The 71623-nt window shown below is 47.5% G+C and overlaps 1 protein-coding gene and 1 pseudogene across 2 annotated transcripts; both read right to left on the bottom strand.

The window, feature by feature from the left end:
- Positions 1–32686: 32686 nt before the first annotated feature.
- On the bottom strand, positions 32687–32997 carry LOC309974805 (protein BEX3-like; annotated as a pseudogene). Its single transcript has one exon. The product of its transcript is annotated as a protein BEX3-like (transcript).
- A 5113-nt stretch (positions 32998–38110) lies between these two features.
- Positions 38111–66357, bottom strand: SLC2A1 (solute carrier family 2 member 1). Its single transcript, XM_082834378.1, has 10 exons — positions 66161–66357; positions 54593–54688; positions 43267–43427; positions 42873–43113; positions 42044–42206; positions 41770–41957; positions 41406–41510; positions 40873–40974; positions 39471–39674; positions 38111–39104 (listed from the first exon to the last, which is right to left on the bottom strand). Exons 1-10 carry the CDS (start codon positions 66176–66178, stop codon positions 38904–38906), a joined length of 1479 nt encoding a protein of 492 aa, XP_082690504.1. The 5' UTR covers positions 66179–66357; the 3' UTR covers positions 38111–38903.
- Between the last annotated feature and the right edge of the window lie 5266 nt (positions 66358–71623).

The following is a 71623-nucleotide window of genomic DNA, read 5'->3' as shown; positions in this document are numbered from 1 at the left end:
GCTTTCAGTTTTTCACCATTGAGAATGATGTTTGCTGTGGGTTTGTCGTATATGCCCCTTATTATGTTGAGGTAGGTTCCCTCTATGCCCACTTTCTGGAGAGTTTTTATCGTAAATGGGTGTTGAATTTTCTCAAAAGCTTTTTGTGCATCTATTGAGATGATCATATGGTTTTTATTCTTCAATTTGTTAATATGGTGTATCACATTGATTGATTTGCATATATTGAAGAATCCTTGCATCCCTGGGATAAATCCCAATTGATCATGGTGTATGATCCTTTTAATATGTTGTCGGATTCTGTTTGCTACTATTCTGTTGAGGATTTTTGCATGTGTATTCATCAGTGATACTGGTCTGTAATTTTCTTTTTTTGTAGTATCTTTGTCTGGTTTTGGTATCAGGGTGATGGTGGCCTCGTAGAATGAGTTTGGGAGTGTTCCGTCCTCTGCAATTTTTTGAAGAGTTTGAAAAGGATGGGCGTTAGCTCTTCTCTAAATGTTGATAGAATTCACCTGTGAAGCCATCTGGTCCTGGACTTTTGTTTGTTGGAAGATTTTTAATCACAGTTTCGATTTCATTACTTGTGATTGGTCTGTTCATATTTTATGTTTCTTCCTGGTTCAGACTTGGAAAGTTATATCTTTCTAAGAATTTGTCCATTTCTTCCAGGTTGTCCGTTTTATTGGCATAGAGTTGCTTGTAGTAGTCTCTTATGATGCTTTGTATTACTACAGTCCATTGCAACTTCTTCTTTTTCATTTCTAATTTTATTGATTTGAATCCTCTCCCTCTTTTTCTTGTTGAGTCTGCTAAAGGTTTATCAATTTTGTTTGTCTTCTCAAAGAACCAGCTTTTAGTTTTATTGATCTTTGCTATTGTTTTCTTTGTTTCTGTTTCATTTATTTCTGCTCTGATCTTTATGATTTCTTTCCTTCTACTAACTTTGGGTTTTGCTTGTTCTTATTTCTCTCATTCCTTTAGGTGAAAGGTTAGATTGTTTATTTGAGATTTTTCTTGTTTCTTGAGGTAGGATTGTATTGCAGTAAACTTCCCTCTTAGAACTGCTTTTGCTGCATCCCATCGGTTTTGGATCGTCATGTTTTTGTTCCGTCGTCATTAGTCTCTGGGTATTTTTGATTTCCTCTTTGATTTCTTCAGTGATCTCTTGGTTATTTAGTAACGTATCGTTTAGCCTCCATGTGTTTGTGTTTTTTACGTTTTCTTTCCCTGTAATTGATTTCTAATCTCATAGCGTTGTGGTCGGAAAAGATTCTTGACATGATTTCAATTTTCTTAAATTTACCAAGGCTTGATTTGTGACCCAAGATGTGATCTATCCTGGAGAATATTCCATGTGCACTTGAGAAGAAAGTGTAATCTGCTGTTTTTGGATGGAATATCCTATAGTATCAATTAAATCTCTCTGGTCTGTCGTGTCATTTAAAGCTTGTGTTTCCTTATTAATTTTCTGGCTGGATGATCTTTCCATTGGTGTAAATGAGGTGCTAAAGTCCCCCACTATTATTGTGTTACTGTCGATTTCCTCTTTTATAGCTGTTAGCATTTGCCTTATGTATTGAGGTGCTCCTATGCTGGGTGCATATATATTTATAACTGTTATATCTTCTTCTTGGATTGATCCCTTGATCACTATGTAGTGTCCTTCCTTGTCTCTTGTAACGTTCTTTATTTTAAAGTATATTTTATCTGATATGAGCATTGCTACTCCAGCTTTCTTTTGATTTCCATTTGCATGGAATATCTTTTTCCATCCCCTCACTTTCAGTCTGTATGCGTCCCTAGGTCTGAAGTGGGTCTTTTGCAGACAGCATATAGATGGGTCTTGTCTTTGTATCCATTCAGGGAGCCTGTGTTTTCTGGTTGGAGCATTTAATCCATTCACATTTAAGGTAATTATCGATATGTATGTTCCTATTACTGTTTTCTTAATTATTTTGGGTTTGGTTTTGTAGGTCCTTTTCTTGTCTTGTGTTTTCCACTTAGAGAAGTTCCTTTAGCATTTGTTGTAGAGCTGGTTTGGTGGTGGTGAATTCTCTTAGGTTTTGCTTGTCTGTAAAGCTTTTGATTTCTCTGTTGAATCTGAATGAGATCCTTGCTGGGTAGAGTAATCTTGGTTGTAGGTTCTTCCCTTTCATCACTTTAAATATATTGTGCCACTCCCTTCTGGCTTGTAGAGTTTCTCCTGAGAAATCAGCTGTTAACCTTATGGGAGTTCCCTTGTATGTTATTTGTCATTTTTCCCTTGTTTCTTTTAATAACTTTTCTTTGTCTTTAATTTTTGTCAATTTGATTACTATGTGTCTCGGCATGTTTCTCCTTGTGTTTATCCTGCCTGGGACTCTCTGTGCTTCCTGGACTTGGGTGGCTATTTCCTTTCCCATGTTAGTGAAGTTTTCAACTATAATCTCTTCAAATATTTTCTCGGGTCCTTTCTCTCTCTCTTCTCCTTCTGGGACCCCTATAATGCGAATGTTGGTGTGTTTAATGTTGTCCCAGAGGTCTCTTAGACTGTCTTCATTTCTTTTCATTCTTTTTTCTTTATTCTGTTCCATGGCAGTGATTTCCACCATCTGTCTTCCAGGTCATTTATCCATTCTTCTGCCTCAGTTATTCTCCTGTTGATCCCTTCTAGTGTATTTTTAATTTCAGTTATTGTATTGTTCATCTCTGTTTGTTTGTTCTTTAATTCTTCTAGGTCTTTGTTAAACATTTCTTGCATCTTCTCGATCTTTGCCTCCATTCTTTTTCTGAGGTCTTGGATCATCTTCAGTATCATTATTCTGAATCCTTTTTGTGGAAGTTTGCCTATCTCCACTTCATTTAGTTGTTTTTCTGTGGTTTTATCTTGTTCCTTCATCTGGTACAAAGTCCTCTGCCTTTTCATTTTGTCTGTATTTCTGTGAATGTGTTTTTCGTTCCACAGGCTGTAGGACTGTAGTTCTTCTTGCTTCTGCTATCTGCCCTCTGGTGGATGAAGTTATCTAAGCGGCTTGTGCAAGCTTCCTGATGGGAGGGACTGGTGGTGGGTAGAGCTGGGTGTTGCTCTGGTGGGCAGAGCTCAGTAAAACTTTAATCCACTTGTCTGCTGATGGGTGGGGCTGAGTTCCCTCCCTGTTGGTTGTTTGGCCTGAGGCGACCCAGCACTGGAGGCTACAGGCTGTTTGGTGGGGCTAATGGCGGAGTCTGGGAGGGCTCCTGCCAAGGAGTACTTCCCAGAACTTCTGCTGCCAGTATCCTTGTCCCCGCGGTGAGCCACAGCCACCCCCTGCCTCTGCAGGAGACCCTCCAACACTAGCAGGTAGGTCTGATTCAGTCTCCTATGGGGTCACTGCTCCTTCCCCCTGGGTCCTGATGTGCACACTACTTTGTGTGTGCCCTCTAAGAGTGGAGTCTCTGTTTCTCTCAGTCCTGTCGAAGTCCTACAGTCAAATTCTGCTAGCCTTCAAAGTCTGATTCTCTGGTAATTCCTCCTCTCGTTGCCAGACCCCTGGGTTGGGAAGCCTGATATGGGGCTCAGAACCTTCATTCTAGTGGGTGGACTTTGGTGGTATAATTATTCTCCAGTTTGTGACTCACCCACCCAGCAGTTATGGGATTTGATTTTATTGTGATTGCGCCCCTCCTACCATTCCATTGTGGCTTCTCCTTTGTCTTTGGATGTGGGGTATCTTTTTTGGTGAGTTCCAGTGTCTTCCTGTTGATGACTGTTCAGCAGTTAGTTGTGATTCCGGTGCTCTCGAAAGAGGGAGTGAGCACACGTCCTTCTACTCCACCATCTTGATACAATCTCAAAAGAGTTTATATATACTATTAAAGTTAAATTGTTATCAGCTTAAAACAGATTATTATAAGATGTTTTGTGTAAGCCCCATGGTAACCACGCACACAAAAAATACCTATGGAAGATACACAAAAGAAAATGAGAAAGGAATCAAAGAATGTCAATGCAAAAAGTCAACAACACACAAGAAAGGCAGAAAGAGAGTAAAAGAGGACAAAATAGTCACAAGACAGGCAGAAAACAATGAACAAAATGGCAATAGTAAGTCCTTTCCTTTTAGTAATTACTTTAAGTGTAAATGGAGGGACTTCTCTGGTTGTGCAGTGGTTAAGAATCCACCTGCCAATGCAAGGGACACGGGTTCGAGCCCTGGTCTGGGAAGATCCCACATGCTGTGGAGCAACTCAGCCCATGTGCCACAACTACTGAGCCTGTGCTCTAGAGCCCATGAGCCACAACTACTGAGCCTGCGTGCTGCGACTACTGAAGCCCGCACGCCTAAAGCCCGTGCTTCACAGCAAGAGAAGCCACCGCAATGAGAAGCCCATGCATTGCAACAAAGAGTAGACCCCCTGCTCGTCACAACTAGAGAAAGCCCATGCGCAGCAATGAAGACCCAACGCAGCCAGGTAAATAAATAAATAAATGTAAATGGATCAAATCCCTAATCAAACGACATGGAGTGGCTGGATGGATTAAAAAAAAAACTCATTGTATGCTGTCTACAAGAGATTCATCATATGTGTAAAGATACACATAGGCTGAAAGTGAAAAGAAGGGAAAATATTCCATGCAAATAGAAACCCAATGAGAGTAGAAGTGGCCATATTATATCAGACAGAATAGACTTTAGTTAAAAACTGTCACAAGAGACAAAGAAGGACATTATATAACGATAAAAGTGTCCATTCACCAGGAAGATATAACAATTATAAATATACACACAGTTAACATTAGAGCCCTGAAATATATGAACTAAACATTGGCAGATCTGAGGAGAGAAATAGAGAGTAACACAATAATAGTAGGATATTTCAATACCCCACTTTTGATAATGGATAGATCAATAAGAAAGTAGAAGACCTGATCAACACAATAAACCAAACAGACCTAACAGGTATAAACAGAATATTCTATCATGTTCTATCTATTCAACACCAGCAGAATACACATTCTTCTCAAGTACACATGGAACATTCTCCAGCATAGACCATGTTAGGCCACAAAACAATCATACCAAGTATCTTTTCAGATTACAATAAAATACAACTAGAAATCAGTAACAGAAGGAAAATTGGAAAATTCACAAATATGTGGAAATTAAACAAACCACTCTTGAGCAACAAATGGGTCAAGTAAGAAATCATAAGGGAAATCAGAAAATATCTTGAGACAAAATGAAAACACAACATACCAAAATTCATGGGATGAAGAAAAGCAGTACTAAGAGGGAAGCTTATAGCAGAACATGTGTATACTAAACAAGAAGAAAGAGCTCAAATCAGCAACCTAAATTTATACTCGAAGGAACTAAAAAAAACCTGCAAAACTAAACCCAAACTTATCAGAAGGAAGGAACTAATAAAGATTAGAGCAGAAATAAATGAAATAGAGATTAGAAAACAATAGAAAAAAATCAACAAAATAAGAGTTTTTTAAAATATTTATTTAGTTGTGCTGGGTCTTAGTTGTGGCAGGTGAGCTCCTTAGTTGCAGCACGTGGGCTCCTTAGTTGTGGCTCACTGGCTTCTTAGTTGCAGCTCACGTGCTACTTAGTTGCAGCTTGCTGGCTCCTTAGTTGCAGCACACAGGCCTCTTAGTTGTGGCATGCGAACTCTTAGTTGTGGCATGCATGTGGGATCTAGTTCCCTGACCAGGGATCGAACTCTGGTCCCCTGCATTGGGAGCATGGAGTCTCAACCACTGTGCCACTTAGGGGAAGTCCCTAAGAGTTGGTTTTTGAAAAGAGCAACAAAATTTACAAAACCTTAGCTACACTAAGTAAGAAAAAAAGAGAGGACACAGATAACAAAAATCAGAAATGAAAGAGGAGACACTGCAACTTCTGCCACAGAAATAAGAAGACTCATATGAGACTTTTGTAAACAATTATATGCCAACAAATTGCATAACCTAAAAGAAATGGATAAATTCTTGGAAACATACAATGTACCAAGAATGAATCATGACGAAACAGAAGATCTGAACAGACCAATAACTACTAAGGAGATTAAATCTGTAATCAAAATGCTCCCAACAACAAAAGGTCCAAGACCAGATGGCTTCAAAGGAGAATTCTACCAAATATTTAAAGAAAAATTAACACCAATCTTTCTCAAATTCTTCAAAAACTTGAAGAGGGAGGAACACATCCAAACTCATTTTATGAGGCCAGCATTACCCTGATCCCAAAGCCAGACAGGCACTACAAGAAAACTGTAGTCCAATATCCCTCACGAATTTGATGCAAAAATACTCAACAAAATACTAGGAAACTGAATTCAACATCATATCAAAAGTATTATACATCATGACCAAGTGGGATTTATCCCCAGGATACATGATGGTTGAATATATGAAAATCAATAAATGTATATACCACTAATAGACAAAGGACAAGAATCACATGAACATCTCGATGCAGAAAAAGCATATGACAAAATTCTACATCCTATCATGTTAAAAACACTCAACAAACCAGGTATAGAAGGAATGTACCTTAACATATTAAAGGCCATATATGAAAAGCCCACAGGGAACATCACACTCAGTGATGAAAAACTAAAGCTTTTCCTCTAAGATTAGGAACAAGGCAAGGATGCCCACTCTGAACACTTTTATCCAACATATACTTGAAGTCCTAGCCAGAGAAACTGGATAGATAGATAGACAGATCAATAGATAGAAAGACAGATAGATATAGATAAAAGGCATCCATTAGAAAGGAAGAAGTAAATTTATCTCTGTTTACAAATGAACTGATCTTATATGTAGAAAACTCTGAAGACCACGAAAAAACTGTTAGAAGTAATAAATTCAGTACAGCTGCAGAATTAAAAAATCAGCATACAAAAACCAGTTGCATTTCTAGAATAATGAACTAACTGAAAAGAAAATTAAGAAAACAATCCCATTTACAACAGCATCAAAAAGAATGAAATACTTAGGAATAAGTTTGACCAAGGAGGCAAAAGACTTATACACTGAAAAAAACAAAACATCACAGAAAGAAACTAGATGCAAATATTGATAAATGAAAGACATCCCATGTTCATATTGGGGAAGACAATATTTTAAAGATGTCTATACCACCCAAAGTTATACACAGATTCAGTGCTTTCCCCATCAAAATCCTGACATTTTAAATAGAAATGAAAAAAAAAAATCCTAAAATTCACATGGAACCACAAAAGATCCCCAAAAGCCAAAGCAATCTTGAGAAAGAAAAACAAAGCTGGAGGCATCACACTTTCTGATTTCAAAATACATTATAAAGCTACAGTAATCAAATAGTAAGGTATTGGTATAAAGACAGACACATGGAACAATGGAACATAATAAAGAGCCTAGAAATAAACCCACACACATACAGTCACCTGATCTTTGACAAGAGAGCCAATAATACCCACAGCCAACATCATACTCAATGGTGAGAAGCCAAAAGCATTCCCTCTAAGATCAGAAACAAGACAAGGATGCCCACTCTCAACAATTTTATTTGACAGTTTTGGAAGTCTTAGCCACAGCAATCAGAGGTGAAAATAAAAGGAATCCAAATTGGAAAAGAAGTAAAATTATCGCTCTTTGCAGATGACATGATACTATACGTAGAAAATCCTAAATGCAACTGGAGATTATCATACTAAGTGAAGTAAGTCAGAAAGAGAAGGACAAATACCATATGATACCACTTACATGTGGAATCTAAAATATGGCACAAATGAACCTACGTACAAAACAGAAATAGACAGAGAACAGACTTGTGGTTACCAAGGGGGAGGGAGGGAGGGAGAGGGATGGACTGGGAGTTTAGGGTTGGTACATGCAAACTATTACATTTAGAGTGGATAAACAACAAGGTCCTAATGTATAGCACAGGGAACTATATTCAATATCCTGTGATAAACCATAATGGAAAATAATATATAAAAAGCACGTCTCTATGTGTATAACTGAGTCACTTTGCTGTGCAGCAGAGATTGGCACAACATTGTAAATCAACTGTACTTCAATTTAAAACAAAGGAAAGAAAAGAAAATCCTAAAAATGCCATCAGAAAACTACTAGAACTCATCAGTGAATTTGGTAAATTTGTCAGATACAAAATTAACATCCAGAAATCTGCATTTCTATACACTAACAATGAAATATCAGAAACAGAAATTAAGGAAACAAATTAAGGAAACAAATCCATTTACCACTGTATCGAAAAGAATAAAATACCCAGGAATAAACCTACCTAAGTGGTCAAAAGACCCGTACTCCAAAAACTATAAGACACTGATGAAAGAAATTGAAGACAACACAAACAGATGGAAAGATATACTGTGTTCTTGGATTGGAAGAAACAATATTGTTAAAATGACCATACTACCCAAGGCAATCTATGGATTCAATGCAATCCTATCAAATTACCAATGGCATTTTTCACATAACTAGAACAAATAATTTAAAATTTGTATGGAAACATGAAAGACTCCAAATAGCCAAAACAATCTTGAGAAAGAAGAACAGAGCTGGAGGAATCACTCTCCCTGACTTCTCCCCTATTACAAAACAACAGTAATCAAAACAGTATGGTACTGGCACAAAAATAGACATATAGATCAATGGAACCGGATAGAAAGCCCAGAAATAAACCCACACACTTATGGTCAATTAACCTATGACAAAGGAAGCAAGAATATCCATTCGAGAAAAGACAGTCTCTTCAGTAAGTGGTGCTGGGAAAACTGGACAGCTACATTAAAAGAATGAAATTAGAACATGCTCTAATACCATATACAAAAATAAACTAAAAATGGATGAAAGACATAAATATAAGACTGGATACTATAAAACTCCTAGAGGAAAACATAAGTAGAACACTCTTTGACATAAACCACAGCAATATTTTTTTGAATCTGTCTCCTAGAGTAATGGAAATAAAAGCAAAAATAAACAAATGGGACCTTATTAAACTGAATAGGTTTTGCACAGCAAAGGAGACTATAAACAAAACGAAAAGACAACCCTCAGATGGGAGAAAGTATTTGCAAATGATGCAATTGACGAGGGATCAATTTCCAAAATATACAGACAGATTATATAGCTCAATATCAAAAAACCAAACAATTCAATCAAAAAATGGGCAGAAGGGACTTCCCTGGTGGTGCAGTGGTTAAGAATCCACATGCCACAGTGGTTAAGAATCTGCCTGCCAGTGCAGGGGACGTGGGTTTGAGCCCTGGTCCGGGAAGATCCCACATGCCGTGGAGCAACTAAGCCTGTGCGCCACAGCTACTGAGCCTGCGCTCTAGAGCCCACAAGCCACAACTGCTGAACCTGTGTGCCACAACTACTGAAGCCTGCGTGCCTAGAGCCTGTGCTCCACAACAAGAGAAGCCACCACAATGAGAAAACTGCGCACCGCAACGAAGAGTAGCCCCCGCTCACTGCAACTAGAGAAAGCCTGCGTGCAGCAACGAAGACCCAACACAGCCAAAACTAAATACATAAATAAAAATTTAAAAAATAAATGTGGGGCTTCCCTGGTGGTGCAGTGGTTGAGAGTCCACCTGCTGATGCAGGGGACACGGGTTCGTGCCCCGGTCCAGGAAGATCCCCCATGCTGCAGAGCGGCTGGGCCCGTGAGCCGTGGCTGCTGAGCCTGCGTGTCCGGAGCCTGTGCTCCGCAACGGGAGAGGCCACAACAGTGGCCTACTGCAAAAATAAGTAAATAAATAAATGGGCAGAAGACCTAAATAGACGTTTCTCCAAAGAAGACACACAGGTGGCCAATGGGCACATGAAAAGATGCTCAACATTGCTAATTATTAGAGAAATGCAAATCAAAGCTACAATGAGGTATCACCTCACACCAGTCAGAATGGCCATCATCAAAAAGGCTACAAATAATAACTGCTGGAGAGGGTGTGGAGAAAAGGGAACCCTTCTACACTGTTGGTGGGAATGTAAATTGGTGCAGCCACTATGGAAAATAGTATGGAGGTTCCTCAAAAAACTAAAAATAAAGATATCATATGATCTGGCAATCCCACTCCTGGGCATATATCTGGAAAAGACAAAAACTCCAATTCGAAGAGATACATGCACGCCAATGCTCATAGCAGTACTGTTTATAATAGCCAAGACATGGGAGCAACCTAAATGGCCATCAACAGATGAATGGATAGAGAAGATGTGGTATATATTCACTGGAATATTACTCAGCCATAAAAAGAATGAAATAAGGCCATTGCAGCAATATAGGTGGACCTAGAGTTTATCATACCAAGTGAAGTAAGTCAGACAAAGACAAATATCATGTGATATCACTTATATCACTTATATCTGGAATCTAAAAGAATGATACAAATGAACTTATTTACAAAACAGAAATAGACTCACAGACATAGAAAACAAATTTATGGTTACCAAAGCGGGCAGAGTGGAGGAGGGAGGGATGAATTGGGAGTTTGAGATTAACAGTTATATACTACTATATATAAAATAGATAAACAACAAGGATCTACTGTATAGCACAGGAAACTATGTACAATATCTTGTAATAACCTATAATGGGAAAAATCTGAAAAAATATATATGATATGAATATATGTATGAATCACTTTGCTGTACATCTGCAACTAACAACATTGTAAATTAACTCTACTTCAGTAATAATATTAAAAAGAGAGAGCTAAGAATACACAATGGGGAAGGATAATTTCCTCAACAAATTGTTTTGGAAAACTGGGTATTCACATACAAAATAATGAAATTGAACCCTTATGGATTAAAGACTTAAATACAAGACCCGAAACTGTAAAACTCCTAAAATAAAACATAGAGGAAAAGCCTCTTGGCATTGGTCTTGGTAATTTCTTGGATATGACACCAAAATCACAGGCAACAAAAGCAAAAATAGACAACTATGACCACATCAAACTAAAAAGCTTCTGAACAGCAAAGGGACACAATCAACACAATGAAAATGTAGCCTACAGAATGGGAGAAAATATTGCAAACATTATACCTGATAAGGGGTTAATATCCACAATATATAAGGAAGCCCTACAGCCCAGTGGCAAAATACCAAAATCTCAATTAAAAAATGGGTATGGACTTGAACAGACATTTCTACAAAGAAGACATACAAATGGCCAACAGGTATATGAAAAGGTGCTCAACAGCACAAATCATCAGGGAAATGCAAATCAAAACCACAGTGAGCTGTTAGCTCACACCTGTTAGAATGGCCACTATAAAAAAAAGAAAATGAGGGGCTTCCCTGGTGTCAGAGTGGTTAAGAATCCGCCTGCCAATGCAGGGCACACAGGTTCAAGCCCTGGTCTGGGAAGGTCCCACATGCCATGGAGCAGCTAAGCCCTTGTGCCACAACTACTGAGCCTGCATGGTGCAACTACTGAAGCCTGTGCACCTAGAGCCCGTGCTTCACAACGAGAGAAGCCACCACAATGAGAAGCCCGTGCACCGCAATGAAGAGCAGCGCCCGCTCGCCAAAACTAGAGAAAGCCCACATGCAGCAACAAAGACTCAACGCAGTCAAAAATAAATAAATAAAATAATTTATAAAAAAAAAAAGTGAGAATGTGGAGAAATTGGAACCCCTGTACACTGTTGGTGGGAATATAAAAATGGTACAGCCACTATGGAAAATAGTAGAGAGATTCCTCAAAAAATTAAAAATTGAACTATCATATGATCTAGCACTCCCATTTCTGGGCATATATCTAAAATAATTGAAAGAAAGATCTCAAAGAGATATCTACATTCCTATGTTCATTGCGGCATTTTTCACAATAGCCAAGATGCAGAAACCACTTAAATGTCCATTAATGTAGCCTAGATAAAGAAAATGCAGTATATAATACAGTGAAATACTGATCAGCCTTAAAAAAGAAGAAAATTCTGCCATGTGCAATAATATGGATGAACCTTGAGGACATTATGCTAGATGAAATAAGCCAGTCACAGTAGGACAAATACTGCATGATTCCGTTTATCTAAAATAGTCAAGCTCATAGAAACAGAGAGTAGAATGGTGGTTACTAGGTGCAAAGGAAATGGGAGGTATTGTTCAATGGGTATAAAGTTTCAATCATGCGAGATGAACAAGTTCTAAAGACAAATATAGTGCCTTAGTAACAATAGTACAACATAGTACCTGTACAACACAGTGCCTATGGTAACAATACCATTTGTAAGCTTAAAATTTAAGAGGCTAAATCTCATGTTAAATGGTCTTACCACAATAAAAAATAAATAAATAAGATGTACGGATACAGAAAGATCGAAAGTAATTTAAAAAGATATCCCAGGCAATTACTTACCAAAAGTAAGCCAGTGTGTAGCTACATTAATATGAGAAATCACAGACTATAAGGGAAAAAGTATTATTAGGGTTAAAAAGGACCACATAATGATGAATTATAATTCATCAGAAACATATAATGATCCTGATGCTATGAGAACCTAGTAAAGCCTCAAAAGTTAGGTGTGGCCTTGTTACTTCTGGGTGGAAGCTCTAAGAAGTAGCACGTGCTTTGCCACATGCCCTTGTTTTCCTCCACCATGGCAATCAGGACTGTCCAGATGGTACCTTCTCCATCAGCCTGGGTCCTAGAGTGAGGATAATGAAAATACTACTAGCAATTCATGATGCACATGGAGCATGAGTAAGAAATAAATCTTTACTGGGCTGCTTGTTTCTGACAGCTTTATTGAGGTAAAATCAGCACACAATGAACTACACATATTTAAAGTCTACAGTTTGTTAAGTTTTGGCACACATATGCACCTGTAGAGCCATCACCACAATCAAGATAATGAACACATCCAATATCCCCCAAATTTCTTCATGTCCTTTGTGATCCCCCCTCTCATCTTCACCCCCTGCTTGGTTCCACGTGACCACTGGATCTGCTGTGGTCATTGTAGATCACTTGCATTTTCTGCAATTTTATATACATGGAATCATACAGTATGCACTCTTGTTTGTCTTTCAATCAGCACAATTATTTTGAGATTCATGCATGCTGTAGGGTTCATAAATAGTTCATCCATACTTATTGAGTTGTATTCTGTCATATAGCTGTACATTTATGTATTTATCCATTCACCCATGGATGGACATTTTGATTGTTTCTAGTTTTTGGCTATTACAAATAAAGCTACTATGAACATTCCTGTAGAAGTCTTTGTGTGGACATATGCTTTCATTTCTCTTGGGTAAATACCTAGGAATGGCTGGATCAGATAGTAGCTGTATATTTACCTTGTAAAGAAACTGCCAAACTGTTTTACAAAAGTGTACAATGGTGGTTTTGATTTTCATTTCCACAGCGACTAATAACATTGAAAACCTTTTTATGAGCTTATTTGTCCATCACCCATATATCATCTTTGGTGAAGTGTCTGTTTGAATATCTGCCCATTTTTTATTGGGTTGTTTGTTTTCCTTTTCAACTCAAAACTTCTGACCTTTGGAAGACACTGTTAAGAGAATAAAAACACCGTTGAGGACAGGTTGTGTGTGTAACTATAAACAGTAGAACAAGGGAGATCTTTGTGGTAGTTTTGTATCTTGATTGTGGTGGTGGTTACACAAATATGTACATGTGATAAATAAAACATACATAGTATCAATGTTAATATTCCTGGTTTTGATAGTATATCATAATTATGTAAGATATAACTGTGAGATAATAGGAAATATATATATTGGTCTCGGCCCCTGGTTCCTGGCCCAGAGCTCCTAAAACCCTTGTGATTTCCTACGTGATAAGAGCACTAGGAGCATCGTTTGTTCCAATATTTGGTCTTTGACCCCATCCCTGATATAGGGTGCTAAATCCCTTGGAACTTCCTGTGTGATAGGAGGGTCTTTTGTTCTAATGAAATGACTCTGGGTGGACTCCCGGATGGCTCTTAGATGGGGGCTGGTCACCAGAAAGACCAAGCCATAATAAGAAGCTTGGGATCCGGCCCCCCACCCCCGCACCCCCACCTCCCCTGCCACAGAGGCTGAAAATAGAGTTAATAATTGATCATGCCTGCATGAGGAAGCCTCCATAAAAATCTCAACAGAAGGGGTTCGTGGAGCTTCCAGCTTGGTGAACACATCCACCTTCTGGGAGGGTGATACAACCCAACTCCAGAGGGTCAGAAGCTCCTGTGCTTGGGACCCTCCCAGACCTCACCCTATGTATCTATCGGTTCATCTGGCTACTCATGTGTGTCCTTTATCATATCTTTTAATAAACTGGTAAACGTTAAGTCAGTGTTTCCCTGAGTTCTGTGAGCTGTTCTAGCAAATAACTGAATCCAAGGGGGAGGAAATCATGGGAGCCTCCGATTTGCAGCTAAGTTGGACAGAAGTTGTGGCTAATCATGGGGTCCTGCTATTTGCCATTGGCCTCTAAAGCATGTGTGTGTGTGGGGAAGACTCATGGGAATGAGCCCTTAACCTGTGGGATTTGATGCGTCTCCAGGTTGATTGTGTCATAATGGAGTTAAGCTGTAGGACAACCAGCTGGTGTTGCGGAGAATTGCTTGTGAGGAACCTATCCCCCGCCACACGCACACATCTGGTGTCAGAAGTGTTGTGAGTGTGGTAGTGGTGTGAAAGTAAAGGAGAAACACAGGAGGAAGACTGGGTTTTTCTAACTCAATAACCACTGAGGGAAATTGGGTGAAGGGTATACAAGGCCTCTGCACCATCTTTGCAACTACCCATGAATCTAAAATTATTTCAAAAAAAAAATTAAAAAGAAAATAAACAAACCCCAGACTTTCTAAAATAAATGGTGTTTGGACAATTGATTATATATTAGGGAGAAAATAAAATTGGATCCCTATCTTACAATATACATAAAAGTCAACCCCTAGAGTATTAAAGACTTTAATATGAATAGAAAATTATTAGAGAAGACAGTATGGAAATTGTCTTTGTGACTGCAAGATAGGAAAATATTTCTTAATGTTCAAAAAAGAGCACACCAAAAGGAAGAAAATCAATAAACTTGACTACATTTATATTAAGGATTTTTGATTCACATAAAGAGAGTGAAAAGATAAGCTACAAACTGAGAGAATAATTGCAACACATAAAACCGAGTAAGATTTAATATCTAGGCTATATAAGTTACTTCTATACATCAATAAGAAAAGACAATTCAACTAGCAAAATGGACAAAGAAATGAATGGTATTTTCACTTAGGAGAAAGCATAAATAATCCATAAACATTTGAAAAAATTTTCCAGTTCATCTGAAATCAGGGAAATGAAAGTTGAAATCATAATAAAATCCAATTACACAGCCACCAAATGCAAAAGTTAGATAATAGTGAATGTTAGCTAGAATATGGACTAAAGGGAACTTTCACGTGTTGCTGATATTGGTGTAAACTGGAAAAGTTCCCTAGGAAAATAGTATGTCGTTACCTTAATAAGTTGAACAATGCATACACTCTACAAGCTAGGAATTCTACTATGAGGTATACTTCCTAGAGAAACTCTTGCACATGGGCAGCAAGAGACATGTAGAAGAATGTTTATAGCTGCATTGCCTATAATAGCAAAACATACAAACAAACAAATATAACAAAAATGATGGCTTCATCATTTTGAGATTTATCTATGTTATTGCATGAAGCTGCATTTGATTTTCACCACTCTATTGTATGAATACTGTTGCACCGGGGGAAATGCCACAACTTATTTACCTATTCTTTTCATTAAAAGCCCTAAAGCCAGACTGTCTTACGGGTGAATCTTTACTAAACTTTCAAAGGAACAGATAATTCTTATCTTATACATGTTATTCCAAAGGGGAGAAATTATCCAACTCATTTTTAAGAGGTTAATATAATACTGATACCAAGACCACTTAAGGGCAGTAGAATGGACAACCTCATTTGTGAACATGCAGCAAAAATTCTAAATAAAATATTAAAATTTAAACCTAGTAGTAAATTTAAAAATAATGTATTACATACAACCAGAGTACAGCTTATTCTAGGAATGTAAGGATTCTTGAAAATTAAAAACTGTCGGTGCTTTTGGCTTCCTAACCTAGTCCCACTACTTATTTGTAGGCAATAAATAGCACAGGCAAGGAGAACAATCCAAGCAGTAAGCCACTACAGTTACTGTGAACCAGGACAAATTATATGGAGGACCAGGGAATGAATGTCTGGGGTTCATTCATACAGCAAGGCTAACGATTTCAACATACGGATAAAACAGATGTGCAACTGCATGATTTATTAACTTTAGGTTGAAGTTGACAGGGAAAACACCTGTCTTATGGATCCAGAACCCAGAATCTCTCCTGGGTGTAAAGGCTCAGGATAATGTTTTTCTTTCAGGACATCATGTCTTTGTCTTCTGCATAAATCCCTTGTAGGTGCCTCCCCAGATCTTCCCCCAAGGTAGAGTTAACATCTCTAACTTCCACTTATTTCATTTGCAGGTGGTATTATTGCCTTAGAAGATCACAATTTTACAACCATCATGTAATGAATAGATTCAGGTAAGGATCATCAATGTATATACTAAAACTATTGGGTGAAAGATTGCTGCAGAACAGGAAATTTACATGGTTTCAAAGTATCATTCCATAGGTTAACTGATTAACTATAAAGAGGAAAAGGTAACTTTAAAGTAGAATTCTGATGGATACCACCTGAAACAAATTATCAAATTTACCATCACCAATAACAAGGCAAACTGGCATTATGTGCCTCTTGATGTGATGTGATGGGAAGTACACATCATCACACATATAGTATTTTTGCCAAAAATGATTCACCTGAATCTAATTGTTGAGGGGAAGGTGACCAAATCCAGATTGTGGGACATTCTAAAAGACAACTTCCCTGGACTCTTCAAAACCAGTAGAGTCATGAAAGACCACCTATGTGTGTGTGCATTGCATACATGCATGTGCATGTGTACTGTTCTAGATTAAAGATAAAGATAAAAGGATACTAAAAAGGCTTGACAACCAAATGCACTGTGGGATCCTTAACTGGATCGTAGATCAAATAAGAAAAAAGTTATAAAGGAAATTGGCGATAATTGATGAAATTTTACCATGTTACTGTATATTAAATATATTAATGTTAAATTCCTTGGATGTAATAATGGTATTGCAGATATTTAGGAGAATGTTCTTGTTAAAGAACTATGTGCTGAAGTGTTCAGGCATAAAGCGTCTTCATGTCTGGAAATTTCAAATGGTTCAGCAAAAAGAGAAAAAAGTACATAGATGGATACCCAGATAAATAAAATGTGGCCAAACGTTAACAACTGGTGAATCTAGGTAATGGATAAGCTATTAATTCATTATACCATAAGTTCACCTTTTCTGGGGATTATTTTTCAAAATAAAAAGTTGGGGGAAAAAGAAAAAACAAAAAAAATGCACTACTACAGTTGGCAAAAGGCAAGGGCAGCAAGGGAGAAATGATATGCAGTGCAAAATTACAGAAACTTTAATCTTACTTGGTTAATCACCCACTGTGTTCTTGAAACCCTCACTTTTGTGGTCACAAAATGGAAACATTCCATACTTTTTGTTTTTCTCCTCTCTCTTCATAAGGTCTGACTCATCTGAATAGCTTCTCCTGAATTTACTTATTAGTGAATTTATTTCTTGGTAGTTAACCTTGATGCTTTTCCCACCTGCTATATAATAAACTCCCCTTCTCAATTTGCCCCCATTGATCAATGCTGTCCTTTCAACAAGTGAAATTCACCTTAATAGCTTAAAGGAGGAAAACTATATGATTGTTGCCCTCAGTGCAAGGAAAGCACACAATAAAATTGAGTGCCTCTTAAAAAGTGAGAAAAGAATTTCCTTAATATGAAAAGGAGCATCTGTAGCAAAACCTCCATCAAACCTCATACATTAAAGTACAAGTACGCTTATGAACCTTAGAAGCATTTCCTTTAATAGTGGTAATGAAGTAGACCATTAGGATGCAGGGTACTTCTATCACCAGTAATGTTCAGTGTGATATTGGAGGTCCTGACCAACACAATAAGACCAGAAAATGAAAGAGTAACTCTAAGTATTGGAAAGGAAGAGATTTATTTGCAGATTATATGATCATTTGCATAAAAATAATCATAATAAGAATAGCTAATGTGTATTGAGTACTTAATATATTGCAGGAGCTGTTCAGTAAGCATTACATGTATAAATGCCACTTAATCCTACTTTAAAACAACCCTAGGAGATAGGTATAACTATTATCCCCATCTTACAGATAGTGACACTAAGGCACAGAGAAGGTGAGAAATTCGCTCAAGATCAACCAAAGCAGTCTAATTCTAGGCCCTTAAGTTTTAACCACTCTTCTATACTATAACTTTACTGTCATCAACACAACTTGCGACAAAGAGAGGTATGAGAGGTAGTCAAGAGCCAATGCAATAAAATTAGTATGTCTTTAGAGCTAGAGGAGAAGGCATAACAGTGGTTCTCAATATTGGCTACATACTGGAATCACTTGGAGAGTTTGAAAAATCCTGATGCCCAGCCTGCACCCAGACCAATTACATCTGAATCTTGGAAGAAGGGTGGAAAGGCCTCGGTAGTTTTTAAAGAACAATTGCATTAAAATGTCTTAAGAGAACTCAAGAATTCAAATTGTGGTGTAAGTTTCCTTTCTTGCAAGCTGGGTGAGGTTGCACACTCTGAGCAGATGAATTACAGAAGGGTGTAATTTGAACCCAGGAGAAGGATAGGGACTAGAAGTCCCACATTGTGGTGGAGACTGTAAAAAGGTCTCAGTGTATCCACATGCGGCTCAGATAGAGTCATCCTGAACCCTGCAAAGCTCAGGTGTCAAATCTCTGACTGATAATGACTTATTGTGCTAATAAATTGTCAACCCAATAGCCTTGACTTGTTTAAGGTGTCAATCTCAGCCTTCCTAAGAAGGTAACTATATCACAGCCAGGAACTGTTAAGCTGGTTGCCTCAGTGTGGCCTCCCTAGATGGTAACTCTATCATGATTGTGAATTGTTGACCCAGTAATCTGAAATCCCTGGAGATGGTAGAACTTCTTTCTCAGTGCGTAAGTGGCTTTTCAAGTCTGAAAAGGCTTAGAATTAAATATAGAAATGGGGACTTCCCTGGTGGTCCAATGGCTAAGACTCCATGCTCCCAATGCAGGGGGCCCAGGTTTAATCCCTGGTCAGGGAACTAGATCCCACATGCTGCAACTAAGAGTTCGCATGCCACAACTAAAGATCCCACATGCCACAAGTAAGACCCAGCACAGCCAAATAAATAAATAAATATAGAAATGATAAATAAGTCAAACCTATCACATAAAATACTTTTGTGTTTAAAATAATTGTGTGTATGTGTTTGGTACTTAAAATGTAATTTTGAAATAATATGGCATATTGAAGAATCTAAGAGATTAGCCTAGTTTGGTAGATTAGACCTATGAAATGTAAGGAAATTTAATTGTTTGTAAATAATAATATTCTTTTTTATTTATTTATTTTTTTGTGGTACGCGGGCCTCTCACTGTTGTGGCCTCTCCCGTTGTGGAGCACAGGCTCCGGACACGCAGGCTCAGCGGCCATGGCTCACGGGCCCAGCCGCTCCACGGCATGCGGGATCGTTCCAGACCGGGACACGAACCCACATCCCTTGCATCGGCAGGCAGACTCTCAACCACTGCACCACCAGGGAAGCCCAATAACAATATTATTTAAAAAAAAATTTTTTTTTTGGCCATGACGTGCAGCTTGTGGGATCTTAGCTCCCCGACCAGGGATTGAACCCAGGCCCTTGGTGATGAGAGCACAGAGTCCTAACCACTGGACCACCAGGGAATTCCCATGTAAATAATATTAGAATACTAGATCTACTAGATCTATATGTTATTTATTTTAAAATTTATTTATTTATTTACTTGTGGCTGCTTTGGGTCTTCGTTCCTGCATGCAGGCTTTCTCTAGTTGCAGCAAGTGGGGGTTACTCTTCGTTGCGATGTGCGGGCTTCTCATTGCCGTGGCTTCTCTTGTTGTGGAACGTGGGCTCTAGGCGCATGGGCTTCAGTAGCTGCAGCACATGGGCTCAGTAGTTGTGGCTTGTGGGCTCTAGAGCGCAGGCTCAGTAGTTGTGGCACATGGGCTTAGTTGCTCTGTAGCATGTGGGATCTTCCCGGACCAGGGCTTGAACCTGTGTTTCCTGCATTGGCAGGAGGATTCTTTTTTTTTTTGTGGTATGCAGCCCTCTCACTGTTGTGGCCTCTCCCGCTGTGGAGCACAGGCTCCGGACGCGCAGGCCCAGCGGCCATGGCCCACGGGCCCAGCTGTTCAGTGGCATGTGGGATCCTCCCGGACCGGGGCACGAACCCGTGTCCCCTGCATCGGCAGGCGGACTCCCAACCACTGCGCCACCAGGGAAGCCCTGGCAGGAGGATTCTTAACCACTGTGCCACCAGAGAAATCCTGATCTATATGTTATTTATATATATGTAACAAATTTTTGTTAAGTACTTGGGAAGAATTTGCTCACTAGAGATGAAACTTGATTGAGCAGGCATATGATGGGTGTAAAATGAAAAGAGAATACATGAAATTTATATTCAGTTTACAATGGTTAATGAAATTACATTTTATAAATTTTAAAATGGTTTTTTTTGTGTGATACCCGGGCCTCTCACTGTTGTGGCCTCTCCCGCCTCAGAGCACAGTCTCCAAATGCGCAGGCCCAGCGGCCATGGCTCACAGGCCCAGCCGCTCCGCGGCATGTGGGATCCTCCCAGACGGGGGGCACAAACCCGCATCCCCTGCATCGGCAGGCGGACTCTCAACCACTGCGCCACCAGGGAAGCCCCCCAAAATGGAATTGTTTAACAGAGTTTAATTGTTCTGCCTCAGTTACCCGAACAATAATAAAAGATCTCCTTAAGCCTAATCATTATTTTTATATAAATATAATCAATTTATAAATAGAATAATATATTTGTAAGTTGAACTTTTAAGTTTTAAATAAAGCCAAGGTTTTGAGTTTGTAGATGAAAAAATTTAATATTAATTTAGAACTTAAAATGCTGTAGTCTTTTGTGCTCACAAAATCTGCCCTCAGACATGAAAAAAAAAATCACATCAACACTATTATTACCTGCATTTAACTGATGAAGAAATGGAAGCTCAGAAAGGTTAAGAAACCAGGAATCAACTCCATGCGTGTGTGGCTTTAAAGCCTGTGCTCTTAACCAGTGTGCATGTGGTTTCCCTGACGGATCAACCTCCTGAAAAGTCAAATGACTTTGGAATAATTAAGTAAACTATTTTGAAGTGACTTAAGCAATGTCTGCTCATATGCATTATAGGTTGACTTCACAGCTAAGCAGTCAATTTCAGCTCAAGGAAAGAGACTTTACTGGCTCATGTGACAGAAAATTCTGGCTTCATGCAGGGTTGCTACAGACTCAAACCCTGCTTCTCTCTGTCCATCAGTCTGTGTTGAGTCCATTCAGACACAGGCTTTCTTCTGGCGCAAGATGACTGGGCTATCCCTCTGGGCTCAAGGACAGCTGGAAAATGTGGCTGCCTCTCTCCCAGTGTTCCCACAAAGAAATCATTGCATCTCACTGACTCTGATTAGCTCATGGGTCTATTCTGGAACTAATTACTGTGACCGAGAAAATGTGATGTTTTAAATGGCCATGCCTGGCGTCTCAGGTTGACCCCTAGAGTTGGAGGTGGCATCAAATCCACCACAAACACGTGGGCTGAGAGTAGGGAGGGAGCAGTCCTGGAGAAGGGTGATTGGATGACAGTCAGAAAAAACAGATGTCCATTACAGCGGGCAAACTTCTCTCTTACTTAAGTAGTACCTCACTATATCATTCACATGTACTGCTGACATAGTCTCTTCCTTTTGGCCAGGAATCACGATACAACACTATAACTTAACTGTGTATCCTTTATTCTGCCCATTATTGCATTTTGAGAGCAGGGATATCTATCTTTCCTTCCATCAGTGACCAAAATAAAAGCTGTTCAGGCATTTATGTAAATGAATGAAACCCAGATTACAGGAGCCTGGGTTTGTTACCTCAGAAGAGAAATAAGGAAGATGGGAAAGTGTTTTTATGGTATTGTGGGTGGTAGCTATGTAGTATAAGGAAGGTTAGTCAAATTCACCAGACACTTATTGATAAGTTCTTTGTGTTAGGCTGATTCCTGTTGGGGACAGTGTTCCAGTGGCCTTCAAGGAGCAACCAGCCTAGAGGAAGAGACAGATGGAAGGTGTTGGTTACTGTGATTTGGTTTTGGTCCAGATCCATGTTAGAATGGGCCACCATTTAGCCCTTGGTAATGGGTTGAGTCCTGGAGAGGGTTGGGGTTATCAAGTGTAATGTTGATTGGGTTTAAGGTTTTTAGTTTCCATTTATTGAGCACCCCCGTCAAGTCACTTATACCCAAGGCCTGGGGCCTGGGGAGTAGGCAGGTCAAAAGGCTCCCAGAGTAGGCCCAGGTCCTGGCTCAGGGTTAAAACCACCACTTCAGAGTGTGAAGAAACTAGCCACAAGATACCCACAAAACCACAGACATATGGGGCAAATTGAGACAAAGCAGAGACCATGCTTCCAGACACCCAAAGGAATGGAGCATTGTCCCAGAGACAGCATGTCTACAGACATGGAAAGGGTACTGCTTAGTTCCAGAGCGGGGGTGTGCAGGGTGCCTGAGCTTGAGACTTTGTGAAATAGAGTTGATCACACTTTTTGCTTTGGCTGTTCAGAGGAAGGACATCTTTATCAAACTGCACCCATTCTGAAAACCTGACTGTGGTCATTCAGAAGCCAAGGCTTGCATAGGAAGTGGGGGAAAACAGGAGTAGAGCTAGAGAAGGAGCCATTCAGCTCTATGAGAGAACAGCTCATTCCTTTTCCCTCCTACCTTCCTGTAGGGAGAGGCTAGTGATAGAAGGCAGCCCACCATGATACTCATTTCTCAGTGTATGTGGGTCTGAGGTAAACATGGAGAACTTCTTAAGGGTGAACAGGGAATAGCCTGCCCTCCTGGTCAAATGGTAACCCTGCTGCTGTTACATATGGGCCCAGGACGGCTGCCCATCACTCATCACTCAAGGCCTGCCAGACATTTCCCTTGACCCAGATGCCCCAGGTAGGGGATGGAAGAGAACCTGAATAGGGAGCTGGTACCCTGTCAGCACAACAGGAGCAGAGTTAGAAAACAACCCCAAGGGAAACCAGAGGAATACTAATCTGGACCCTCTAGAAAAGTTGTCTTCAAACTGGGTATGCATACCCCTGGGGATTCACAAAAACTTTCCAAGAGGTATGTGAGCATATTTAGCTTACAGGGAATCAATGTAAAGATCCTCAGCTTCCAGGTGTACTCTTTACAAAAATTAATCTGACTAAGAGGAGTGATGACAGCAAGATGGTAAAATAAGAAGCTCAGACTCCCTTCCCCAACAGAGACATTGACGTAACAATAATAGACAGTCCAAAAAGCCTTTATGAGAATTCCAGAAACCAGTGAAGAAACTCACAGTACCCAGGCAAACTAAAAGCCAAGAACAGCTACACTGAAACAGATAAGAGGAACCATTTCATTTCACTCACAATAGCCCTTCTCCCAAGCTGGCACGGCTTGAAGCACTCAGGAGTAGAATAGAAATCATAGAGTGAGTGCTCTCAGACCACAGTGGAATTAAACTAGAAATCAGCAACAGAAAAATGGCTAGATAATCCCAAAATACATGGAATTTAAAGTATTAAATAAACTTTAAATAACACAAAACTTCTAAACAACACACAGGCCAAAGAAGAGATATCAAGAGAAATTTTAAAATGTTTTGAACTAAATGAGAAACACAACTTATCAAAATTTGTGGGATGTAGCAAAAGAAGTGCTTTGATGGCACTGAATAACATATATTAGAAAAGAGGGAAACTCTAAACTCAATAATCTAAGCTCTACCTTTGGAAGTTTAGAAAAAGAAGAGAAAAATAAATCAAAAGTAAGCAGAAGAAAAGAAATAATAAAAATTAGAGCAGAAATCAATGAAGTTGAAAACAGGATATCAATAGAGAAAATGATCAAAACCGAAAGCTGGTTCTTTGAAAAGATGAATAAAGTTGATAAGCCTCTAGCTAGGCTAACTGAGAAAAAAGAGGACACAAATTTCTAATATCAGAAATGAAAAAGGGGGCATCTGATCCCATGGACATTAAAAGGATAATAAAGGAATATGAGCAACTCTATGCCCACAAATTTAATAATCTAGATGAAATGGGCCAATTCCCTGAAAGATATAAACTATCAAAACTCACATAAGGGGCTTCCCTGGTGGCGCAGTGGTTGAGAGTCTGCCTGCCGATGCAGGGGACGCGGGTTCGTGCCCGGTCTGGGAAGATCCCACATGCCGCGGAGCGGCTGGGCCCGTGAGCCATGGCCGCTGAGCCTGCGCGTCCGGAGCCTCTGCTGCGCAACGGAAGAGGCCACAGCAGTGAGAGGCCCGCGTACCGCAAAGAAAAAAAAAACAAAAAACCTCACATAAGAAGAAACAGGCAATCTGAGTAGGCTTATATTTATTAAAGAAATTGATCAATATTTAATAACTTCCCCAAACAGAAAGCACCAGGCCCAGGTGGCTTCATTGGTGAATTCTACCAAATATTTAAGGAAGAAATTATATCTATTTTCTACAATTCCTCCAGAAGACAGAATCAAGAAGGACTACTTCCTAACTCATTCTATGATATCAGCATTATGCTAATACCAAAACTAGACAAAGACCTTACAAATACAGAAAACTACAGAAAAATATCTCTCATGAACATAGATACAAAAATTCTCAACAAAATATTAGTAAATGGAGTCCGACGATGTATTCAATATAAAAAGAATTACAGAGGGAGGATTCTGGGAAGATGGCAGAGTAGGAAGCACCTGGAATCTGTTTCCTCACCAAGACAACAACTGAACTGGCAGAATCTGTCTGATGTAACTATTTTGGAGATCTGGCTGGAGTCTACTGAAAGCCTGCAACTTACAGGGGAAGGCCTGGATGATAAATAGCAGTTAATTCTGGTCAATTTCAGCTCTTAGCACAGTAGCAGGTACTGCTCCAGCCTCATAGCAGGCAACACACACATTTCTTGGAGTAACCTACACAGAGCTAGTGGGAGCCTCTGCTCCAGCCTCATAGCAGGCAACACACACATTTCTTGGAGTAACCTACACAGAGCTAGTGGGAGCCATGGTGAATAAAAAGGACACTGTCCTCCAAATATTGGGGATCTGTGCTCTGATTGCTGCTGCTGCTTTCTTTTTTTAAAATAATTTTTATTGGAGTATAGTTGATTTATAATGTTATATTAGTTTCAGGTGAACAGGAAAGTGAATCAGTTATACGTATACATATATCCACTCTTTTTTAGATTCTTTTCCCATAAGGTCATTACAGAGCGTTGAGTAGAGTTCCCTGTGCTATACAGTAGGTCCTTATTAGTTATCTATTTTATATATAATAATGTGTATAGGGGCTTCCCTGCTGGCGCAGTGGTTAAGAATCCACCTGCCAATGCAGGGGACACAGGTTCGAGCCCTGGTCCAGGAAGATCCCACATGCCACAGAGCAACTACTAAGCCTGTGCTCTAGAGCCTGTGAGCCACAACTACTGAGCCCGCGTGCCACAACTAGTGAAGCCCACGCACCTAGAGCCCGTGCTCTGCAATAAGAGAACCACTGCAATGAGAAGGCTGCGCACCACGACGAAGAGTAGCCTCCACTTGCCGCAACTAGAGAAAGTCTGTGCACAGCAACGAAGACCCAATGCAGCCAGAAATAAATAATAATAAATAAATAAATATTTAAAAAATCTTTAAAAAATACTGTGAATATGTCAATCCCAATCTCCCAGTTTATCCCTTCTCCCCTTTTCCCCCTGGTAGCCATACACTTATTTTCTATGTCTGTGACTCTATTTCCGTTTTGTAAATAAGTTTATTTGTACCATTTTTTTAGATTCCACATATAAGCAATATCATAAGATACTTGTCTTTCTCTCTCTGACTTACTTCACTCAGTATGACAGCCTCTAGGTCTATACATGTTGCTGTAAATGGCATTTGATTGCTGCTTCTGATCAGGGAGGTGCAAAGAGAAGGGCAGCTATTGTTGTTGTATCTTCCCCCACTGTCACAAGCCACTCCCCCTCTGGTTCAAGTGACTTCCAGGTGATTTAAAGGACCAGCACCCTTTTCCTGCCCTTCATTTTTCTTTTTCTCCTTTTGGAGCCCAGATATTAAAGACTAGGAGATTCAAAAACAACTGCGTATATGGGGAAAATTAGAATGTGACTGTACATACCCAGGGAAAGATGCAGGTCCAGAAAAGACCTGAGGAGACCTTAAGTTTACATCTCAGGCTGATCTGTGGCGCAGAGACAGCCTACAACAATAAAAAAAAAAAAAACAAATCCATCAAGTCCTGGGGATGGGAGAGAATATGATTTCCAAAGTTACCACATTATTAGATTCAAATGTCCAGTTTTCAACAACAATAAAAAATCACAAGGCATACAAAGAAACAAGAAATCATGGCCCATTCAAAAAATAAAAAAATTTTAAAAACCAACAAAAACTGTCTCTGAAAAAAGCCTGATGGCGAATCTACTAGAAAAGACTTAAAACACTTGTCTTAAAGATGCTTAAAGAACTAAAGGGAGATGTAGAGAAAGTCAAGAAAGTAATCTATGAGCAAAATGGAAATATCAATAAAGAGATAGAAAAGCTAATAAGAAGCCAAAAAGAAATTCTGGAGCCAGAAGTTATAATAACTGAAATGAAAAATTCTCTAGAGAGATTCAAAGTCACATTTGAGCAGGCAGAAGAAAGAATCAGTGAACTTGAAGATAGGACAATAGAAATTGTTAAGTCTGAGGAACAGAAAGGAAAAAGATTAAAGAAAAGTGAACAGAGGGCTTCCCTGGTGGCGCAGTGGTTGAGAGTCTGCCTGCCGATGCAGGGGACACGGGTTCGTGCCCCGGTCCGGGAAGATCCCACATGCTGCAGAGCGGCTGGGCCTGTGAGCCATGGCCACTGAGCCTGCACGTCCGGAGCCTATGCTCCGCAATGGGAGAGGCCACAGCAGTGAGAGGACTGCGTACCGCCAAAAAAAAAAAAAAAAGAAAGAAAAGTGAACAGAGCTTAAGGGAACTGTGGGACAACATCAAGCAGACTGATTATATGCATTGCAGGAGACCCAGCATGACGAGAGAGAGAAAGGGACAGAGAGAAAATTTGAAGAAAACAGTGTTTGAAAACTTCCCAAATTTGATGAAAAATATGAATATAAACATCTAACAAGCTCAATGAACTCCAGGTAAGATGAACTCAGAGACTCATACTGAGATATAAAAGCAGTGGGAAAGAAGCAAATCATCACACAAAAGTGAGCCTCAATAAGATTTTTGGCAGATTTCTCATGAGAAACTTTGGAGGCCAGAAGGCAGTGGGCCAACATATTCAAAGTGTTCAAGGGAAAAAACTGTGAACCAGAATCCTATATCTGGCAAAACTGGCCTTCAAAAGTGAGGGAGAAATTAAGACATTCCCCAATAAACAAAAGCTGAAGAAATCAATCTCTATACTTGATCTGCAAGAAGTGCTCAAGGGAGTCCTGCAATGTGAAATACAAGGACATTAAACAGTAACTTGGAGCCATATAGAGAAATAGAAATCTCAACGGAAGTAAATACATGTGCAATTACAAAAGCTAGTATTATTGTAACAATGGTTTGTAACTGCATATTTTGCTTTCAACATGATTTAAGAGACTAATACATTTAAAGAAAAAAATCTAATTAGTCTAAAAGCTAGTAGTCTTGTAACTGGTTTGAAACTCCAAATTTCATTTTTGACATAATTTAAGAGACTAATGAATTTAAAAGAATTATTAGTTTATGTTTTGGGGCACACAGTGTATAAAGATGTAATTCTGTGGCATCAACAACCAAAAGGGGTGGGGATGGAGATGGAAAGGAGCAGAGTTTTTGCATCTTATTGAAGTTAAGTTGTTATAAATTAAAATTAGAATGTTATAAGTTAAGGATGTTCAATGTAGTTCCCATGATAATCACAAAGAAAAGAACTACAGAATATAAACAAAAGAAAATGAGAAAGGAATGCAAATGTTTTGCTACAAATAAATCAACTAAACACAAAAGAAGACAGTAACACAGAAAATGAGGAACAAAAAGCTATGGAGCATATAGAAAACAAGTAGCAAAATGACAGAAGTAAGTCCTTCCTTATCAGGAATTACTTTAAATGTAAATGGATTAAGTTCTCTAATCAAAAGACAGAGACTGGCAGAATGGATAGAAAACACATAATCCAACTATATGCTGCCTACAAAAGGCTCACTTTATTTTATTTATTTTTTATTTTTTTAAACTTTTTATTTTATATTGGAGTATACATATACATGTATCCATTCTCCCCCAAACTCCCCTCCCATCCAGGCTGCCACATAACATTGAGCAGAGTTCCCTGTACTATACAGTAAGGTCCTTGTTGGTTATCCATTTTAAATATAGCAGTGTGTACATGTTCATCCCAGACTCCCTAACTATCCCTCCCCCCACTTTCCCCTTTGGTAACCATAAGTTTGTTTTCTATGTCTGTGAGTCTGTTTCTATTTTGTAAGTAAGTTCATTTGTATCATTTCTTTTTAGATTCTGCATATAAGGGATGTCATACAATATTTCTCTTTCTCTGTTTGACTTACTTCACTCTGTATGACAATCTCTAGGTCCATTCATGTTGTTGCAAATGGCATTATTTCATTCTTTTTAATGACTGAGTAATATTCCGTTATACATATGTACCACATCTTCTTTATCCATTCCTCTGAAAAGACTCACTTTAGATCCAAAGACACAAATACAGTAGATTGAAAGTGAAAGGATGGAAAAAGATATTCCATGGAAATAGTAAGCAAAAGAGAGCAAAAAGACAAAATAGACTTTATATCAAAAAAGGTTACAGATTACTAGGGGTATTAGCAGAGGTAAGGGTGTAAGAAAAAGCAGGCCAGAGAGTGCAGAGTTTTAAATGGCAGGCTAGGTATTCTTTCTGCAGTGTGCAGTCATCAAGGCCATCCAGCAGGGAGGAGCCATAATCCTAGACCTGAGTGTGAAGGATGAAATGAGAAGAGTGTGGAGGAAGTCAACTTGGTTGAGGAGTTATTTCAGTTGACTCAGAGAACAATATACCTTTTTCCATAAATGTCCTGATATAAAATACCCCTAATAGGGCCTGCCTCTGAAAATATGTCTCAAAGAGTTAGACATGATTTTTGAAAGTATAAAATGAAAGGCTAAAGCTTGGCCCAAGCTCCAGCACCTATTGCCCCAAAATAAAAGAACAAACAAATGTACAGATTTTGACCAAGTTGCTTTTGTTCTAATTGGTTTTTAGGAGAGCCAGCATAGGTTGGCTGTATAATAATACAATAATAATAAAACACAACATTGTAAATCAACTATACTTCAATTAAAAAAAGAATTAAAGGGCTTCCCTGGTGGCGCAGTGGTTGAGAGTCTGCCTGCTGATGCAGGGGACACGGGTTCGTGCCCCAGTCTGGGAGGATCCCACATGCCGCGGAGCGGCTGGGCCCGTGAGCCATGGCCACTGAGCCTGTGCGTCCGGAGCCTGTGCTACGCAACGGGAGAGGCCACAACAGTGAGAGGCCCGCGTACCGCAAAAAAAGAAAAAGAATTAAAAACAAATAAACAAACAAAATGATTATAGTAACCATTGAATGAGCACTTGCTATGAGCCAGGTACTGTAAGTCTTTCCTCATTCAATACTCACAAACCTGTGATGTAGATTCACTTATTATCATCATTTCATAGATAAAGAAGCTGAGTCTAAGAGAGGTCAGAGTCAATATGCAGCATTACTTAGATTAAAATGCTGTGCTTTCTATTTCAAAATCATGTCTTTACCCATTGCACTTCATGTGCTTAAGCAGCTGTGCTTGGCAGACAGCGTATAGCATTGCCCCTAGGGATGATGATGTGACAAGAAAAGAACTGCTTGACTTCTTTGTGTCTTGATTTGTTCAGCAATAAGTGGAAATAATAACTGCCTTTTTATCAGGCAGAGTAACGGGAGATAAGACTGTTTTTCTCTCTTGGTTTGATTGCAAAAGAGGCCATGTCCACCCACAGGTGTGAATGGAAATAAGAGGCCACTTACAGAGTGTGGTTTGTGTTGGTAGCCCAAGTGCAGTTGCCTCATCTATACAATGGGTATAATAATAATAGTGTCCACCTCCTAGGATGTTTGTAAGGATCCAATGTATTCATACATGTCACAGATTTAGGACAGTGCTTGACAAATAGCACTCGCTATCTAAATACTAGCCATTACTGGTATTAAAGATAGAAACTTGGCTACCGGGGATCACTGTGGCCATAAATATATGTAACCTCCAAGCAGAGATAGGGAGAAGCCTCACTCACCCTGGCTTTTTCTCAGTAGGCATTTAGTTAGGAAGATTAGCTAGCTATAATCTTGGCCAATAGTAAGCAGAGCGCAAAGAAAATGACAGGGATGGAGAAATAACGTTATCAGAAAATAAAAATAGCTCCTAATTTTTACCATTTCTACAATCAAGCACCACATTAAGAGTATACCAACTTGGTCTTGCCTAATCCTCACAGTTCTGTGGGGTAGGTGTTATTAACTGTGTCCTCTGTCAGCCTCCACTCCCACCTCTGTAAAAAGACAATAGAAGGTGATGGGAGAGGTGGGGGGAGGGTGGTCCTGCTGGGCTCCTGGCCCGAGCAGCTTCTCTTGGCTCTCTCCGAGGCAGGAAGCGCCTCTTCCACAGGACATCAGTGTAAGCCTGAATAACAAAAAGAATTTCTCCCTCCTAAGCCATGGCACATCAGTTGCACAGAAATACCACTTTGGGAAACAGTCTTCAGGAGAGCCTCGATGAGCTCATACAATCTCAACAGATTACCCCCCAACTTGCCCTTCAAGTTTTACTTCAGTTTGATAAGGCTATATATTCAGTGTTGGTACAGAAGGTCAGGAACAGAGTCAATTCCAGGCCTATGTATGTTTGGCTACCTTCCCTAAAGAGTTACTGAGATTTCAAACGTCTGAAACGTTATCTGCAGGATTGAAGGGCTCTCTAAATACCTACAGATTCTGCGATAATGTATGGACTTTTGTATTGAATGATGTTGAATTCAAAGAGGTGACAGAACTTGATAAAGTGAAAATTGTAGCCTGTGAGTGGGACCTCTCTGGTGGACAAGTGGCTAAGACTCTGTGCTCCCAACGCAGGGGGTCCGGGTTCGATCCCTGGTCAGGGAACTAGATCCCACATGCCGCAACTAAGAGTTGCGCATGCCGCAACTAAAGTTTCCGCATGCGGCAACCAAAATAGATCCCGCAGGCTGCAACTAAGGATCCTGCATGCCACAACAAAGATCCTGCAGGCAGCAATGAAGATCCCATGTGCTGCAACTAAGACCCGGCGCAGCCAAATAAATAAATAAATAATTTTTAAAAGTGTAGCCTGCGATGGTAAAAATTCTGGCTCCAGTACTACAGAATGAATAGAAAAAAACTGGCTTTTTAATGCCATCCTGTTATTGTTCATCTCTTTTCGAAGAGAAGCATAGGAGACTTTTTAAAAACTTTATTCTAGCATTGCAGAAATGACTACACTGTGCCGTACTATCAGAGAATTCCAGTAGAAAGAAGCTTATAACTCTGTACCCTCTTACATTACATTTATTATACATCATGAAGAAACAGAACTTTCTTTTTAATGACACATCAAACACTGTTGCCTTCCTAAGACTATTCTTTAATAAATTCATTTTAAAACAAACAAACAAAAAGTGATGGGTATTCTTGCCTGGGCAATATGACCCCAGAGCCCACACTTCTAACCTCTACCCTCAGCTTCTTTGAGGGTTTACCACTGGGAACCAGACGTCAAGGTGGGGGGTCAACAGGCTGGGGTGGAGGTGGGGGAACTAAGACACGCCATAATTACACCACAGTCTGCAGTAGGGTTTAAGGAAATAAATTATAGGCCCCCAGTACTTTGAGTTTCCTCGTTTAAAATCAGATTTTAAACCCTAGGCCACGAGTATCAATGGTACTTTCTGAGAAACTCTGATTGAAGCCTGTTGACACAAGTGCTTTTGAAAGTTCAAAACACCAATAGATCTTGTACCCTCTGCTTAGAAAGAAAGGAGGGAGGACAGAGAATGTCTACTTCCCAGGTTTTATAAAGTTTAGGTTAAATTTATACTTATTCTTGTTTTTTTGGTTTTTTTTTTTTTTTGCTTTTTAATTGCTTTATTAACTTCACATTTTCCATGCAAATGGGTGAAACTCTCAATCTGAGTTTGTTGACAGAAACTCAGATTGGGTGCCAAGGCAATCTCCAATTAGAAGCTGGTAACACAGAACCCACCTGACATGGAAATTACGTAAGGTTCACAGCAAATGGATCAGAAAAGGTGTATCAGGAAAATGCAAGAAAAAAGAGAACAACAGTGGGAATCACAGTACTAATCTCATGGAAAATGGCAGGAGTCAATACATAAGGCAGAATTCATCATGATGGTCATGGTGATTAGAGAGCTCCCCCATAAAGATATGTAGACAATTCCTCAACTGCAACTCCCTAAGTTTTCTCCTGATTTCGCTCATCTCTTCATGAACATTTCCATACAATCTCCATCTCCACCCATCCCATCTTTGACCTGCCTATTGGGTATGGCCCATCAGAAATTAGGGGCAAGTTGGCGAGCCTGTCCCCGTCTATTATTTCCTGCCGGCTGGTGGCCTTCGCCCCCTCCCAAAAGGCGGTTTTCCTTTCCTTTTTGCACAGGCTGCTCCATTTCTTCGTTTCCCTGGGCCTTCCTTGCTGTCTCCTGCTCCTCCCGATTCCCGCCACAAGTGCGCCGCCATGAAACTTAGTACTTATTCTTTATACTTATTTCTATCTTGCAGAGCAGTAGAAATTTCCAAGACTCGTTACTGGGAAAGGCAATTAAATGTCTGTAAGAGTCAGAGGTTTGTTTTCATAATTATCTTCCATGGGTTGTTTTCCCCTTACAATATATTTTCATTACAGAAAACTATATGTGTTGCAATATAGGCCCCTCCAAGTTGTAAAGTATGTCACAGGAGGGTGGATTTGCTCACTAACTCTATGATCACTAAGCATAACTGCATATTATAATGAACACAAACAAAATACCAAAACTGGGAAGTTTCTTCTTACATTAAAAAAAAAAACCCAAAACAAAACCCAAAGTCCTCATGTGATATATGAGGCCCTACACGATCTAGCATCCTGCCACCTCTCTGCCTTCATCTCCCTGTCGCCCTGGTCCAGCCATCCTGGCCTCCTTGCTTGTCCTTCAACACACCAGACATGGTCCTGCCTTTGTACCTTTGGACTTGCTGTTCTCTTGGCTTAGAAAAGCCTTTCCCCCAGATTATGCATATGATTTGCTCCCTTACTTCATTCACATTTGTTCAGATATCACACCCTCAGGGAGACCTTCAAATTATCTCATCTAAAATCAAGCCACCCACTTCACCCTCACATCCATCATCTTCTATTCTTTGGTTTGCCTTTTCTTCCCCATAACACAAATCATCATCTGATACTTTATTATACGTTTGTTGATTGTTGATTGCTGGGTTTTCCCCACCAGAATGTAAGCTCCATGAAGGCAAATCTTTGTTTTGTTTGCTGCTGTATCCCCAGCCCTAGAACAATGCCTGGCACCCAGCAGGTGCTCAATAAATGAATGAAGTGAAACTAATGAAAAGATATGGGTTCCATGACAGGAAAGAGCTTGCACTGGGAACCCTGCACCAGGTGGTTTAGGAGATGCCGACCATCAGAGCCAGAGATGACCTTGAGAAGGGAAGAGATCCCTGGGAATTCACAGAAACCTGGGGGGTGAGTACCAGACTTTATGAAGGGGGTGAAAGGGGGAATATGGAGTAACTCTAACTGACACATGCATCACACACACATTATCTTATTTCATCTTAATATCACAACAGATGAGGAAATTGAAGATCAGAAAGGTGAAGTGACTTACCCATGGTTATTCAGCTAAGTAGCAGAGCCTCGATCTGAAGTCAACTCTGTCTGACTCTAGAAACCATGTTCTTTTCAAGACACCACACAGCTGAGGAGAAAGTTTGGCAAAGAGTGTGTGTTCAGTTAAGTAACAGTTGAAGGAATGAACAAACGCTTCATAGAGAAAGTGTTAATTTGGTCTTTTTTGAGATCAAACAGCCTTATGGAGAGACCAAAGGCAGACCTGGAGAAAGAAGGAGATTGAACAAAAAGTTTTAAGATTAGATAGTTAGGTGAGGAGCTGTCCAGGGAACACTGAGTACATCAGCTTAGCTGGATCTTAGAGTGTTAATGGAGCATTTTGGGAGATAAGGTCTCCAAGGACCCAAATGTGAAAGATCTTGACTGCTTGGTTATGGAATTTGGACTTTACCATGAGACGGTGGGGAGCATTAAGCTGTAGAGTAATGTGCTCAGACACTGCTTTAGGAAGTCATTCTGGGGTGCTGGGGATGGGACTACCAAATGGATTTATTGTAATAGTCCCAGTGAAGAGTTATCGCCAAAGCAGTCAGTTCTCTCTGAACCCATGAAAGGTTGAGGTTAAAACCAGCCCTGACCTAAACATTCACACAACAGCCACTAGTTGGCAGCAATGTCCCAAGAAACAGGTGAGCCAGCCTCCAAGGAGGAGCTTCCTCAGCCAACTCCTTGGGCTGTGATGGGGTATGGTCACCTGGTGGAACACAAGAGTAGTTGGGAGAACAGCCTGTGTGGAGGGAACCCCAAAGACCCACAGGGGAAGGAGTATGTGGAGGTCAGAGGACAGGGTGATCAATGCCTGGAGGATGGTTGCAGTGGGATGGGGGGCAGGGGTGAGAGGGGAGGCTGCATCTGAGAGGTAGAAACTGATTGCAAATGGCCTTGAATTTCCAGGCTAAGAAAGCTGGACATTATCCTGAGGGAAATGGGGACCCAGGAAACCCATGTTTAAGTAGAAGAGAAACATGACTAGACTTGCCTTTTAGAAAGATCACCAAGATTGCAGTGTGGAGAATGAGGGGAAAGAGACATGAAGCAGAGAGAACAGTGAGGAGGTGCTGCAGTGATCCCCAGAGAGATGATGAGTGGTCTGAACTAGGGTCAGAAATTGAAGTGGACAGAAGGGGTCAGATTTGTAGGTGACTTTAAGAAATAAAAATCGTAGAATGAGAAAGAGGGCATTAAAGTGTAGTTTTCACAGAAGAGAATGAATATTCTCTCCCCATTATTAAGAACACTTTCTGAATTGTTGGATTTTCTCCCTAAAACTGCAGTGGAAGAGCTCAGATCGTGGAACTTCTTTAGGTCTAAATTCACTCAGTCTGTGGTGGGAACCGGCGACAAAGGAATGACTTAGCAGTTGCCTCCCCACTGGTGGAATAACACTCAACTGTACAGTGTGGAGAGGGCTTTGATGGAGGAAATACAGGCCAGTGTGGGGTCCAGCGGGGGAACCTGATGTAGGTTTCCAGGGAGAGGAGACTTGTGAGCCCAAAATATGCGAAGGATCTCGCAAAACTGTCAGTGAGCTAAGCACTGGAAAAGAGGGGCGTCTGGGAGCAGCCCCGTTACCTGTTTACCCCTTTTCGTCACAAACCGTAGGCGTCACCTTATGCGCGATAAGGTGTCCCAGGGGAGCTACATTCCCCAGGATGAAAGCGCTAACCCAGCCACGGTCGCCAGCTCCTGGAGCAAACTCACTTCCCAGAAGACAGACATGCTTAGGGTCCCTCAGAGGCTCCTGGACCGCCGCCCAGGGCAGACAGGCTGTGATTGGTGGGAGCCTGGGGCCCGCCCCTCACCAGCCCCAAACTGCGGTTCTGATTGGTGGAGAAACCGCATAGCCCCGCCTCTCCCGCCAGTCGGCAAAGGAGGCTACAGGTGGGTGCGCGACTGCTGAGGGGGCCCTAGAGCCCCGCTGTTACGGTCTGGGAGAGATGGAAGATCGCCCCGGCCCCAAATCTTCTACACCCGCGATGGACCTGCAGTCCCTAGAGAAAAGGCGTCAAGGGACCGGAAGCTGTGCTTCCCGGAGCATTGTGGGCCCAGGCGGGGGTGGGCCGGGTCTTCCGGCGCCTGCGTGCACCTAGCAGTTTGGGAAATGGTGGCCCCCGGCACGTTGGTGCAAGCCCTGCGAGGGGCGGGAACCCGGGAGTGGGTTCTCGGGCACTTTCAGACCAGGGTGTGGAGCCCTGGGCTGGGGTGGGGCCGGGATGCTACCGGGCGCCGCCCCGCTTTGGGGCCTCCTCGGGCGCCACTGCTTTGCATCCTTAAGCTCAGGCCTCTAGCGTGACCCTTCCGCCCCAACCCCACCCCTAGTCCGTTTCCTTCCATCCGGTGGGAACAGCAGCCAGGGTGCCACCATAGGATTTTAAGAGCGCTGAGTGCGCACCTGGCATCCTGGGCCCCTGACTCCTCTTTGCATTACCCCTCCCGGGGCCCCTGCGAAGCAAGAGCTAACTCCTTTCCACAGAAGCCTGCTGGGGCCATGTGATAAGGCCTCCTCTATCGCACCTGGTCCCAGCCCTTCATCGGTTAACCACCCTGCCCCCAGGCTCAGGCAAGGCACAACCCTTCTCCGAGCCTCACTCCTGATTTGTGAGATGGGGATGGCTAACTCCTCAGATTCTCTGTACCGAATGATAATACACACAGGCGCTGCCAATTACGATGTACCCGTTTTCCCTTCTCACCCTCTCCGTACAACCCCGCTTCATGGCAAGCAGATTTTATAGTTTAACCTGTGTGCAGTTATGAAGGCTTCGACAGGCATATCCACCCCACCCCCCGATTTTGTCAGCCGAGCCTCTAGGGACAAATATCCTTGGTGCTTTTATTTCAACTGTTTTCTGAGTGCCTGCTCTGTGCCAAGCACTGTATTTAGTACTGAAGACCCAGATGAACCAAACTGACTTCTTTCCATGAAATTGAGACTAGTGGGGGAAATAGGAACTTGTGATAAAGGTGGTGATAAAAGACATGTGATAAAGATACAGTGCCACAAGAAAGGAACAAATGAAGTGCTCTTGAAATTCAGGGATTGGGAGAAGGGGGTTAGAAGTCTTTAGAGGGTGTGCAGTAGCCTATAAGCTGGATCAGAGGGGGCATTCCGAATTAAATAGATGGGAGAAGGCAGCTTGACAGCTCACTCTGCCCATGCAGTGACATGGTTCATTTTGCTTTGGAGGGGCTGGGGGTTTGGGGTGAGGAGTGGGGTATAGGGTGGGGGGTGTGCAGTATAATTTTTTTTTTTTTTTGGCCACGCGGCTTGCGGGATCTTAGTTCCCTGACCAGGGACTGAACCTGGGCCACCACAGTGAAAGCGCCGAATCCTAACCACTGGACCACCAGGCAATTCCTGCAGTATAATTGTTAAAAGCAGGGGTTTTAGCATATTTGCTGTGAGACTTCAGGCACGTTAACCTCTCTGAGCCTGTCAACTGTACAGAGATAGTACCTACCTCACATTCAAGAGAATGCGTATTATCTTGATGCCTGAGCATCAAGGTCAGCACATAGCTGTCATTTTTTTGAATACCAGCTATCATACGTGAAGGAAAATGGGAATGCCTCGAATGCCAAGATTTTTAGATTTTTCTCTAGGTAATAGAGATCAAACAGATTTTTAAGCAGTAGAGGGTGTTGATCAAAGGTGCTTAGAAGTGACTGAATCTTGGAGTCAAAAAGTCTGAAGCCGCTCTAATAGTTGCTTCTTTCCCATTCCCATCCAAATCTGTCTACCCTCAACCCATATGCATTTCAGAACGATGTTTCTAAAAACCAGCCATTTATATCTGCTTAGGTAAGTTACAGAGTAAGGTGGTGTATTTACAAGTTGGTTTGTCCAGATATACTATAACTTAGTGTCTGTATTTAATATTGACAACCAAAAAATATATATAAATATCTTCCAACTATACACAGCAGGGCAGGAGTGTTCACGTCTTCTTGAATAGTGAGTTCTCAGTTTCCCATGGCCCTCCTCTCTTGGTGACCGTCTGGCCCTCAGTGCAAAGGAGACTAGCACCTGGCAGCCCAGTCTGGCCCTTCCCCTCTCCTCCCTGTACTCCAGTGCTCCCAACTGGTCTCAGGCAAGGGAAGATTAATTTGAGTGGTTGGGTAGGAAGAGACAGGAATGGGCGAATCCTAATGGAGCCTGATCCTGGAGCCTGATCCCTAGGTGGGGAGACCCAGGCCCACAGAAGGAGTGGCCAGAGCCACCTCTTGGGGTAGAAGACTCATGGTTCGTAGTTCGATTAGTGTGTCCTTGGGTCATAGGTCCGGCCCTACAGATTAGCTTGGCAAAGAAGGCAAGTGTCTAGGCAGGGCTTGGTCCCCACCCTCAGGCACTGAGCCATTCAGGGTGAAGCCAGGGATGTGGATAAAGGAGACTCTGGCTGATAAAAAAATAATAACAAAATCAGTAATAAAAAAATTATAAAACCTGTTGCTTGTCTGAATAGATCTGAGCAACAGTCTTTTGTTAAAATCCTGGAGCCATTAAAAGTCCTGAATATTCTTCTGGACATCACTACTGGCTGAAGGAAAGAGCCCCAGGCCCAGCTCTGCTGAGATCTTGTCAGTTTGAAAGTCTCATCCAGCTGCCTGTGCTCCGAGAGATCCTTGGGCTGCTGGGAGCAGACCGGGCTGGTGGTGTGGGGCACCTCACACTTGTGAATCAGCTCCCAGGGGGTGGAACAGCTCCTCGGGTGTCTTGTCACTTTGGCTCGCTCCCCCCTGCCGGAAGCCGGAAGCAATCTCATCGAAGGTCCTGCCTTTCGTCTCGGGAACTTTGAAGTAGGTGAAGATGAAGAACAGAACCAGGAGCACGGTGAAGATGATGAAGACATAGGGACCACACAGTTGCTGAAAGATACACAGAAACACTCGGTTGGAGACCTGCCCCTACGTCGGGCCGTAGGACCTTGGCTAAGTCACTTTACCTCTGGGCCTTTGATCTGAAAAAGGGAACACCCACCGACAACCCAGGAGCATTGGGATGTTAGTATTAGACTCTGCGGCACCTGGCATGTGATAGGAGCAGTTTCCCACGGCAGAGCAGAACAGAAAATTCAAAGATAAGGAAAGAACCCTGTGTGACTTGGGCTTCTGAGCCTGTTTCCTCCCCAGCATGATTCCCGTAAGAACGGTAGGGACAGCATTTTGCACAGTACTATGGGGTCCTGCATGCAGGAGAGAAATGCTGAGTGTGGGCACTCTGGGAGTTCTCACCTCCACATACTGGAAGCACATGCCCACAATGAAATTTGAGGTCCAGTTGGAGAAGCCAGCGACAGCAATGGCAGCTGGACGAGGGCCCTGGCTGAAGAGTTCAGCCACAATGAACCATGGGATGGGGCCGGGGCCCACTTCGAAGAAGGCCACGAAGCCAAAGATGGCCACGATGCTCAGGTAGGACATCCAGGGCAGCCGCTCCTGTTGAGGACGAGAGACGGGAGGAAAGTTAGATTGGGCTGTGCTGGATCCTCAGAAGAAACAAACTGCAAAGGCAGCCCAGGGCAGGCCTAAGAGCTCTAGGCTGGAAAGCAGGAGGCCAGGGTTGATCCTGGATTTGCCGTGTGACTTAGGTACCCTGTGCCGGGTCTCGGATTCCTCATCTGAACAAAACAGTTTAAGTCCTGCATGTTCTGCCCTCCCAGAATGGTCATGTAGTTGCATGTGGAAGGCGCCAAGAAGAGGTCCCTGGGGTCCCCTGGCTCTGGCTGTGGAGCAGTCTGCTTACAGTAGGAGGATGTGGAAGAACATTCCTGGGGGTGGGTGTCAGAAGGCTTGTAAGGTGCCCTGCTCAGGACTGGCACAGAGCAGGCATGTGGTTTTACGTATAATCATTCTCGAGGAAGCTGCAGTAGAAAAGTTCTATGGGCTTCGTTCCAGATCCCAGATCGGCTGCTCATTGCCTACGGTATTGCCAGGCCTCTCGGCCATTACCGCACTCTAAGCCTTGGTTCGGCTGTAAAATGAGTGTACTGGTGCTTTCCTTGCCCAGATGTTGGACAATCAAGCGCTGTGTGTGAAGTGCCTGGGACAGGATCATCACAGAGATTACAGTCACGGGCTTGGGGCCAGCAGACCTGAGGTTGACTCCTGGCTTCGTCCTTTATCTGCTACGTTACTAACCTCACTGGGGGAGGTTTCCTCACCTGAGAAATGGGAATATTGACTGAACGACACCTGTGCGTCGTGAGGACTGAGTGAGATGAGGCATGTTTCCACGCCTCTATGGTGAGGAGGGCATTACTTTCTAGGGCTGTTCTGAAGATGAATTGAAGATGCAGAGAAGACTTTGAAAAATTTAGTATCAGGCAGAGTAGCTCCTGGGGAGAGAGAACTTGAAGTCTGGGGCTGGAGGTGCGGTGGTGAGATAGCACAAAGCAGCGAGGAGCCATTTGAAGGCAGGATGGGGGCGGGGTGGAAGGAGCCAGCCTTAAGCGGCGGAAGGCCAGGCCCACGCCCGGGATTGTGAGGGGTGCAGAACCAGGGCGAGGGCAGCCCCCCGCCAACACCTGGCCTCCAGTGCTGCTCGCCAGCCTGGGGTTGAGACAGCACTTTGGGGTCTGATGCCCGCGTGAGCTCCCCCCACCTGCCGTCTCGCCCCCTGAGCAAGGCAACTCACCAGCAGCGCCAGCGCGATGGTCATGAGCACCGCACAGCCTGCCATACCGGCCAGGCCTATGAGGTGCAGCGTCCGCCGGCCAGCTCGTTCCACCACAAACAGCTGTGGGCAGAGAGGATGTCAGTGCAGCCTGCCTGGTGCCCCGCTGAACATACCCCTTCCTCCGGGAGGGTGGCCCCCAGTGCTGGGAAAGCCACGTGGCACTGCAGAGATGGACGCCTCCTCCCTGGGGCTCAGCTCGGGGACTACATAGGATCTGAGGGAATGAGAGCTGGCCCCCGAGAGCCAGACAGCTGAGCATTCTGGCTGTGGCCTTGGGCCAGCCATTGCACTTCTCTGAGCGTCAGTGTCCTCAGCTGTTTGATAGAGTAATGAACTTGACAAGTTGTCCAAGATGAAATGAGAGAGCACTTAGGGAGCCCGTGATGCGTGCCTGGCTCACAGTAAAGGCTGCTGTTTGGTCATGAGGCCCTGAGGCCCCCAGCTGGACCCCAGCTGCCGACTGGCTGCGGGCAACGATGCAAAAGACTCACCGACACGACGGTGAAGGCCGTGTTGACGATGCCGGAGCCAATGGTGGCATACACAGGCTGCTGCACCCCCGCCTTCTCGAAGATGCTTGTGGAGTAATAGAAAACCTACGGGACACAGAATTCATGGAGCTCAGCCAGGTGCGGTGGCTCTTCCCCGGCCTCTGTCCCAGTGGGGTCAGGACACACGGTCAGTAAAGAATGAAGGGGACACTGCACCAGTGCCCTCGTGGGTTCTGGTTCTAAAGGACAGCTGCTCCTCTGGCAGGGGCTCGTCTGTTGTTTTAAGTGTGGGACCTGTCCACAGCACACACTTGACTGCAGGGTTTGGCTGGGGCCACAGGAAAGGGTGGGTGAGGGCACTCACAGCATTGATGCCAGACAGCTGCTGGGACAGCTGCAGCACCACGGCAATGAGGATGGGCTGACGGTAGGCGGTCGAGCGGAACAGCTCCAGGATGGTGACCTTCTTCTCCCGCATCATCTGCCGGCTCTCCTCCTTCATCTCCTGCAGGTCGCGGGTCACATCCGAGGTCCCGCGCAGCTTCTTCAGCACTGGGGGGGCCGGAGGGAAGGCGGGGGTGGCTCAGAGCAGGGAGGAGGCCGGGGCCGGGGGCGGGGAGGGGCAGGGCCCGCCGTACCGCTCTTGGCCCGGTTCTCCTCGTTGCGGTTGATGAGCAGGAAGCGGGGGCTCTCAGGGCAGAAGGGCAGCAGAATGCACTGCAGCAGGGCTGGGATGAAGATGACACTCAGCAGCAGGGGCCACAGGTCCTGGTTGCCCATGATGGAGTCCAGGCCAAACACCTGGGGGAGGCAGGGCCAGAGCAGCAGCTGTGAGCACCTTGCCCTGGGCCCACTCGCGGCCCCAGTCCACCCAGGGGCCTTCTTCGCCTGCTTTGTGGCAGCTGCTGCTTTCGAGAGAGGGCTCTAGTTCTCAGTCTAGTTCTGCCACTAACGTGAGGCTTAACTTCTCTGAACCTCGGTTTCCTCATCTGTGACAAGGGGGAAGTAGGACCTACATCACGGCATTAGTGGGGGATAAGATGGCAGGGCTACAGACATGTCTGGCAGGGGGATGGGGGCTGCTGCTTTGCCACAGGAGGATTTAGGGATGGGGCAGGGAGAGCCTCGAGAGAGGGGAGTGCATATATATATATATATATACAGGCATCAAGGCGTGGAGGTGTGAGAGAGTCGGCATGTTGAGGAACCAGTGGGCTGCCCTGTGGTTGGATCCCCACAGTGAGAAGAAAGGACGCGAGGCTGAGTGGGCTGGGATGAGAAGGGTCCAGGCATCTGGACCTGCTCTCCCACCGGGGGGGCCCCGGGAGAATGGTGAGCGGTGGTGTTCTCGGGACCTGCGCCTAGGATGTGTCTATGAGGCTGCCCTTTGCAGGGCTGTGGAAGGCCAGGTGAGGAGTTGAATCAGGACACACACCTGAGGCACTGGAGCCATGGGTGGGGGCTTACCTGGGCGATGAGGATGCCGACGACGATGCCCAGCTGGTGCAGGGTACCCAGGGCCCCGCGAAGGTCCGTGGGGGACACCTCCCCCACGTACATGGGCACGAAGCCAGTGGTCAGGCCGCAGTATACACCAATGACGAAGCGGCCGAGGATCAGCATCTCAAAGGACTTGGCCAGTTTTGAGAAGCCCATGAGCACAGCGGACACAAAGGTCAGCAGGTTCATCATCAGCATTGAATTCCGCCTGGGGGGCAGGACGGGGAGGAGGTCACAGGTCAGGCAGGTCCCTGGACCCCCCGGAGGCCCCAGGGGCTGGGTCACAGGTAGACCCTAGGACAGCCAGGGAAGGCCCCCCACCTCCCACTCCCTGGGCAGGGCCAGGACCCCTTCTGCTCACCGGCCAAAACGGTTAACGAAAAGGCCCACAGAGAAGGAGCCAATCATGCCCCCCACGGAGAAGATGGCCACAGAGAGGGACCAGAGCGTGGTCAGTGTGGCGGGCAAGATGCGCTCCCCATAGCGGTGGATCCATGTCTGGTTGTAGAACTCCTCAATCACCTGCAGGAGCAGAAGCAGCCTGGTGGGCGAGGCCAGGACCCAGTCATCCTTCTCCCTTGCACTCCCCCGCCTCAAAGAGGACCATTTTATCATGGGATGCTAGAGGGGGCCCAGGGGCCCAGCCCCAGGCCCAGCCCCAAACTCGCTGCTTTCTTACGCCAGGTGCTACCCCTTTTGTGGGCCTCAGCCACCCACACCACCGAGGGAGAGTGGTGCCGGCTCTCACACCTCCCCCAGGGGTGGTTTCCAGTGCCCCGTAGTTTCAGGCGCTCAACAGGACTTTCTGGGGATGATGGCAAGTGGACAGTGGTGGAAGTTCAGGCATAGCAGAGAGAGGCTCAGAGAGAGAGTGCTTCTTCCCGCATGCCCCTCCCCGATCCCCTTGCTGGGGAGGAAATACAGCTGGACAGAGGCCCTTCGAGGAAGGGAAGGGCAGGCTGACTTTGCACTCAGGCCTGGTGTGAGCAACTTGCACACAAATGCTTGTGAGACCCACCCCCGGCTGGCCTGGGAGTTCCCCTCTGAAGGACCCATGGCCTCGTCCCCTCTCTCAGGTGCCCAGTTGGGCGGTACAGGGAAAGCTACAGACAAGGAAGCAGTTCCAGGAACTGGAGACACCTGTCCTAGAACAGGCCTCCCGCTAGCCCTGCCCCCACCAAAGGGAGGGCCTGGCTGGCCCAGGCCCAGGAATGCGGCAGGCGGGCAGCACTGGTTCTGCTTGCTCACACTCTCCCCTCCTCTCAGGTGATGCAGATACATGCCCGGTGCCTCGGGACAAGCCAGACCCACCCAGCAACACGCGCAGCCACAGGCCCACCGTACCCAGAAACAGCCTCCTGTGTACACACGCCATCACACACACGAACTCGCGCTCACATAATCTGAACGTTCCGACTTCAGCCAGTCACAAACCTGCATGCCCCTCTTCCCCTCCCCACTTGCAGCTCAAACTCAACTCCGCGCGAGCCCAACCCATCTGGCACCCCTCCCCACTGCAAGTTTGTGTGCACCGGGCAACATGCAGCCTCTCATACAGTACGATCTCCACTGGCACTGCTCTTGGCCCTCCGTAACCCTCCCAAGCTCCGGGGGTCTAGCAGAAGAGGAGGCTGTGGGTAGCCGCAACCGCCAAATGGGGACCCAAGGCCCACAGTCCCAGGAGTGCCCACTGAGTTATCTACTTGTCTGTCCCAGGGAAGCTGGACAGCTCAGGGGTGAGGAACCCAGACGCAGCCAAGTTCAGACCCAGCTCTACCACTCATCTCCAGTGTGACCGAAGGCAAATGATTTTATCTCGAATGACATTAGCAATAGCCGCTTCCATAGTGTTGCGGGAAGTTAATGAAACACCCTTGGCAGTGCTCACACGGTGCTTGGTACCACCACTGAGCTGAGGGACCCCACCACGTTCCGGTACTGACCCAGGGGCAGTGCAGGCCACTGACAAAGGCTAACAGAGCCTGCGTCCCATAATTCAAAGTCAAGGCTCCTGCCAGGTATCAGTCCCACTTCCCAGCATCTCTACTTTTGCCCTATGCACCCTTTCCCCCAGTTCCACGGTTACTCCTCCTGGAGGGCCCACCTGCCTTACCACGGTGAAACCTTTTGAGACCCAGCTCAGAGGGTCCCAAGAGTCTGTCCTCCCTGAGGGCAGGGACCCCAGTGGATTCACCCCAGGGCCTGTCCCACAGCTGGTGCAGGGGGGCCTAGCAAGTGGATGGAGGAGCAATGAAAGGGCCTTAGGCTTCCCTCCTAGCAGCCCTTGCTTCTGCCAGGGGCAGAGAAGGCAGATTTCAACAAAACAAACACAGAGTGCTTGTGTTCTTCAAGGGACAAAACCAACCCCAGAGGAGGACTGGTTGGGAACAGTAATGCTCCACTTATCAGGCTCTGCAGAGAGCAAGCTGTCCTGGATAAGGGAACTGTCCAGATAGATGGCCCTCACCCCTTGGAGGGCCCATCATCTGGCTGGAAAGCTTTCTCCCTCCTGTCCCTCACACTCTGCCGCCCAGAGCAACCAGACCTACAAGCAGGGCTCCAGGGCACTGATGTCCCTGGGGCTCTCTGCAGGGGCAAGGAGAGGTGTTTGCCCCAGATGACACTTAATTTTTGCATGCTGTAGTTCTCAGGCTCACCCCCTGCCCCCTGTGTTTCAGATGCTTGTCTCACAGAGCTCTCCACATCTCGTTTTAAAATTTGTCAAGTCGGCTAATGGAACTTGCCTGAATGGTACGCAGAGCCAATACGTGTAGTATTTAGGCAGTAAGTGCTTACTACCTAAATGGGTTTAAGGGTGTGAGGCTGAGGTCTTTAACCCTCTCCTTGGGATCTGGCTGGAGATGTTGAGGAACCATGTGTTAAGTGAGGTGTTACCAGAGCCTCCCCAGTTAAGTCTCCTGCATGTGGTAACAAGTCAGAGGGGCCAAACCCTGGCCATGGCTAGCTCCTTTATGGCTCCTGAGCCCCTCGCTGCTTAGACCACTTTATGGGGTTGAGGCACGGTGAGCAGCCAGCACCGTCCACCTTGGCCCCAGGCTCATCCTCTTCACCCCCCAGCAGCACTTCGTGGCCAAGCCGAGGTTGCCCACTGGGTTCCTGCCTCTTGATCTGGTGCTTGAGATTTGTGGGAAGAAGCCAAGTGTGGTTTTCCTTTCCTGCGGGCGGTGCGTGGGCTGTTTGTCCTCTCCCCTCGGGTCCATGCCCTGTGTGGGGGGTGAAGCTGGCCCTTGGCCCAGGAAAGGCGGTGGGTCCCTGGAGAACAGGAGAACCCTGCGTGGGGAGAAGTTCTGGGGTCACCTCTTCCACCCAGCCGCTGCCTTGAGCATCATCCAGCAGTGGCCGGGTGCCCGTCATGGAAGAAGAGCCTCCTGACTGCTCTGCACCCTTAACAGGATCCCACAGGCCCGGTCTCGGCAGCGAGCTTCCTGGCGGCCTCCTCAACCCCGGCTCATGTCTGAGGCGAGGCCTCACACGTGCTTCTTCTGAATGCTCTTTCCTCACATTCTGGTTACAAGCCTGCGAGCTACCCTTGATCCTGCCACTGCCCCACATGCAGTCACTCACCAGGTCCTGTCCATAAAATCCTACCTCCTTATCGGTCCTCCTCTCTACTCACGCAGCACCTGCCCTAGGTCTCACCTGGATTCTGCTCCTGACTCCTCCCATCCACCGAAGCCAGATTCCGATTCCCACCATTATTCCCTGACTTGGCAGTCGAGCCCTGGACGTCAAGCAGACCAGGCTCAGCTCTCCGTTTGTCTCTGTTCCCTTGCCAGCCCATTCCCAACCCCTCTCCCTGCCAAGGGTCGGTGTGAGTGCCCGCGTGCTGGGGAGAAAGGGCAGGTCCCGGTCAGCCATGGCATCAGGCTGTTGGAAGCTGAGGGGCTATTAGAGCTCTTTCTCTAAGCATCCCCTCATTGAACCTAGGGCAGAGGCTCACTTGGCGACACTGTAGGGGCCAGCCTGGAGAAGCAGGATGGCCCTGGGCAGCTGCCATCCCTTGGACTGAATGGTTTCCAGTAAAGAGCTATTCCTCATCCCAGCAGTTCTCCTGGGGGTGAGGGTGGGGAGAGGCTTGTGTCATGTCTGTCATCCCCCCTCCCTTCCCTGCCTGGGTAACTGTGGCTGAAGGACCACACGTCTCTCTGTCTAGAGCAGAAGTTCTGACTTCCTCTGTGTCAGGGCAGCGTCTGTAGTGAGGCTCTGGGTGTGAGGCGGAGCCCACTGCCTGGCACATGGAGTAAGCTGTTCCTTGTGTCACTGTTCTCTCAAGGAGAGAAGCCATCTCCTTGAGAGGAACATTAAGGACAGAGTTTTCCATTTTTTAATTACTGCAAGACAAAGCATTAACCTAGGAATTATAGTACAAGAAAGAACCTGAAGGAACTAGAGGCTTGCCCTGGGGAGTAAAGCTCTATCTTCAGAACTTGCTGGCTGCCCAGGCCGAGGGACCCAGCAGGTCTGCAGAGCCCCAGGGCACAGACTTCAGCTCAGGGGAAAGAAGAGCTTTCTAGGCTTCAGAGGGTGAGATTACCCATGTTACAGTTAGTGAGTCCCCTGTCAGCAGGGAGCATACAAGTCAAAGTTTGGATCAGGGATTGATATAAACAATTTATGTAAAAGGCTAGATAGAAAATATTAGAGTCTGTTGATGACTGCTTATTTTTCTTCCCTTCCCTCCCTCCCCGCCACCCCAACCTTTTAAACACGTAAAACCCATTCTTGGCTCATAGGCCATACAAAAACAGGCTGCTAGCTGGATTTGGTCCCCCTGCCAACCCGTGTTCTAGAATTCCAGACCACTGCCAAGAGAAGGGGTATATGTTTTGGAACTTCTGGCTGCTCTCCACATATTCCCTGCAGAGGCCTGGTCTCCTAGATCAGCGGGCCCCAACCTTTTTGGCACCAGGGGCCGGTTTCATGGAAGAGGGTTTTTCCACGGACCGGGGGTGGCAGTGGGCGTGATTCAGGCAGTAGTGATTCAGGCAGTAACGCGAGCGGTGGGGAGCGGCTGACCGGCCCGCCCGCTGCTCACCTCCTGCTGTGAGGCCCCCCGTACTGGTCCCTGGCCCGGGGGTTGGGGCCCCCTGTTCTAGATCATCCTGAGAGGGAATCAGCTCTCTCTCAACCCTTTCTTCTCTCTCTTAGATATACTGTGGGGATGAAGGGGTTAAATAGCCGCCCAAGCTTTGAGGTCCAGTCGGGAGGAAGAAAGGGCCAGCTTGTCCAGTTCAGCCCCTCAGCCTGGCTTTGACCCCTATTTCCAGTTCCCTACCTACCCCTCCCCCACAGCTGGGGCTGCCCCCCCCCCCCGCCCCTCGCCCCAGGTGGTATGTCTCCATAGCAAGTCAGCCACGCCCCAGGGTCAGCTGGGAGTTCGGAGACAGATGCTACAGGTGGGGCTGGACAGATAACTTCTGGGTTCCTCAGGGCCTCTCCCTGGGGCCTGGTGAAGAGGCCCAGGCAGCCAGATGGAGCTAGAAGCTGGGCCCCAACCCCAGAGCAGATGATCGGACCACCCTGGCTGCTTTTCTGGAAGAGCCCTGATAGGGCTTCTCTCCAAGCCTTTGCTCTGACCTCCTCACTGGTCCCTGGCCTTTGGGGTCTCCCCTGCAAACAGAAGGATCTTCATTTCCCCTGCTCACAGCTTTTCTTGTCTCCCCACCACCCTCAGGATGAAGTGTCTCTTCCCACCCCACATGGCAACGCCCCCATGCTGCCCGGGCACCCCACACCTCTGCACCTTCGCTTTGCTGCTGCTTCGCCTTCTGCCTGGTGAGCTGTTGGTCACTTTCTAGAGAACGCGCCATCCCTCCTCTGGAGAGCCTTCATAACCTCTTCATTACTGCAGTGGTTCCCAAACAGGGGCAATTTGCTCCCCCCCCCCCCAATGTCTGGAGACATTTTTGGTTGTTACACCGGCAGGGGTAGAGGCCAGGGATGCTGCTAAACGTCCTACAGTGCATGGGACGCCTCCGTGATGCCAAAGAACTACCTGGCCACAAATGTCTACGGTGTTGAGAAAAACCCTCCTCTATGGGCCAGGTACCCTCTCCCTCCCCCTTGTCCGCTTACACCAGCCTGTCCTTGTTTCCATCACCGCCCCGGACAGCTAACTATGAGGCACTGTGTGCTCCCTCTAGACTAAACTCCAACAGGGGGACAGTCTGGTTCATCTGGGTCCCAGCACAGGGCTGGAGGCAGAAAGCATTGTCACTAATTGATGAACAGGCCATGAACCGGAGAGGCTTAAGAGATGACGGAGCTGTGGCAGGGTGTCATGGTGCAAGAGGCTGTGCAACTGTGCATGGGAAACTGGGACGTCTGTGCGTGACTCAGCTTGAAGTAAGAGCAGGAGAGAGCAGCAGGGTAGCAGTTGTTGGCATGTAAAAGGGTGTTTCGGTGCCTGTAAGTGTAACTGCCATTTCTTCTGTGGTGGTCAAGGATGTAGAGTGGAGCCAGACTCCCTGGATTTAAATCCCAGCTCTGCCACTTACTAGCTGTGTGCCCTTGGTTTAATTGCTTAACATCTCTGTGCCGTAGTTTTTTATAAAACAGGGATTATGGTGTCTCCCTAATGGGGTTATATTATATGGAACAATTGAATTATTGTTTCTAATGCATTTGGAACAATGCTGGCACGTGACAAGTGAGCTGTAAGCTGTGAGAGTCCGTATAAGCGGAGATGGGCGAAGGGGAGAGGGGGTCCACAGCCCTTTGGATCTAGGCAGAGATAAGGAGAGGCTGCCTGGAGCCTGGGCTGGGAAGCCCATCTTGCCTCCAGTACTTTCACTCACCAAGCAGGTCGTCCTGGGCAGACCTCGCCTGCTCTCTAGACCAAGTTCTTCCTTTGGCAAACAAGGAACGTTGAGCCTGCGGACTGTCAGGCCCCTTCCAGCCCAAGCGGTCTGGTTTCTGAGGATGCCTCAGACATGCCTGACACTGTCCCTTGGCCAGGAACTCATGGTTCCTCAATGGCCTTTAGTCACCTCTGTTGGCAGCTCAGCCGTTTGGGGAGGGGAGAGGTAGTTCTCTCCACTCAGTATGATGGTCAGGATGCCCTTGCTCATTTATCTGCTCTCTGTGTGACTGGGCTCCCCTCCTACCCTGCAGAGGCCAGAGGCCTGGCAGGGATGTCGTCATCAGGCGTGAGGCCTGGCGTCCATCTGTAACTCAGCCTCTCCCTCTCCAGGTGACCTCTCCCAGCCTCGGTGCCTCCTTTATGAGGGGAAGATAAGCCCGGCCCCACCCACCTTGTGGGGCTGCTGTGAGGAGGCAACTTATTAGGAGGTGCTTTGTAAACATTTAAGATGATGTTATGATTAATTAACCACTTCCAAGAGGAAGCCCTTTGGGGCCTGTTTTATGGAGGAGACCAAGCTTCCGGTAATTAACAGCAGTACTGGCACCCTCACCTCTAGTGGGACAAAGTCTCCATTGGCAAGTAGGCCAACCTGGCCAGCGCAGTGCAGTTTCCTAAGGGAAGTGCCTCTAGACAGACAAGGGGGGTTGGCCTGGTCAGCGCGGGCCGTTAGCAATTCCCCATCAGTGGAACACTTCATGCCACCGCATCTCTGCACAAGGCGTTCCTATTGCCTGGGATACCCGCCCCTCCTTCCCTCTGGGGCCGATTTGCCCTCAAGGTCTAGCACAGCTGCTAACTCCTTCGTGAGGCCCCTTCTGTCTCTGCCATCAGCCCTACCCCCAGCATTAGTCATTCCTTTCTCTTCGTTCCCATAGCACCGAGAAGCCCTCCGTTAATAATACTGCGGCTCTTCCCAAGGGGTCTCCCCTCCCCACCCCGCCTCTGCACTCTGGATGGTTGAATGTCTGGAGGGCAGGGACAGGGCCCAGCTCTGACCACGTGTCAGGCAGCTCCCTGAGGGCCAGGGTGAGCCTGCGGTGTTCTCGGCTCTATCCCTCCCCCCATCTAGGGCAGTGCCTGGCATAGTCCACGTTGAGTGACGGTGTTGGCACAATCACTGGGCCCTCCCAGGACAATGGCTATGGTGCCTCCCGAGGCATGGCTGTCGGCTCTGAGCCCCGCTTTCATCTCTTCCTCTAGTGTTGTCCTCTCCCCTCTTCACCTGTTAAGTTTATCCTGTTTGCTCCGGGTTGGGAAAACTACGGCCAGGCTTATGAGAAGTGTCTGTAAAGTACAAGAGTAAACAGGCGGAGGAGTGCCTGAGCACACGACCCGGGAAACGCCACGCAGGTCTCTCACCTCAGTCCTCAGAGGCCGGCTGCCCAAGTGACCTTTGGACAGGTGCCCGCAAATGCTCCTATAAATGTTTACCGCTGGGCCGTCTGTGCTGCCCGGATCCCCTGCCCGCTGCCCCGCCCATCTTCCACTGTAATTCTCACCTTTCGCCTGTTTCTGATTAGATGGGAAGTCCCAAGAATTAGAGAACATCACTCTGGGTTTGTCCACAACTGCACCCTTGGAAGTGTCTTAGTCCCTTCCGGCCAAATGCGACCCCTTTGCCTCTGCTCCACCACCACCGGCCTCCTGAAGGACCGCCACCCCCCCCTCCTTATCTTCACCCTCTCCTCCTCTGCTGATTCCTTACAAGCTGTTTAAAACTGAAGTCTTCGTATTAAAAAAAACCTTAGCCAGACAACCCCTCTGGTGACCACCCTTCTTTCTTCCTTCTCTACCGAGTCCCTTGGAAGGGCTGTCTCTGCTCTCCCCCATCTCCCTTCTCCCTGTTCAACCCACTGCAGGGAGGTCTCTACCCACAGGACTCCACTTGGACAGCCTTTGCCACGGCAGGGTCACCGGAGGGTCTTTTGCCTTTGGCAATATGGAGCTGATCTGCCCAGGTCAGCCTCCGGAGCACCGGATAGCATCCCTTCACTCCGTCCACATCTGAGTGCCTGTTCCTATGGACGGGCACTGCTCTAGGGACGAAGGACATGGCCATGGACGCTCATCCTCAGGCGCTTCCATTCTTCCTCTGGCTCAGAAGGGTCTTGTCTCCTGGCGTAGAGGTGCCAGCTCTCCTCCTCCTTCCCAGGATCTTCTGTCAGTGGGTGTGCTCTCCAGGGCTTGACCCTTACTTCTCTTTTTACTCTGCAGTCCCTCTGGGAGATCCTTCTCTATCACTATGGATACCGGTGACCAACCTATCGGTCTTCTCCCACTGACTACCCTCCAAAGAAACAGACCCCCGTGTCCAAGTGCTTGTCCCGCCGTGTCACCAAACCTCAGTTCCTGCATATCCCACGGCACCTCCCTGCTCTGCCTCCAGACCCACATCGCCCGAACCAGAAATCTAGAAGCCAGTTTTAAACCGCACTCTCTCATCCTCAGGCTGAATCGATGATCAGCTCCTGCCCATTCTTCCTATTCAGTGTTGGTTTTTCTACCCCTATTACAGCAGCAGCCTTCTCACTATTTCCCTGTCTCTAGTTTCACATTCTGAGACCCATCCCACTGCACCAGACGCCTGAATCATTTCCCTAAAATGCAAATCTGATCCTATCTGTCCTCTTTAGTGGAGTTCTGAAGTCCACACTCCCCAGCTCGGCCTACGCATTGGTGCCCACCTGCCCATTCTTGCTGTGCCACGCCCTGCCAGTGGCTGAAGATTCTGCAGATGAAACTACCAACCACAAGAGCCCCTTGTGGGCAGCTTCTGGCTTACCTCGTCGCCCTCCCATCCTTCTCCCTCCTCCCATTTACCCTAGTGACACACAGACTTTCTTTCCTCTGGGCATTTTATCCCCACCTGTGGGCCCCTGCTTACCACAACCCTGTTCTGTTTCCGGAAAACACCTCTATCCTGTTCTTAGAGTCCTAGTTCTGTCACCATGCGTAACTCACTATGTGATCACAGTCACGTGACCACCCCTGTGATCACTTAATCCAGTGCTTCTCATCTTTTGCTGCACATTAGAATCAACTGGGGAGCTTGAAAACTTTGATGCCCAGACAGCATCCCAGACCAATGAGGTCAGATTCTGTAAGTGTCAGGGGACACTGTCTGTCCCCTGTCTCTAAGACTGTACACACTTTGCATCTGTAAGGACTCCCAAAGGGAGCCAGCTCCGAGGCACACACCTTGGCAAGATCTGCTCAGAGCACTTAGCAGAAGCGGGGCTTGGAACTGCTTCAAGCATGGGCCCAGGGTCGCCATTTCCCACAAGCTTGGAAAAGCCCCATCACGTCCGCTGCAGCTGAGCATGACTCAGCAGGCCTGGCCGCTCTGGTGACCTGCTCCCCAGCATCGGGTGTGGCCCCCACGGCCACCCTCCGCCTATTTGGAGGAGGCCCAGCTCCCCCAAACAGGCCCCAATCCTCGGGAAGCAGCCACACTCACTTCCTGGCCTCATCCGTCTGGACCATGAATGTGGCCTTGACAGGACAATCCACTCTCATCTTGTCCTGCCCGGGAAGGTAGAGACTTTTAAACTGACCAGGTGGCTGGTCCGGAAGACAGCCTGAGGTTGTGTAAACAACAGAGTTTGGCTTCTGACTCCACCATCCCCTAGCTATGTGACCTTGAGCCCATTGGTCATTTGACCTGCCCTGGGCCTCGGTTTTCGGGTGTATAAAATGGAAATCACCGCCCGACCTTATGAATGTACACAACAGGTCTGGCGCAGAGGAGGGGCTCGTTACAGTCTCCTTTCCTGCCCCCATCCTCCGCTCTCCTCCCCAGAGCAGTGGGTTGGCTACGCTGGAGGCCCTCACCGGGGCACCCCCCAGTCCCGACACTGGTGAGCACGTGAGGACAGATCTGGGTTGTGCTGTGGGGAGAAGGGAATAAGCGCACACTTGCACCCCTCCAGTTCCCTAGGGCAAGACGCCATTTTTGCTTTGCCTGGCCCAGGGCCTCCAGGGAGATAGGCAGTTTCAGCCTCGAATGGGCTCCCTTACAAGGGAGCGTGCTGCATGTGGATGGGTGAGAGCACGGGCTTGGGGACCACCTGGCAGGGAGGGCGCCAAGGCAGACTGGTGTCGTATACCAGCTCCATCCCTGACTAGCTGGTCATGCTGGGCAGGTTCTGGCCATTCCCCACACCTGCAGGGTAGGAGTGGGCACGGCTGCCTGCCTGCCTTAGGGCTCGGTGTGATCAGGTGAGAAAAGCACCACGGAAGCCCTCTGTAGCCCCAGAGGGCCGCACGAATGCAGCATCACTACACCGAACACGGCTTCAATTTTTACAAATTTCTGTGTCGGGTGGGAGGTTGGTCAAGATGACCTATAAAGGGCTTCCCTGGTGGTGCAGTGGTTGAGAGTCCACCTTCCAATGCAGGGGACATGGGTTCGTGCCCCGGTCCGGGAAGATCCCACATGCCGTGGAGCGGCTGGGCCCGTGAGCCATGGCCGCTGAGCCTGCGCGTCCAGAGCCTGTGCTCCGCAACGGGAGAGGCCACAACAGTGAGAGGCCCACGTACCACAAAAAAAAAAAAAAAAAAGATGACCTATAAAGACCCCATGGTTCTGTGGGCCCCAAGGTTCCAAGGCCAAAGCTAAGAGTCTCTAACCCATTCAGGGCCAGAATATTGGCTGGTAAGGCAGATGGTGAGTTGATGTAAATGACTCCAATGTCCAAGAGGCAGGGTGAGCATGTGTGTGTGTGTGTGTGTGTGAGATGGGGGCAGGGGTGCACAGCAGAGCCCTCTGGTCTCAAGAAGCCTAGGACAGCACAGCACTCACCTTCTGGGGAGCATTGATGACTCCAGTGTTGTAGCCAAACTGCAGGGAGCCGAGCACTGCCCCTCCCACGGCCAGCATGAGGCGGCCCGTCAGCTTCTGCAGAGAGAAAAGCCCACACTGTTGGAGGCACGCCAGGCCCAGGTGACTAGAGGGCAGGGCCTGGGCTGGCAGGTTCCCTTGTTCAGATAGCTTGCCTGACTCCTGGCACCACACCAGCCCTTCTCTGAAGAAACCTGGCCACTTCCTGACCTCAGGTGCCCAAACCAGCCCTGCCAACTTCTAGACACCGGGCTGGCCAGACTCATTCCTGGGGAGAGAGGGTAATTAGGGTCTTCCCCCTCTCTGTAGCCAGGGCGTGGCCTTCTCCGGGGTCTCATTCCCCCGTTGAAGCCATGCCTGGGCTTGAGGTGGCTCCAGACTCTCTGGCTGGGAGGCCCAGGAACCAAGGCAAGGGGGGCCCAGTTACGTGGGAGGAGCGGCATGGATGGGCGAAGTGCCCTGGATTTGGAGCCCAAGATGCCGGCTTCTAATTCCAGCCCACCTGCCTCCTTGCTCTGCGAATTCCAGCAGGTGAGTCCCCTTCCCCACTCCTCCCGGCCCGTCTGGTTGCTTGTCTGCAAACCCTCGCCTCCATTCACAGGGTAGATACTGAGGCAGAGACAAGTTCCAGCTTACTCAGGGGTCTGCAGAGAGCCAGGCTGAAGCTCGGGGCAACCATCCCCAGACCACGAGCTTCCCAGGGTTGTTAGGACACAGATGACATACCAGCCAGGAATGTGCTTTGGAAAAGTACACGACACAAGGTGAGTAAGAGTGCTGGGTCGAGGTGTTTCCAATGGGCAGAGGGCTGGGGGAGAAAAAGGGCAGTGGGTTCTGTCACCTGGAAGCCAAGGGCCGGAGGCAGCAGGCAGGGAGGAGGCCAGCAGGCAGGAGGGCCCGGGGAGAGCAAGGTGCCTTGCTAGGGAGAGGACTTTTGTTTTCTTTTAAAATGAAGACGCCAAGATGTATGACAGTTAAGGCAGGCCCTTAACTGACCGAAAGAACGGGGCCCGGGGGGAGGGATGCCAAAGAAATGATGGGCGGGCATTCACCAGGTGCACCACACAGGGCTGGGCACTGGAGGGGAGGGGTGGAGGCACAGATCCTGAGCCGCACCTACCTGTGGAGGGGAGAGCCTCAGCTTGGCGATGGCCTTGGTCTCCCCCCCTCCCCCCAGAACCCAGAAGCAGCCCTGACTTCGAGATCCTCACAGATAGCGCTGGGCTTAGCTGTTAATCAGACACATTCCTAGTATGTTCTTTTCATTCTCTAGAAGCCGTCAGGCCATCGATTGTGAAAGCTAAGGTTCTCACGTCAGAGGCTGAGAGTAAGGTTTCAGCCAGCAGGAGTTCAGAGCCCATTCCTTGTCAAGGGAGAGCTGGATCCTTCCTTCCCACGGGCTCCTTCCTGGCCAGACTCTGGACATTCATCCTAGACGCTGGGCCTTTCCTCCCAGCGGGCTGCACTCCCTGTAAATCCTGTCTGTCACAGCCCACCCTGCCCAGCACCCCTCAGAGCCTCCCTCCCAACTCCTTAGGGAGCCTTCAGACCCAAGGCTGTTGGTTCCGAGTGGGTGGTGACACCTGACAGGCCTCCTCTGGTGGGCCCCGGCCAAGCCCAACTCCTCGGGTGACCACTGGGATTAAGTAAGAGGAGGTCACAAGGACGGCACGACAGCGGCTGTTGAACCCCCACGTGGGGGCTTTCTGCCTGGTGAGTCACAGGTGTCACGGCTCAGGGTTGGCCTTGAGGTTGGCCATCGTCTGATACTAATGGTATACAAGGTATATATCATTCTAGTACACACTCGAATAAATAGAAAACTAGCAATGCAAACCTAGGATTTGAAAAAATGTGGCATAGCTATATAATGGAGTACTTAACAAAGAAAGCTCTTTAGGTACTGATTTGGCATACTCCCCAAGTTATATTAAGTAAAAAGCAAAGCTTCAGAACAGCGTGTTGTATGCTACCTTTTGTGTGGGAGGGAAAAAAAAAAAAGGCTAGGATGGGGGAGAATATACACATCTACTTCCTTAAAAGAATGCACAAGAAAGGTAACAGTGTACCTTGGGGATCTGGGTGGCAGAGGCAGGGTAGAAGGGAGAATTTTCATTTTATATCCCTTTGTACGTTTTTGAATTTTGAACCACATGAATGTATCACCTATTCAAAATATTTTTTACAAGCCCTGTGGTTTCATATTATTTAGAACACAGCAATTTAAATAAAAATAGAAGTGAAAAATGATACAGATGATATGCGGCTCTGGTAAAAATCGTGCCCTTGCACGAATGCCCTCGCAGAAGGGGCTCTGCTGGGCGGCAGTACTGTTACTACAGCCCTGTCTCCAGTCTGGCTCTGGTGTGCCAGGGGTCTCTGGGCCTCTGAAGTCAGTCTTGGGGCCCTGCTGAGCAGCTGTGCCTCTGAGAGCGGGGGCTGCTGGGAGCCAAGGACAAAGCCCTCTGCTGGACTTTGCCACTTGGCAGGTCAAGGTCAAACTCTGCTTTAGAAAGCCTGCCCACCCACCGGCTGGGTTACATCCACATCCACCCAGGCAGGCTGCTGCGTCAGGAACTACTAAAAGGCTCAGTGACTCGCGCCCTGGGCCCTGGTCCTGACATCAAGGAAGAGGCATCAGGTCCACTGGGAAGGGGAGGCTAGTGTGGTCCGAGCTTCAGTTGGGGCACTGCGGGAGCCCTGCAGGGACAGACTTGTAATTTTGCCTGGGACAGTCGATCAAAGGTGGGTCCCTGGGAGGTGACACTGGAGTTGGGCCGTGAAGGACATGCAGGGAGTCTGCCAAGTGGAGAAGCGGTGGCAAGACTGCATTCCAGGTAGACAGAACAGTACGTGCAGGGGGAAGAAGGGGGGGCCCTGCAAGGCCGGATCTAACGGGGTGCTCAGTGTGGCTGGATGCTAGATCCAGGGGAGAAGCATGGCCCCCGCTCCTGGGTAGGCAAGAGGCACCCACCACCTCTCGCCCCCACCGCACCCAGCGTGCTCACGACAGGACTTGGAATCTGAAGACCCAGGCTGAAAGGCATCGAGCTGCTTCCCTCACCTTGGAGTTGAGATATGTGGTAGCCCTGACTCTGGGTCTCAGTTTCTTCACATAAGAAATGGGGATAAGAGTGCCTTCCCTTAAAGCTTGCTGTCAAGCTCTGCATCATGGAGCCGGCAGGGTTCACTCGACAGATGTTCGCTGAATCAAGGAGGGATAGGAAGTCCCCATGGTACCATCTGCCTCCACCAGTCCCGTGGCTGGAACTGAAAGGCGGTAAGTCCATTCATTCAACATGTATATATTTACGTGCCAAGCTGATGGACTCGTTGGTGATGCCTTAAAGAAGGGGTACAAGCCCCACAGCTCACAGCTTTCTTGTGGAAGCCTTTTATAGGGGTGGAGGAGCAAGGGAGAGTCTAGAATCTGGGACCACGGCCGCCCATCACCACCCCTGGGGATGGGGCTACCTCCTAGAACATCCCGTGCTGTTCCAGGCCTTTGCCCTTGCTGTGTGCTCTACAGTCTCCAGCTTCTGCTCCAAGCAGGTGGGAATACCCATCTGCTGTCCACCCACCACACTGGGAACTCCTTAAGAATGGTACCTAGGGTGCCCAGAGTAGGGCGCAGCGCTGAATATTTATACAAAGCAAACCTGTCACTTCTGAAATTAACTTTTTGGGCAAAACTGGCTCTGCATGTATCTGTTCTCTGAGAACAGTGTTCATCCTAACAGATTTGAACTCGGCCATGTAGCAAACCCCTGATGAGTACTGGAACATCAGCTCTGAGAGCTGGAAACAGCCTAAAAGTAACTCTCCAGGCCCCCACCCCAACCCACAGGGCTGTGGAGGAAAGACCTCTGACCCGAGTTCAAATCCTGATTCTCCTAGGGGTGCCCCAGGCCTCTCAGTTCAGCAAGCGCTTGGGCTCGGGGTCCTGCACGAGGAGGCTCTCATGCCCTCACCCCTCACCACCCCATCCCAATTCTGGGGGTCTTGAGGCCCACTTAGAGCTCTCCTCCTCCCAGGAAGCCACTGATGAAATGTTGGCTTCAGAACCTCTCCTCCCACACACGGGGATGCCGGGTGGCCTAGCCAGGTCATGTAACTTGCCAAGCACCGTGCGTGGCCTTTCGACTTGCGTCCGTGGGCCGGGCCTTTCCCTGGCATGTACTCCAGCTCCGGGCTCTACCAGTCAGTACTGGCGGAGGGAGGGCATGTGGCCACGCCATTCAGAGGTAGGTTACTCCCAATGGGAGGAGGGTCCGGGAGGAGGGTCCTGGAGCCGGGATGAGCCAGATGTCACTCACATCCTTTCCTCCTCCCACAGCTCCTGAGTAGCCCTGGGTGCACTGGAGCATGGGACAAGGACCTTGTAACTGCGTGGTCCCCAGTTCTAAGCAGGGTGGAGCAGGGGTTTATGGGATCCGTGACAGCTCCCTTTTTATTTTTTTATTTTTTACTTTAATTTTCTAAGATTTCATTTGAACAAAATTCTGGGAGATGAAAAAAGAAGCGCAAGAAACTGCAGAATTGCTGTAATACCCTCATGCGATTGATGGGGAGCCTAAGGTCAGAGGGTAGGGGCCCAGGATACTCGGCAAACAAAAGCTAATTCTGGGACTTGAGTTCTTTGGATTCCTGGACAAGGCATTTTACCCTCTGAACTCTTCCAGCCTGTCAGGTCTTTTCAAGAAGAAGAGTAATAACCATGTGGAGCCTGACCTTCAGGTGACCTCAGGCATTTACTCCTCCCAGCCATCTTCTTCAAGTCCTCCAGTGATGTCAGGACTTCTGCAAGGCTGAGCCTCCCCTGCACCCCGCAGTGGCCCTGGAGGCAGAAGGTGCTCATCAGTCTTTAAAAGCAGAGAGGAGAGGGAGCTGCCGCTTTTATCAGCACCAGCAGCACCGGGCAGGCCCTAGGCAACGTGCCAGGGGCTGCATCCACATCCTGATTTAACCACCATCACCAGGCTCTGGGGGAGAGATGGCTCCCACTTCACGGATGAGAAAATGGGAGACTCAGAGAGGAAAAGGCGGATGATCAGGAGGCCTTCGGCTGCTGGAAGCTTCAAACTGAGGGGTCTCTGCTGCCAAACCCTTCCTGCTCACGTCCTCCCCTGCTTCCGGGTACTGGTCCCCAAAGGAAGCAAGGTTTCTATCTGCTCCTTCCTTCCTATGTAGGTCAAATTCCATTCCAGCAACTCGCTGGGCCTTGCCCAGTTTGAGCCAGGACAGCCCAGGCCCAAGCTCAGAAACCTCTCGGTCGCTTGGGTAGATTTTGCTCTAAGACCAGGTTGGTCAACTATGGTCCGTGGCCAAATCCAGCCTGCCAGCTAAGAATGGGTTTTACATTTTTAAGTGGCTGGGGAAAAAAAAAAAAAGAAGGCTAATATATTGTGATACATGAAAATTGTATTAAATTTAAATTTCAGGGGAGTTCCCTGGCAGTCCAGTGGTTAGGGCTCAGTGCTTTCACTGCCGTGGGCCTGAGGTTCAATCCCTGGTTGGGGAACTAAGACCCCACAAGCCGTGTGGCTCAGCAAAAAAAAAAAAAAAAAAAAAAAAAAAATCAAATTTCAGTTTCCATTAATAACATTTGATTGGAACACAGCCAAACTGTCCCCCATTCCTTTGGGGACCAGAAGTCTATATTGTTTATGGCTGCCTTTGTGCTACAACAGCAGACTGTATGGCCCACAGAGCCGATGGTATTTACTTACAATTTAGCCCATTACAGAAAAAATTTGCCCATCTCTGCTTTAAGCTCCAGGTGCTCTGAATTGCCAAGTGCAAACCCAACACACGAGCTGCACAGGACTTTTCAAAGCTTTCCAGGCAAAACCAAATCGTCTTCCAAAAAGGTGTTAAATGCAAACAAATGACTCCCTGAGAGTCAGTCAGCACCCGGGCATCTGGAGAAGCTGACACCCCAGAGAGGTACCCATTCAGTAGAGAGGTGGGCACCAATTTGACTACGATAAGATTAATTTGATAAGACCATGGGAATATGTAAAGGTCCTCAACACTCTCAGCAGACAAGTTTAAGTACCCCACTTGTGTGACCTTGAAAAATCCTCTTCCCCTAAGACCTCCTGTTCTCCATAAGAGAGGCTTCCTAAGAATAAGAAATTATATTACTAAGGAAGGACAATACCTGAGTGCATGTTCCCAACGCTATTCTAGTCAATGGAGATTCAGCAATAAACTCAACCGAATCCCTGCTTCATGGAACTTGATATTTTAGTTGGGGGCTGGCAGCGGCGGGTAGGGTGGAAGGATAGAGAAAAAAACACCTAAAATACATCAGGTGGTGAGTGGTATGAAGAGAGAAAGTGACGAGGACAATCACTTAATTCTTAATCACGGTGGGACATTTTGTAATGGAATATTATGCAGCTATTGGAAAGAATGCAACACATCTGTATGTACTTGATACGAAAAGAGTGCCGGGTAAAAAAGCAAAGTACTAAACAACGTATAGAATGTACATTTTGTGTACGGAAGGAGGAGATAATGAACTTGTATAATGGCACTTCCTTATATGTGCAGAGAGAAACACTGCACGTATTGGTGGGTGAACAGGATGGGCTGCACTGGGCTGCACAGAACTATGTAGAAAGCGTGATCCAATTACACTGAATTCCATTTATAGGCACACATACACACATGCACAAAAAGAGGTCTGTGAGGGTAAACACCAAACCATTACAACTGGGAGGAGATGTTTACTCTCTTCCTTTGCATGATTCTCTATAGTTGGCTCCATTACAGTACTTCTGTAATTTAAAAAAAAACCCTGCAACCTGACCTAGAGAGGCAGGTATTATCCCTGTTACAGTTGAGGAAATTAGCTCCAACAGGAGCTGTGGCTGGTCTGAGGTCAAATGGTAGAGATGTTTCTGGTGGAGCCCTTTCCTCCTCACTCCCCAGTGCCAAAATAGCGGGGGTGAACTCTGGGCTAGGCGCTCTGGGCAGATGTCCTGTCCAGCAGAGGCCTCAGTAGCCAAAGGCTCGTTAAGCTGGGGTCTGGCGACAGCTCTCTCCCCTTCCAGGGTACCAAGGCCCTGGGGAGGCAACAGCCAGCAAGGTGGTGGTGCTGAAGTCTTAGAAAGGGTGAACACTGCCCTCATTCTGCACGAGTTCAAGGTCTGGGAGCCCTGCTCCGTTACTGCAAAACCCCAATGTTTATGCATTAGCTATTGAGCTACTCCCTCCCTGGCCTGGAGGCTGGGTGGCAGAGCCTTAGGCTCCACTCCATGCCTCCCACGGAAGAGGCCGGTAACAACTGGAGGTTTGTTTTGGTGACCAGGCCTAGACACAGCCTCTCTGAGCCCATAGGTCCAACCGGGAGCCTTCTCAACCTCTACCATTCTGGGACGCAGGTTACCAAACTGAGTGGCTCCGCCCAGGAGTGAGGTGGGGGAGGGGGGAGGTTGCAGGTCCCAAGCCAACACTGCACGCTTCCCCTTTGTCCCAGGCCTCCCCAGCTCTGCCAGCTAGGGTGGGAGGGGGAGAGAACTGGATGCCTGTACCCTTGGAGCTGGAGCAGAGCTCTAGGCCCTGACATCCTGTGACCAGGAGGCACTGGGTAAAGCTGAGCTCCTTGAAGTCACAAGCTGATTACAGGGGGATTGGGGGTTGACCCAGCTCCAGGCCAGGTAGGGTTGGTCCCGGAATGGCCCAGCATGGGACAGGGATCATCATGGAGATGTTGACGATGTCCGTACACCCAAACTGGACGTGCAGAGGGTCCTTCCACTGAAAATAGCCGCCACCCTGCTTGAGGGCACTGGGCAGTCGCCACAACTACCATGCGGAGTGAGCCTCCATCTTACAGGGAAGAAAACCGAGGCTCTGAGGAAGGCCACTTCCCCCAGGTCATAGTTTTATGAGGATGTGTTTTGTTTCCATTCACAGAAGGCTTTCAGTTGTCAAATTATATCTAATCCAACTATTAGACTGCACCCAGAAAGTGGCTGGAAAGTCTGGGAGTCGGGGAACTCCTGCTCATTTGGGGTGAGTGGAAGGTGGCACATAGGACAGGGGTGTGCAGAAAAAAACATGTTTTTTAAAAACAATACTGAAGAACATCTCAAATTTTTTGTGACAGCCTTATCTTGGCTAAGCCTCTTTCCTTCTCTGGCCTCAGTTCCCTATTTGTCAAACAGGGTTGGGACATGCACTGGAAGCTCCCTTCCTGCTGGGGACTTTCTTTTATCCTCTTATGCCATCCTAGAAAGGCTAGCAGGTGTTTTGTGGTGGGAGGCTAGTACGTGACCTTGGAAAAGTCATTTTCCATTGGATTGTGATGTCATCATGACTTGTTATCACCCTCACGGGGCGGGCAGGGCAGCCACATCAGTTGACCCATCTCTGGGCCTGGCACTCTCACCCATGGGCTACTCTGCAAACCAGCTTCCTGAAAAAACCCCTACTGGAGAACTAGCCAGCAGAAACTTTAATGATTTACCCAACCAAGCGATACAGCCCGGGCATCCTGGGACTCCCCAAAAGCTCATGTTGCCCAAATGCCAGACTTCTGGACAGAGGCTGCAACCCAGGTAGCAGGTCACCTGGGGCCCAGTAGGTGCAGTGCATCATGGGAATCCAGAGAAGCAAGGGATATTTATGGAGCATCCATGGGGACAGATAGACACATTTATTTCTGAATTCTTACAGACACTCTAATGACAAAAATGACATCATTCTGCAGACGTGGCAACTGAGCTAAGCTGGAATTCAAAACCACAAATGCAGGACTTCAAAAGCCTATGCTCTTCCGTACCACTGAGGGGCTGAGGAACCCCACGGATTTCTCATTTCTCCTTTGTCTGGAGGGCGGAGTGGCAGAGTCCTGGGGCATGACTGGGGTGCTAGGAGGGACTAGTTGGGAGTTCTTCACAAAGGGCTGGGTGAGACATCTGGGGGCAGGGCTCACCCTCATCTGCTGCCCAGGACGGAGCATGAGCAAAGCGCTGGCTGGGACAGGAGGGTCTTCAACCTGTCTCCTCCCTACTTCCTACTCAGTTAAACTCAGCACAGTGAGCCACAGAGGAACATGACAGAAAGCAGGAAAGTCAGCTGAGTCAACTGCGGAGATGAGGAGGAACATAGCCGAAGGAACTTCAGAACTAGACACACCTGGTTTTAAGACCTTGGGCAAGTGATATAACTTCTCCAGGCCTCAGTTTAACCTTTTGCACAAAAGGGCTGGGCTTGCTGATCGAATCAGCAGCTCCAAAGGGAAAGGCTTTTTTCTAGAATGTATACAGGATGATCCATAGAAAGTTTAGCAAAAAAATAAAAAATAAAATGTTTTTACTATAACTGTTATCTGTATTTGTCTTTTGAAATTTCTACTTTATGTAGGCATATAATCTATCATTATAACAGTGCACATACATGAATTTATAAATACAGATAAAGCACTGGGAAGGAGGTGCTCCAAAATTATTTATTGATGGAGCCGGCAATCAAAAGTTTGGAGGATACTGCATGAAAAACACCTACCTGCTACAGAACTGGCTGGCACATGGGCACCCCTGAAGTTAGGCAAACTCTCTCCCCTCAGCTCAAAATTCAAGAAAGTCTATGGTGAAAAGGGATAGTGTAGACTGAAAGCCGTTTCTGATTGGCCTGGGTTCAAATCCAATTCAGCCACTTACTAGCTGTGTGACTTCAGGTAAGTTACTTCCCTTCTCCGAGCTCTAGGCCCCTGAACCAGCAGAGCTATATATGGAGGGTCAGTGACACTGAAAAGCATTTAAGCCCAGAGCCTAGTGAACTACAAGTGACTGTTGACTTTCTCCTCCACTTTTCTGTCTCCTCTCAAAATACTCACTTCTCCACTCAACAGATGAACACCCAGGTCCTGCATCACATGCTGAACAGACATTTCTTACCCTTGCAGGAGTGAAAAAAGTTTTCCCTCTCTTACAGACAGTGAAACTGAGGCCCAAAGAAGTTAAGTGACCTGCCAGAGCCCTGAGGTAACACAGCAAATATTTAAGCTTTGCAGTGGCAACGTTCTTACCACTAGCTAAAATAGCGTCTCATTTTATTTTTATTTTGTTATATCCCAGCATAATGGCTCACCTATGACTGTCAGGAAATGTGTTCTGGGCTCAGGGTCTCTCTTCAGGCCAGGGCGGGGTGGTGAAGCAAGTTGTTTGCATTCATCAGGCATAAAGGAACCTTTTCCCGCTGAGGGTGCAGCCTGGTGTCACTGTCACGCACCTCTCTGCCCAGCCAAGACCTTGTTCAGTTCCACCGGACACCTCCACAGCCCATAGGAAGGGCAGTGCAGAGTTCAGTGCTAACCCCCCATGCCAGGTGGAAAAACGGACATCCTCGTGCCTTCCCTGCCGAATTTCAAAGAAAAAAGTCACTTGAAAATATTCTATAGAAAGGGGAGGAAGGGAGGGAGGAAAGAAACAAAGCCCTACAACACACAAGGTGGGGCCCAATAAATATTTGTTGGAAAGGAACCTTTCTGGGAAAGTCACAAAGATCCCCTGTAGGACAAGCCCGTTTACAGATGAAAAAAAGAGATCGTATCTAGGCAGTTGCTTGCTCCCGGGGGAAGGAAGAGTCCTCATCTATTCAGTCCCGCGTCCCTCAGCTCCCTGGCGCGCGCTACTCCCACTCCACTCCAGCCAGGGGCCCCTTCCCGACCCTCGGCCCCCCCGGGATCGCGGCGGCGGCCCCTGGGGTACTCTCTCCGTCCGGCCCTCACCAGCTCCGCCCGAGCAGGGAAACGTGCCACCTCAGAGCACATCTCCCCGGGTCTTGGCAAAAGCTCTGGGGCCTGCACTACGCGGAAAGAAGAGCCTCGGAAGTCAGGCTTTTCGCCTCAACTCTGTAGCCAGGCACCCTGGGGTTGGAGCCCGGGCCTTAAGAGAGTGCCCTCCGCCTTGGAACCCCGGAGGACCGGCGCGGGGACTGCGCGAGGCCGCGGAAAACGCCCAACACCAGGCCGCGCGCCCAGTGTGGCGCCCAGGAAAAGGGAGCATCTGTTCCGAGCCGGCCGAGCGGGGGCGGGTCCCTCCTCCTCCGAGCGCCCGGGCCGGGGCCCGGCCGGGGGCTCGGCCGGCTCAGCCAATGGGCGCCGCGCTCGGGCCCCCTCCCCCGCCCCGGGAGAAGTCGGAGCAGGGCCGCTGAGGAGGAGATCGTGAGCGACGTGCCGCGCCCGGGCCCTGGGTCCCCCGGCCCTGCCGGGACGCGTGGACGGCGCGGCGCCCCCGGAAGGAAGCCAGCTGCTCACTGCGGGCGCCAACAACGCACGCGGCGCCCACGCGCCCGCCAGATCCCGACCCCATCCCCGCCCAAGTCCCCGGCAGCGGCAGGGCGCTGCGCTCCAGGCCCGCGCCGAGCATGGCTCTGAGAGGCGCGCCGCCGGCCACGGGCTCACAGAGCGTCCGGGCCGCCGGGGAGGCCCGGGGAGGCCTAGGCCGGCGGAGAGGTGACCGGGGGTCCGCGCCTTTGTTCCAGGTGGGGAGGGCCCGCGGGCGCGCGACTCACCTTGCTGCTGGGCTCCATGGCCGCGCTGCGCCGGAGGCTCTGGCAGCGCCGGGTGCGCGGGCGGCGACGGGCGGGCGGGCTGCACTCTGCGGATCAGGCTCCGGCTCCGGTCCCGAGACTCCGACTACGACTCTGACTCCGACTCTGGTCGCTTGGCCTGCCGCTCCCTAGCGAGCTAGCTCCTGGGACCTGCGGCCCACGATCTGAACGCTCGCTGGGGTTACCTCTGAGCGCTGGGACGTTCTCGTTTATAGGACCCCAGCCATTGGCTGGCGCGGCTGAGGTGCGGGGGGGGAGGAGGGGTGGGCAGAGCCTTGGGGGCGGGGACTGGGGCACGTCCGGGGCGGGGCTCCGCGGGGAGGGGGCCAGGGCCGGGGTAGTGGGGCGGGAGGGCGCCCCGCGGGCACCTCGCTGTGGCTGAGCGTCTCCCCCGCTCTCTGGGTCCCGGGAGTTCCCTCGCTGTGTGACCCTCAGCAAGTGTGCGCACCTCTCTGAGCCTCGGCAGCCTGTAGCAAAATGGAGGAGCTCGTACCGGCTGTGAGACAAAATAGGAGCGGCAAAGGGTAGCGCTTAAGAGCAAGGACTGGAGTCCTCACTCCGCCACGGGATAACTTCGGGAAACTAGCTGTACTGATAGAACCACCTCATAGGTTTGTTATGAAGATTAAGTGAGTTAATATTTGTAAAGTGTTTAGAACAGCTTCTGTTACGTGGTAAGTGGTATTTAAGTATTTGTTAGACTACGGGAGGTCTCGCTCCGCGGTTTTCTCCCTTCCCCTCTCCATCCCCACATTCCTGTTTGTAAGCCAAGCCTTGCTTTAGCACAGGCTGGGCCCTCTGCCTGGAAATCTATGCCCACCTCTTCTTTGCACTTTAATATCACCCCCTTTGTGAAGCCTTTCTCCACTCCTGACAGTACATGTGACTCTATGGTGACAGGTAAGTGTGAAAAATATGAATGGTAGGAACATAGGAGAACTTGGGTTTGAACCAGCTCCACTGTAGGCCAGTCCTCCAGTGATCCTAGGCAAGGTGCTGGCCTATGAGGCTCAGCTTTCTTCTGGGTTAAACGGAATGAACATGACCACCAACTTCATGTGCTATCATGAGAGATACAATGTCCAGATAAGCTCGTGAAATACTTAGCACAGGCTTAACTCGCGGTAAGTCCCCCTTTAGTGGTAGTGGTATTATTTCACCTTATTTCATCTGATTTCACCTCGTTTCTTCTTCTAGACCCGTGTCTTACTCGAGACACAGTGAAAGGAAAGACCCCCCAGTCCAAAGGTCTGGACAAAATCCTGAGGTTAGTTTGAGGGTCCCTTTCCCTATGGAGGGGCCCAGGGAGGGGCTACTTTCTGTTGGGAAGGAGGAGCCTGAGCTGACCCCATGACCCCTGGAGTCCTCTGTCTGGGCTGTGGGTCCAGTCCTGGCCTTGGGAGGGGGCACCCTGGCTGACCGAGTAGCCCTGGAAGGGAAGGCCTGCCCCTTCTGGGCACACCCCTGCCCGTGGCTCCTATTTCTGCGGTCTCCCAGCTGCTCAGCCTGGAAAGCTTAGGGCCACCGCTCTCCTCATCTGGTGCCAAGGGCCCCTGAGTCCTGTTGATTTCACCTTCTGTACCACCTCATCCTCCTTCCCTTCCTTCTGTCTGCAGGGCCTCCAGTGCCTCTGGCCTCATGTCCTCTAGTGCTGACCCTCACTCTCCTGTTCATATGTCCTCCATTGCCGTAGAGGCAGCAAGGTCCAGCCTGGCTAGCAAGGCCCTCAGGGCAGCAGTTTACAGGCTCAGCCTCACCCCTCACACCAGCACTTTCCACATCTGTACCTTTGCTCAGGTTGTTTCTTCTGCCTGACTCCCTCCACCTCCACCTCACCAAGCCAAAATGCTTCTGACAGCACAAAGCACCCCTAGAATGGGGCCCCTTCCGGGAAGTGTCCCTGAGTCCTCCAAGAGCTTGTTCTCTCCTTTAGCCTTCGATGCTTCTTAGTGTGTTGCTGTCCTTTCTGTCTCCCCCCAGACTGAGCATCTCGAGGATGGCTTCTGTAGCTGAGACACAGGGGTGAAGGAGTGAAGGAAGAAGGCAGGAGTGAATGAACATATGAGCAGCTAGTCTGCCTGTTTCCTGCCAACACCAGTGTTCCCTTAAGTACTTTTTGGGTTTTGCCACGTCCCTGCCCAAAGTCTCACCATCGCTCCCTGTTTCCGAGCACATCCAGTCTACTGCATATGTCTCCTCCCAGCTGTGGGTACACCCCACCCAGCTCATGGGGCGTACTCACCATCAGGCTCCCTTTCCTTCTCCAGGCCAGTCCTGTGCTGGCCACTTCCCCAGGGACAGAGGCAGGCAAGCCTGTTGCTAGCCTTATGGAGCCCCCAAACTGGAGAGGATGAAGCGGCGAGATGCACAGCAGCAGTACCAAGTTGGGTGTGCATGGTTAAGAATGTGTATGGGAGGGGCTTCCCTGGTGGCACAGTGGTTGAGAGTCCGCCTGCCGATGCAGGGGACACGGGTTCGTGCCCTGGTCCGGGAAGATCCCACATGCTGCGGAGCGGCTGGGCCCGTGAGCCATGGCCGCTGAGCCTGCGCGTCCGGAGCCTGTGCTCTGCAACGGGAGAGGCCGCAACAGTGAGAGGCCCGCGAACGGCAAAAAAAAAAAAAAAAAAAAAAAAAGTGTATGGGAGAGCACTTGTACCACAGAGGAAGGAGAGGGAGTGGAGAGAGCTTCAGGAAAGGGAGAGGGCAGGCTGAGCAGGGTTTAGAAGGCTGAATATGAGTTCACCAGGTGGGTCAGAGGGAAGGCCATCCTTGGCAAGGGGAAGAACATGTGCAAAGACAGTAGACAGGCAGAGAGTGACTGCTGAAGGGGAGAAAGAATCTCTAGACCACACTCAGAGACTGATGGTGGAGCCCTGGATTTGGACTCCTGAGTCCCAGCTCTGCTATTTACTTGTTAAACATCACCAAGCAAATCCTTTCTCTTTTCTGAGCCTCAAGACTCACATCTATAAAATGGGTGTAACAATCCCCTCCTGACTTGGCCAGAGGAAAAACGGATTGTGTGTAAAAGTTTATCCAAATAAACAGTACTAATTCATGATGTCAGAAGTCCAATCAAACCCCCTTCCTATGGTCAGGGTGGGACTTGAAGACAGAGCAGAGTGGCTAGAAAAACAGCTTTACCTTCGCCCTACCCCATCATACCTGCCCCAACAGACTCCCATTAACTGCTTGAAATTGCATTTCTAGATGTTCTTTGTGTAAAAGCTTTATGATCCCTGGAGGGTACAGTATAGAGGTAAATTCATCAGAAGCTATTGACACTGATCAGATATTAGAGTCACAGGTGGGCTAGTTTGGTTTTTGGATGGCTGAGTCCTGGGCAACCGGATTTAACTGCAACCAGAGAGGAAGCACCAGAGAAAGCCTAAGGAAGTGAGCCTGGAAGTTTGGGATGCCTGGGAAGAGAGAGCGAATGCCCAGAGCGGGCTCATGGAAGTGCAGCTTAAGCCAGAGAGCCAGGCTAAGTAGCCCCTGCGGCGGGAGTGCAGGGGATTGGGAGCAAGAAGAGATGAAGTTAGGGGGAATTTGATGGGAGAAGAAGCTGAGGAGGGGTCAAATGCCAGGTATAGGAGTTAGGGCTTTATTCAGTGGGCAGTGGGGAGCCATGGAGGGTTTTTGAGCAGGGAAGGACCTGAGGAAGTCTCAGCCTCCTCTCAAGCCTTCCCTATCCCGAGGCTTTAAAGGGAAGTGTGAGGAGGCTGGGGTGGAGCCCTTGGGCTCCGCTTCGAAGGACCAAGTGCCCACCTCCCCAAGCTGCTCTCACACTGGCAGCTTTGTTCCCTGGAGGCTGCTTTAGCCCAAGAAGGAACTCGGACTTTTGGATTCCAAGCAGCTCTAGCCCTAGCCAGTCGGAGGAAAAGAGCTCCCTGGGACTGGCGGGGCGGTGCCAGGTGGCCAGGCGGATGCCGGCGGCATGGTGCGTGCCTGTGCGCACGCTCGCACGCTCCGGGACCCCAGCCGCGCTGGGCTCGCTGTGCGCGCTGGGGGCGGGGCGGGGTGAGGGGGTAGGGGTAGGGGTTGGTAGCAGCAGCTCCCGAGTCTGGAGTGAGTAAGGGGTGACCGGGGAAAGGCGCTTTTTTTTTTTGCCTTTAAAGGCAAGTGTCTCTGGCAGCCAGCAGAAAAGGCTTTGCTGAGTCAGCTGCCGCTGATGCAAGTGGAGCTGGCAGGGACTGGGACTGGAGAGCCCCTGATCCGCAGGATATTCTGCAACCCCGATCCTCACAGGCTGCAGGTACACACTGTGTTGGACTCCTGGAAGTCCCGATGGGCCAGGGAGGACAGTTTTGTATGTTTAATATTTTCATTCTGATTTGCGCACCAGTTCATACCACCTGCTCTCAGAGAACTTTTCAGCTTCCCTCCTTTATCCTTTCACAAGCCCCTCCCCGGCCCTCTGCACACGCTTTCATCAGGGCCACCACCTGCTCGCCCGATGCTGGGGGATATTGAGGGAACACTTCCTTCCCCCAATTCTCTCCCGCACCGGGCTTGTCTGTCCAGCTGCCTCCAGGACAGCCCTCTGAATGCCCCACAGGTACCTGGCCTTCACCATGTTTAAGTCTAAACTCATTATCCTCTCCCATCCCTCCTGGTCCCCCACTGCAGAGACGGTTCCTCTATCCACCAAATAGCCCAAGTCAGAGATCTGGCATCTTCCTTGACTCTTCTCTCTCCCTCATCCCCAATATCCAACCAATCCTGTGGACTCTGCCCTTCCAAAATAGCACTGGACTCCATCCCCTTCTCTCCGTTCCACTGGTCCTGTGCTAGCTCTGCTCATTCTTCCTCCCACCTGCCACCTCCGTGGTCTCTCTCAAACATCCAGCCAGCACATGGTCATTTCCTTGTTTAAGCATCTTTCCCTGGCACACAACAACGTGGCTACAGCTCACAGACACAATGTTGTGTGAAAGAAGCCATATGCAAAGGAGTGTGATTTCATGGATGCAAAGTTCAAAAACAGGCAAAACTTATTTATAGGATTAGAAGTCTGGATATTAGTTACCCCTGGGGGGATGAATGACCCTCAGGAGGTCTGGTAATCAGGGCTGGGACCAAGGTGAGGCAGATGAGGCAGGATCAATATTACTGATATTTCCCTTTTGCCCTGAGCCTTAATGTGACCCAACACAGCATTGTTACTAATCCTGTCTTTATCTAAAACTTTAATATTTTGTCATCATGCATTTTCTTGCATTAGTTTTGATTTTTTAAAAATATTGCATTAAAACGTTATTTATCCTGATGGCTGAGCTTTTCGGTACCCCCTTAAATTTTACTCAGGAGGTGAGTGTCTCACTTGCCATGTCCTAGTCCTGCCCCTGCTGGTGATGTTTTGTCATCAGAGTGCTGGTGACACGTGTGTGTTCAGTTTGTGAAAACTCATTGGGCTGGACAATT

This window comes from Leucopleurus acutus (genome assembly GCF_964270905.1).
Source record: "Leucopleurus acutus genome assembly, chromosome: 2".
NCBI lineage: Eukaryota > Metazoa > Chordata > Mammalia > Artiodactyla > Delphinidae > Leucopleurus > Leucopleurus acutus.
This window is presented reverse-complemented; position numbering and strand designations above follow the sequence as displayed.

Excerpts from the sequence above, each read along its gene's own strand:
- SLC2A1 (XM_082834378.1), bottom strand. Across the intron at positions 43,428-54,592 it reads TCATCAATGCTCCCCAGAAG|GTGATTGAGGAGTTCTACAA; the intron begins GTGAGTGCTGTG and ends CTGCTCCTGCAG. Across the intron at positions 39,675-40,872 it reads CCATCGCGCTGGCGCTGCTG|GAGCGGCTGCCCTGGATGTC; the intron begins GTGAGTTGCCTT and ends CGTCCTCAACAG.